We start from the raw sequence: 64292 nt of genomic DNA on the forward strand, positions 1-64292 counted from the left end.
CAGAGTTTAAAATAAAGTGGAGATCCTGTTGCCTTTAACTCCTGAGAGCAGCTCCAGCAGGACTTGGGACAGCCAAAGCAAGCCCTCCCTGGCCAAATTTGCTGTTTCCCTGCTCACCTTCACCACACTGCCTTGGGCAAATTTTCAGGTGGACCTGGACCTGAATCTCATAGAATCACAGAACATCCTGAGTTGGAAGGGACCCACAAAGGTCATTGAGTCCAGCTCCTGGATCTGCACCTGACAGCAGCAAGAATCTCACCATGTGCCTGAGAGTGTTATTCAAATTCTTCTTGAACTTGGGCAGGCTGGAGGCTGTGACCACTAAAGCTTGAGGGCTTTAAGTCCACTGACCCACTTTTGAATTTCCTGCATCCAAAACCACATATCTGATAGTCACAGCATCACAGAATGGTTGAGGTTGAAGGTGCCTTGAAGCCCATCCAGTCCCAATCCCCAGACATGGGCAGGGACACCTTTCACGAGACCAGCTTGCTCCATCCAGCCTGGCCTGGAAGCCTTCCAGGGATAATCCCACCAAAATGACTCAGTCTGGAGGGTGCTGTCTTGGCAGCAGGGTGAAGGTTATAGAGGAGCTAGAATATGACATTTGGAGACCCAAAGGTGATGGTTCTTTGGGCTTTGGGAAAGAGCTGCAAGACTTGGCCAAGCTTCACCTGTGCCAAACTTACACAGCCTCCTCCACAAAGGGGAGAACAGACACATCCATTCTTTTTCCTGGCCTTGGAGTTGGTAAAAGTGGCACTGCCAATGGTTTGCATGATTCTAAGAGGTGTCATTTAAAATCATTGTGTGCATGGCATTCCAGTGCTGTGCTTTGAATTTGAATCCAGTGGGGTGAGATGGGATGGGATGGGATGGACAGGGCTGGGGGACCATCACTGAGATGCTGCGGGGGCTGTTGGCACATCTGCACGTGCTGGATGTGGCTTGGAGAGAGGACGGAAAGCAAGTGCCAAAGGACAGCACTTTAAACTAAAAAGCAGAGTGGAGACAGCCCAGAAACCACACTGCAAAGGTCCTTAGAGACTGGTAATATTTCCTCTCACTGGCCAGAGTGCTTCCTGTTGGTCTGTGCAAACAACCCCACTGCATTCACGGGGTCCTCAGGCATCTGGGGACAGGGGGGTCCAGAAAGGAGACCTGTCCTCTGCAAATGGGGTTAAACCAGCTGCATTTTCACATATCCTCAGTGGGGCTGCAGCTCTCTGCACCACACCCAGGAATTGGAAACTGGGCTGAACCCCAAGATATCTGTCTCTGACAAAAGGAAGACAAGCTCTTAGCCACAGAAGAGCTCTCTTCTTCCTGGCTCATCACCCTGCCAGTATAAAAATCAAGAAGTGCTTAGCTGTTGTGGTTTGCAAGGATAATATTTCAAGCCTGAGGAAATGCTTGTTCCTGAAAAAAAAACCATTTTCAAGAATGAACTTTTGAAATAATAAGCTTTTTCAAATGATATAATTTGCTTCCTATAAACCTGGCCTGGAAAGATTAAGTGTTCCCCAAGGGAGCAGGAGTATTTGAGATGGTCCTGACCTCTCTCCATGTGTAATGCGTGTTGTCAGAAGGGCTTTCACCAGGTGTTGTTTGTTTAAACAGATTTCTGGTGATGGCATGGCTACATATGACCTTTAGGGACTGGGCTGATAAAGAAGAAATAATTAAAACAAACCCCTGAAAGCAGATATAGAGACCCATCAGGAAGCCAGGGATGCAGATGAAAGTGCATTGGCCCCACAGCTCTGGAAAAAAAAAAACAAAAACCAAAAAAACCAGGGAAGACTCCTGAGGGTTTTAAGATGGCTGGAAGAGGATAATATTTCTGGGCAAAGAGATTTTGAGTCAGTCTTGTGGTTACAGCAGCATATTTTCAATAAAAATACAGCTGTATCAATGTACCTTCCAACACTTAATGTATTGGTGTCTTAACAGAAACAAACCCAAATACCTCAAATATGATGAGATCAGAAAGGGTTGCAGTGATTTATTGATGATTTTGAGGTGAGGAGGTTCAACAGGTGGAAAACTGACAGAGGGCAGGCAACATGCACATTTCCTCTTGGGAAATCTGTGTCAGAGAGCTGCCCTTGGATATCTTAAACTCCAAGTGAACATCCTAATTGCCAGAACATCTTTTCGCTCTGCAAGATGTCTCAAGTCCCTGTTCCTTCTGTACTAGGGCCAAGCAGTTCGGCTTCATCTGTTCCTTATCCCATTTCATTTGTTTCACATGGTTTGCTATTCCAGTATGGAGTGAATCATCCTAGAGGTCTCTCTAAGCGCTCGATGCGGAACTTTCCCCTCCCAGGCACCATTCCTCACCTACTCACAAGCTTAGGGTACTAACACCCCTGCCTTATCCTTGCTGTGAATTTTATATGTTTTGAGCCTGTGAAATGATTTTGCATTAAAGCCTAGGGCATCAACTGATGAGAAATGACTCAGAAACCACTTTAGGTCATAATTCTTTTCCTCTCTGTGTCCTGGCTGGGTGGGAGATTAGGGCGAGGTGATCTGCCAGCCATCCAGGTGCTAATGGGAACAGATTGAGACATTCCTCCTCTTTCAGGGGTGCTTGGTTGGGTTTCCCTCCTTTTTGTGCAGGTGATAAGTTTCTCTTTGTCTGTTAACTGAGAAACAAATCAGTGGGAGCGTTATCTCAGAGGAATCTACCCCACTTTTGAATGTGGTTAAAACTGGCGAGCTGGTTCAAAAGTTTGAGGGTGGAAAGGAACCAACAGGCTGTATCCTCATATAAACCTTGTTTCCTGAGGTAAAAATGGCTCCTACTCCTTCTGCACAAACTTCACCTTCTCTTGCTGTGTACCAGGCAGCTAATTGTGGTTAATAACGAACTCGTCTGTTCACAGCTTGCCCTGACTAAGTCAAAGGGAATCCTCCTTCATTCTCCAGCTCTTTTTGCCACCACCCACCACCCAAACCTGCTCTGCCTTCCAGGGTCTTGGAGGTTTGAGATCTACTTTGATCCCAAGCTCAGCTCTGTGAGGAGTAGCTCTCTCCACCTGGGATGTGTCCAGCCATTGTTATCCCCGTGCCTTTGAAGCTGCCTGTTTGCAGTGCACTTCCCTGCACCGCTGTTTTTACTTCTCCAGGTCCTTTTAACAGCCCCTTCACAGCTGCCTTTGCTTCCACCGCAAGCATTTGGCAGTGCAAAACCAAACAGGGAAGTGGAATCACCCATAGAGTTAATTAAATGCTCCCCCTCCACCCCGTGGCTCTGGGACCAGCACTGAGGGATGCTTTCCTTTGCCCAGTGTCCCACTGGCTCTTTCCCACCAGGAGAACTGCAGGAGTCTGCCACGTCTCCAAGGGCTGAGAACAGCACAGTGGGACAAAACCAGTACAGCTATCATGCTGGTTGGAAATCAGCCCAGGGGAAAATCCCTGCTCCAAACAGCTCTGAGCTTTGGAGGAAAATTTTAGCCCAAGACCAAGAACTGATTAGTGAGTGTTTTGGGTTTTTTTTTGGTTTTTTTTTTTTTTTTTTGTTTTTTTTTTCCCCTGAATGCATTTATCCTCTGCTCATCACCAGGATCCCCAGGCCTCTGGCAGTGGTAAAACAAGCCAGATGCTGAGATAGTCAAAAGCTAAGCAGGATCCCATCCTGATCAGCTTTTGCTCCATCCAGCCTGCCCTTGAACCCCTCCTGGGATGGGGCATTCACAGCTTCTCTGGACAACCTCTGCCAGGTTGTGACAACCTTGCCACCCTCACAGTCAAGAATTTCTTCCTAATATCAAATCTAAATCTACTCTTTCAGTAGAAGAACAATCATTGTAGAGGATTACAGTGCATTTGGAGGGTTAGGTGAAATCTCAAAGTGTGTGCTGGTTAACTGGGCATAAGAAAATTAATTTTTCATTCAATTTGGCCTTTGCTCAGGACAAGTGGTTGAGTCTCCTCTCCCTGATCTCACTTATCTTTGAAGCTGTGGGGAGTTCATTAGAGTGGTCTGTCTCTGAGCAACTAAAGATTAAGGTGTGCACACATTAGTCCAAGGAAAACACATCAGGCCAAGGAGACAAAATTACCCAGGCTCAGCGCTACAGCTGAACACAATTGTGTGCACACCACTGCATATGGCCCTGGATCTCTCCAGTCTGATTGTGCACAGGAATAATTCAGGAATGAATATGGGATCTATTTGTAGGTCAGCCTGTCGAACTCCGAGCGTGACTCCCGGCAGAGGTTACTTGGAACGGAGCCCACAAGTCCCACTGAGATTCCCATTGAGATACATATAGACCATTGTGCATCGCACATTAATGCAGAGTAATTATGTTGTACTGGAAACCTTTCAAGTCAGCATTCATCATTCAGAAATCGTCTTAAACCAGTTTGTGCTGCTCTTGAGCTTGAAAGTGAATTGTGCAGAGTTGGCAGCCATAACCACCACTGCAGCAGAGCGTATAAAAGCCCTTTCATTGGGGAGTTGGTGGTTTTACTGTAGCTTCCCTGTCTCATCAAGGAGCACCATAATTCACTGCAAAAATCTGTAACTCCTGCAGCATCCAGAGCCTCTGGCTTGCTGAGCACGAGTGACTCCAGCCTGAGCTGTGGTGGAATCATTGCTCCATGTTCCCAAGAGGCCATCAGGAGAGAGACTGAGTAGAGACACCCCTGGAAGTTGGTCCAGATCGCCCTTCCCAGGTGGCAGGGCTGTGCTGGCTGGATGGGAGTAGGGCAGGAGGAGGAATATCATCCTCAGCAGCCGTTCTCAAGTTGAGCTAATAAAGAGGCAAGCAAGCATTTGCAAATATCATGCTGGGCAAATTCTCCAGGGTCTCTGTCGCAGCTGCAACATGAAAGAGATGATAATGAATATCTCGTCTGTTCCGTGGCCTTTCAGGCTCTTCCCGAGTTTGCAGCAGGAGCGTGGTATGCAAAGAGCAAGCCTCCAGCCTAGTGCACCAAATTAGGTGGTAAAAATAATTGTGAAGCAATTTGCGGCTCAGTTTCATTATGTTGTTTTTTCCTTTACTTTAGGAGCTGCAGACACATAGGAATAGCCTCAAGACTCCTCTGGTGAAGATCTTCCAGCTCAATTATGTTTTCTGCATCATTTCAATGTCCAGCATGTAAATGAAGAATGATCCATCCAGGCTGCTGGTGGTGGGAAGGAGTGAAACTGAGTTAAAAATCCCTTTGAAAAGTGCATACAAAACATTGCTCCCACTAAAGTCAATGTTAAAACTTCCATGGATCTCATTACAGACAGATTTTCAGCAGGCTCCAATTTAAGTGGAGCTGCTCACATCCTTACAACAAGCATCTTAATAAGCTTTTGCAAACTTGAAGCCTTAACTCATGGTCCCAGCTGCTGGATGTGGGAAAGATATATTAGTCCCGCTTTTTGCCATGTGGAAGACTGCTCTCTACATGACAATAATTGCTCTCTGCCTCACTTAATAAGAGTCTGCTTTCAGCAGCCGAATATAACCATGTAATCAGAAGAATTTCTGTTTATTGTTAAAACGTTTTCATGCCTAGAAAATGAAGACTTCTGGAATGTGTCTGATGGCAACACGACATGGGCGTCGGGAGCGAGCTCGAGCGTCTGGAGTGCTGAGCTGCGATTTGCTCCTCACCCTCCCCGTGCCCTGCTCAGCCATGAGCCACTGCCCAGCTAGGGTTTAATTTCAGATTAAAGAGCCTGTAATGATCTGCTTATTGCGGGGTGTCGTGATGGTTCTTTTCACCGATCCCAAAAGTGCAAAAAGGCAAACAACAAGGGACTATCAGTGAATCACAACAAATGCACCTTTATTAGGGGCCAAGACAGTAAATGCGATAGTGGGGATCAGAAAGGAGATAAAAGGATAGAGAGACAGAGAGAGAAGAGGGGGATGGGAATAGCTACCAACACAGGCGAGATCCTCAGTGGTCCGGACTATGGGGATCCGTCTGTCGTGTCGGAGGAGTCTCCGAAGTTCTGGTCGACTCGGGGGTCCAGTTATAGTCCACAGAGGAAAGAGGGGGGAACAAGTGTAACAATGAAAGTCCATTGTAATTGCCACGGGGGGAACAGGTGAGTCCACAGAAACCACCAAAGCAAGACAAATACAATGAAGAGTAAGTCCATTGGAATTACTGAAGGGAAACAGGTCATGTCATTAGTGGTCAGACCACCAAATTCCCCTCCTCCCTATAGTAGGGGTCTCAGTCTCAGTCCTTGGGAGGAGGGTTCTCATTCTTTGTTTGTCACAGTGGTAACGAGGCAGATGAGGGGTCTTCAATGAAAGACCACGGGCATCACCCCAAAAGTTCATTCGGCTTAAGAACGGAGATTAGAAGCAGGCCGCGCATCAGGCTGTCCCGTGCTGGGTCCATGTCAGGTCTTTGCCAAGTCCTTGCCAACTCCTTGCCAAGTTCTTGCCAGGCCTTGTTCGGAACAGCTAGCATGATGGTTCAGTGGTTCCACCTGCACTGTGTCCTGTTCTAAGCCGGAACTGCAGCGGGGGAAGGGATTCTTTCTCGTGGCAATCGGAAGGCAGAATGGAGAACAAGGGGCTTCAGACGGGCTCTTACAGAGCCTAGGGCAGAAAGGGCATTTCATGAGAAGAGAGGGAATAGTGTGCCAGTTTATGCTGCCCATGGGCTTTGGGGGTGTGAGCACACCGGTGTCTCAAGCGATCCACCGCAATCCGCAAGGATGAGCAGCTGGAAAGTGTCCTGAGCACATTCCTGGAGTGAGGGCGAGCTGTCAGATGTGTTACAGCTTTGCCACAGCAGGGATGGCATGGACACATCATTGGTAATGCCCTTCTTCCCAGGATAATCCCATGCCAGCTGTCCATACTGCCCTGCCACAGGATGCCATGCGAGGAAGGAGAGGACAGTCCGTCCTTTGGGGTGCCAGCTTGCACTTTAGGATGCTGTCATTTTAGGCCATGTCCCTGGCAATCAGCATCCCCTCTGGTTCCCCCCATCCCAGGAGCTTGTCCCACGTGTTTTCAGTGGAGGGAGAGGGCTCCAGGGTAGGTGGATGTCATGCTAGGGAGGGACTTTCTCCAGGAAACCTTTCCCCGGTGCCTTCATTTCTGTGCTGGAGAAAATCTGGGTCGACAAAAGACATCCTCCCTCCAAATCAAAATCTCATATTAGTGCTCATGATTTTTTAATTGGGCAGCACCCTCTCAGCTAAATTAACTGGTGCTCATCTGGTTCCTTCCTGCTGCACACTCCCCCATCCAAATCCCAGACTAGCATCCACCTGGATCTAATTAGAGCTGGAAGAAAATGAAGATTTTGAGAAGCTGTGTCTGGAGCGGGCATTTTTCAGAGTTTTTTTTGCCTATGGGTGTACATTGAAGGCAGCCACAATGCAGGAAGAGCAGGCTGCATGTCAGGGAATAGATCCCCAGTGTGTCCCCTCTGTAAGCATCCGAGGGAGGGGTTTCTACAGTGCTCAGCTGCTGTGGCAGCAGGGATACACGTGCCCCAGGCATGCCCTGCCCTGACTGGCCTTGGCTTTACCTATTTATTTCTTAGTAAGTGCATCTGAGCCAGGAAAATTACTGTTTTGGCTGCTTCTCCCTTCACCCGTGAGTGATTTTCTCATCTCCAGGCAGCCACCTGTGTGTTGAGCACAAGGGACTCAGTAAGGACTGAAAAGCACAGATTTTTTTTTTTTTTCCATTGCATCCTGCACGTTTCCAAGGGGAGCCCTTTCCCCTCTGCCAAAGTTCAATGCAGCTCTTATGCACTGGATCCACAAAAAAAAAAAAAAAAAAAAAAAAGCAGTAAATACAGCACAGAAGCATGCTTTGTGTGCTCTCCTGCCTGAGAAAAGTGCTGTAGAGCAACTAGGGTTTCAAAGCTTCCTTCGATAGGACGTTTCATTCCCTGTGGGATTTGGGGCACCACGAAGCCGAGCTAACTCAGAAAATGTGTTTACTTTTGTGAGCTGGAGAGCCACAAGGCAGGAATTCACAGCAACCCCAACTTCTTAGCACAGAACCAATAACATTATGAGCACCTCAGGGCAGCTATGAACAAGGGCTTCTTTTGTAGGCAGGGAAGTGTAATACAAAGTGATTCTCGGCCACAGGAAAAGGGAAAATCGCCCAGGTAAATGTGCAGTGGGAGCTGCAAACTGGATTCTTTCTGAAAAGTTTAATAATTCTGTGTTATTCCATGAAAGCTTTCCGGTATTATAAGCAATAACCCCCTCCTCCATCCCTACGTGTTAAAGTAATTAGATTGCAAAATGCAATGGCTGCATAATGTATCTATGGCTTTTGTTATTTAGCAGGGATTTTTTTTTTGTTTGTTTGTTTGTTTCTCTACCCCCATGACGAGTTTAATTGAAGTCCAAAAGAAATCAGAGGCTAAAATAAATGGTGACAAGCTGGGTGCTCCCTCTGGGTCTGCAGCCTCCCTGACACACATTTCTTCAAAAATTGCTAGGAAATGTAAAGCCAAATTAGAAAGACTCAATATGCCAAGATGATGCAAAAGGTGTTTGGCTGTTCCTCAGGAACTGGTTCTCTGGATCAGCTCTTTAAGTGTGAGGATTTTCCCTTCCAGGCAGCCTAGCACACTGGTGTTGCTAAATGAAATTACACACGGATCACCAGGGCAAGGAAAAGAAAAATAAAATGTGCCATTCCTCAAATAAAGGGCTGCAGTGTATCCCCTTGTCAGGCTGGAAGGAAACTCCAGCTTATGAGGGAAATAGCAGTGTTGGCTCTTTTCTGAAGATTAAGCAGCACTAGTGCTGCCTGGAATTTAATTAAAGATCCATGTATTTGCTTTATATTCTTGCTTGCTGTTTGACCAGAGAGGAGTCGGGATGCAAAGTCAGGTGCTTCCTGGAGAGCTGAGGGACACCAGGAAAAAATCCTGGCTCTGCTTCCATCCCTCAGAGAGGGTAAAAGCCGAGGTGACATCCCGAAGGGACGGTGCTGGCCTGTCAGGAGAGGGAGCTCTGACCACACCACCCAGCTGGGAGCCCTCTCCGCTCGCTCCCGCATTTCTGCACACACCTTCAGCTCCCACTGCTCTGCACTGCCCGCTGCATCAGCCTCCAGCCTCATCTGGGGTGCAGCAGAGACCTCTGCAATCACAGTGTTCCAGTCAGGGAAATGGCATCCCCCCGGTGTCACCAGCGGGACGGGGCTGCTGAGGAGCGTCTCCAGCCGCTCATTTTCCAGCATCGGCCTCATTACAGGGTTGTGACAACGGGAGGATGCCAGCAGCTCACCACCCCCCCCGGCAGCAGACAAAGAACTTAATGTTACAACTTACTTTAAAAGCTTTTTGACCGATCACACAAAGCAAAAGCATATCGACAGCAGCTCTATCCAACCACACGTAACTTTGGTTTAAAAAATGCTCACTTATTTCGAATACAATACCTGCTTGTAAGCCTTAAGATACAGCGCACAGAGCTCCATTATTAAGCTTAGAACTTCCTAATATCTCGCTAGATATACTTTTCTGTAACTTAGGGAGTTATTCAGTGTTAATACGCTGACCATTGTTCTATTTGTCCTTACTTTCTACTTCTTATATATTTTTTTCTGCTGGCAAATCTTATAGCTGCTGCTCAGCTCTAATTGCAGTTCTGCTGCCCCGGAGGCCTGCCTTTTGCAACTTGCCCCAAACCTTCTGATTTTAAGGATTCCCACAGCCAGGGCACTTTTGGTGTTCCCCAGGAGACAGCTGGAGGCTGGGTTTGGTGCCTGGCACGGGCTCCTTTCCCTGCCACAGCTCAGACCATCAGTCCCCGTGGTCCACTCCGTGTTTATGGGGTTCTGGGGAAGCTTTCCATAAGCAGTGGTTCTTCCTGGGGGCTTCGAACACTTGCAGCTGTAATGCCAAGCAAGATGTGTCGTGCAGAATGCTTTCCACTAAGTAAATGAGATCCAGTTATTTAAATTTATGCAAAAAGGCTGCAATAAATGGAAGAGTATTTTTTAAAATGCATGTCACACAACAATTCTACAAAAAATGCAGATACTGAGGAGTAGTTATCAGCTGCTGGGATCCAGCTGATCAATATGTATCAATCCAGAGGACAGCAGAAAATGATGAATAGGGATTTCAATCATCATATTAATTCCTGTAGTATTTGATGGCTTCCCGGTCCCCTAATTAATTTAGCCTCATGACCTCTGGAGGTACCAGGTGCTCTGAATGGGAAAAAAAGCCCAGACCAACACACAATTTCAGTTCTAGACCTCAGCTCTTGGCTTGGCTCATGGAATCACAGAATGGTTTGGGTTGAAGCGAGGGTGCCAAGAGAAGATGGATCCAGGCCTGTCCCACTGGAGCCCATCAGGCCCTCATTTCTTCCGTGAGCTGACATGAGATGGATTCAGCTCATAAAACCCCTGAGCTTTGAAATGAAACCCAGCAGGTTATGTGGTGAGTCAACAGAGGTGGTTGTGAAAAGGCACAAAAATGTGTTGCCTGCCCCAGGTCTAAAACACGCTTTCAGTTGTGAAGTGTTTAGTTTCCTTGATTCCCTTCTAGACCACAACCTGGCTAGTGTTTCCCTGTGCTGGGATTTACCTTTCCAAGTGATTTGGTCATTGTTTCCACTCCAGAAGCTTCTCAGATGGGGAGAGCTTTCCCTCTCTGAAGCGTTTTTGCTCTCTGTGGATAAAGTGCAGCCACAGCCCCTTGTAAATCAGAGCTCTCACCTGGAACAACGAGCAGTCCTAACCACGATTTAATAAAAACCAAAGGAGGTCGCAGTGGGAGCCAAAGCAGCTGGGACTAGGAGGCTTCCTTGCATCTCTAAATGTTGTCCTAATGCTGAGGAGTGTTGCAAAAGACAAATGTTCTTTTCTGGAAAGCAACACCAGCATTTCTCTGCTTCTGGCTGCTGCCAAGAATGTCCCCCTCAGCACAGGATGAGGCCTGTCCCAGCCCTTTTTTGCTGCTGGAAGTGCTAGGCTTGGAGTAACAGCCTGTGACCAGTGCTGGGGCTTACCTGGCCATCCAGTAGCAGTTCACAGGGTTGTAACTTCTCCCTGGAAGATTTTAAAAATCCAGTGTAAAATATCATGAAAATACAAAGAGGCTTGCTTGGCACATAGCATCGATTTCTGTCCCCGCAGCTGGGTTCATGTGATAGTCTGAAATATTACTTGTAATATTATGAGATCCAGAGTGATCTTCAAACTGATGATGTCCCTTTAAAATGACTTTCAAAAAATCCTTTTAAAGTAGATGACAGATTTTTAATACCACCCGCAGAGTTCAGCATGTATCAGTGTCACTGTTCTTGCATAGCTGTAGCAAACCCTCTCCATCTGGACTTTAAAAGATTTGACTTTAAAAAGGAAAAACAGCAAACCCCCGATCATTAACCAGGACCCATTTGCCAGAGATGGATGAAATTAAAGAGCACTCGTGTTAAATTACTTCCATCCAGCATGTATGACACATTGAATTTGTTACACTTGGGAAATCGTGATATTCCTTCTGCTATTACGAGGCAGAAATACAAAAATTCCTAATAAAAGAACACACACACTCACACATGAAAAATCAGCTTCTTATGGCATTTCTCTTTGAAGTTGCTGTGGCTCAGTGCCAGTGAGAAGTCACAGACTCATCTGCAGCTGCCTTGCTGGACCCTTTGTGCTAACAGAGACACTGGACTTGCTGCCAAAATTTGAATCTGTGCCCTCCTTTCTCTCAGACTACGATGACCAGCATAGTGTTTTACAAGCCCAAAAGGGATCCTCCTTTTATTTATTTTTTAAATTCTGTTTATTGATTTTCAGAAAATGCAAACTGTTGCTGTCTTAAGTGCAACAGGTGACTGCTTGGAGAGATCTGCCCTTCAGCACCAGGGGACATTGTCTGCTAGGGGAATTCACCTTCAGGCAGCATCAAATTCACCTTCTACAGCAGCATCTTATCCTCAGAGTCTGCCCTCTTTAGCTGATCGTTTGTTCTGGTTTTGATGACCATCTGTCTCTGATCTTGTGCGGGTTATCCAAGGATACAGAGCTGGAGGACTCATCCAAAGTGCTGGTGGCACCCAGGATGTGTGGGTTATCTGAGGCGTGAGCTGTGAGCATCAGAAATGAACCATCTCAATCCGACGTGCAGAGCTGTTGAGAAACAGGACAAGCCCCTGTGAAGCCTTGCCTCCTCCTCATCCTCCCACATCCCAGCATGGGCAGGCCCTGCTTCCACTGGGAAATGTACAAATAGCCAGGAATCCAGCTGGTGTGAGGGAGGGGAGAGGGTGAGGCTGCAAGAACATGAAGAAGAAAATGAGGAGGAGGAGGAGTTGATTTTTCTTGACATCTTCCACAGGCTGACCTTTGTCATTGTCTTCTATGGAGAGATGATCTTTCTTAACAGCTCCTTGCAAATTCCTTGTGAGATGTACACAAAGAGGATGCCCAAGACTCTGATGGATGGAGGGATGGACATGGATGGATGTAAGGACACGAGCAGAAACACAACTTCTCCTCTCCTCTCCTGCTTCTCCACTTTTCCTACACAAATGTGCCTGTCCCATCACTTATCACTTCCTTCAGTCCTGACAATTGAGGAGAAAGTGTTTAGGACTCAAGGTCTTTATTTAGTTTTCTAATCAAATTATTTAAATGTATGAGTTGACACAATAGGCAAAGAGCCATAAGTCCCACTGCTTGCTATTATGTGTGATTCTTCTTTGAGCAAATATATAATCACAGCCCTAAGTTATAATAATTATGTAATATTTCTTGATAGAAGCAATTGGAATCCATTGTGTAGGGAAGTAATTACAGCCTACTTTGGTTCCTTTGTTTCTGAGTGGGTGGCATTTATGGGCAAAAAAATTATGCATGCTCAAAAATCTTTCTAAAATGTTGGGTTCTCAGAAAATCTTGGACCTCCTCAGATGCACGGGATTTTTTAAGGGATAATAAAATCTTTTTATTTTCTGCAGAGCAAAAATGTGTGTTAAGTTAACCAAGAAACATTTAGTTCTAAGGATGAAAGAACATCAAGGCAAATGTTTTCTTTACAAAAAATAAGAGGAGAGTTTATAAATTTACACATTCAAATAAGCTTGTTGGGTGTGTGCACATGTTCCCTCTCACACACACACACAGAAGGTATGAGCTGCTTTTAAGATGACACCTTTAATATGGATTTTTATCCTGTAGCAGTTTCACGTTGGAGGGTTCTTATTTGTAATTAAATTTCTGAGAAAACCTTCACAGTAGTGACAGAGCAAAAATTGGCTTAAAGGAATAAATTAACAGTAATAGCAGAAAAGAAGAAATGTCAGGCAGACTGCTACAACACTGTCTAATTTGCTTTTTTGATCACATCAGCGGAGGTCTGGAAATAACCAGATGCATTAACATTTTATCTAGGAATGATAAAAGTTGCCATCCTGCCAGATATTCAGTTGGTTTATTAATTACCAGCAGAAACCTGAGATGTTATGTGTGTTGGTTTAACTTCTTAACTGCTCACTGGAGAATGTTTTTAAAGGGATTTCCTGCAGAGAAATAAGAGAAGTTTGGGAAATATTTTTGAAGCTTGAAAACAAAAATGTTAAGTTTCAGTTCCTGCCGTGATCTTGGTAAGTCTTTCATCAAGTGTATGGGGAACTGGTAAAGGATGCAGGAAGTGGGCTGAAGAGGAGAAAAGATCATAGGAACACAAATATTTATCCTGGAGGTGTGGGGTGGCCTTTTCTACATAGCAAGTGAAGGGGCTCTTCTAATAACATGGTGTTCTCAATCAGTCCTGCACCCATTACAGTCATGCTGGGTGCCAAAATTGGTGTTGAAGAAGCTGAAACTGATGTTTTCCATGTCAGACTCGAGTCCTCTGCAGTCCTGCCAGTGCCTTTTCTCACTAAAACTCATTGCCGACTGGAGATTAGATGAGACATCTCCCAGTCAGGGGCGTGTCTGGTGCACTAAGCATTTCTTCACTTAGATCTGCCTATTTTAGCTGCCTGCTTTCCATGGAAAGCTTTGCAAGTGGCTTCCTAAGATGAAAAGAAAACGTGTTATTTTCCTCGCTCTGCACAAAAGCCCAGATATTTTTGTTCCTTTTGACTGCTTCCTGATCAAAAGGCCAATTTTAGCTAGTGACCCTTTTCAGAATGTTCTCTTGGCCACTAGAGATTCTCTAATTTGCTCAAAAATTGCCATGGTGAGAGCAGAAATAGGCAGTGTGACCCCAGCCCTGTGCAGTGCATATGCATGGGCTATATATATGTAATTCCCTGTTTCTTCCGGGTACAGCTCTACATGCAGTCCCCCATTGGAAGCCTTTTTTCTGTGGCTGAGTAGCACTTAGGATGATTTTTTTATTTTTAATGTGCATTTTCAAGATACACTTTTTCATGTGTCAATTTTTATTCTGGATGCCTGCTGCCTAAAAAAAGTGATGGCATGATAGCAAAGCCCACCCTCTTCCACATATTTTGACTAATTGCCTCAAAACATCCTGTGTTAGATTCAGACTGTGTTCTACACCCACGTCACCACCATTTTTTCATACATTTTTCCCCCACTGGCTTTCTGAGCAAGGATGCCAAAGCTGCCCAAATCCTCTGAGATAAATCAGAGGTCAGGGTTGGCTGCTCCTTAGTGGAGTGGGTGAGGAGAAAGGCACAACTGCTCCCTGTGCTCCAGGGCAGCTCCTGTGTAGCTGTGAAAAATTTCATTTGCCAGGAGGATAAAGGAACTTCGTACTGAATTTGATGGGAAACATAATTGATGGGCTTGGACAGGGTTTGAGGAGGTGGATTGCTGCTGCCTTGCTCATCCCTGGCTGTGGAGCCTGGTTTTCCTCCAGACCTGAAGGGAGACTTCCAGGAAGACACACTTCAGGGATGTGCCAACTCCAGAGCTGCTGCTTACCTTATTGCTGCTTGGCATTGAGATTCAAATTCTTTTTTGAAAGATTGCAATTTACACATCAGTGCTATTGTAGCAGGGGAGATTTCTTAATGACTTCCTGTCAAGTACAAAATGCAAGCTAATTTCTCATCCAAAAGAAGTGCTGTGACAAAGACATTTTTAATGACAATGTTTGGTACAACCGAGCCACTGTGCTTCTCCAGGTCAGTATGTGCAGCTCATGCTCCTGATGTCCTTCACCCCCTAAAAGTAGCACAGCTCGATTGTACACCTTCACCCCCCAAAAGTAGCACAGCCAAATTTAAAAATAATTTGTTTTCACATGAATCTTAGATTAATTTATTAATTTAGATTCATCTTAGATTAATTTATCCTATTGGTTTCAGAACATGAAAATGTGATCCCACCCCAGGTAAAAGCTTTTTGGAATATGCCTGATAACTCCATAGCATGACTTCCTTCAGCACCCAGTAGTAATAAATAGCACCTCTTATTAATAAAATATAACAAGAGAAAAAGACATCCCAGAAGCCAAACATCTCTTATAATTCACAAAAGAGTTAACAGGTAATCCTACACCTTGCAGGGAGACCTTTGCTACGCATTTTTAATGGCCTGGACTCTTGGTAGGTGAAAGGAAAGTTCCAAGCAATAATTCAGGTTTAAAATACTGTCTCCGTGCCAAGTAATCAAACTAGTTTTAAGTGAAGCAATTAGCAAGCATTAGAAAGGCAGCTATTTCCTGCTTGAAGGTGGTAAACTCTGTGTCTCTTATTATGATTTCTCTGGGGATGTGAGTAATGGGCTACAGAGCCTTTTTGGGGGGGCAGTGGGATTTTTTTTTTTGCATATGTGGAAATACTGGCAATGTCCTAAATCCTTGCCAGTTTACTAGATACGAATGACGATGAGGGTGGAACAAAGTCCTTACTCTTTTCTGGTGGTTTGAGCAGTAAGTGTGCCAACATCTGTAAGGTGGTTTTCTCATTAGGTCCTTAAAAACAGGTTTTTCTTCCCAGTTCTGCCTCACCAGATCCCCATCTGTGGGACCAGGCTGGTGCTGGAATGAGCAGATGAAGCAAAAACTGGTCATTCTGCTGCTTTTGCTAGATTTTGTTGAGGGGGTGGATAAAACCCAGGTGGGGACCACATCTCCCTGAAGGAGAGTTTTCTCCTTGAAACCTCTTGGTTTTGTGCCAAGGGGAGCTCTCAGAGCTGCGTTTCCAAGGGAGGTGGTTCCTGATGGGTGCAGCTGCATCAACAGCCTGTTTTAACCTCAATGGGTGCTTTTGGAGCCAGTCTGTCACTTGTCCTAATTTCCTACACTTTACTTTGTGAGCACAATTTACCTAAACTTAACCCTGGAGTGCCAGAGCAGATCTCTCCCCCACCTCCCTCAGTGCCTCTCTCCTCCACCACAGCTTTATAAACTGGCAGCCACACCTAAGGCTCCTTGGATTATTGAGAAATCCGTCTGTTGGCTCTGCTGGGCTTTGAAAAAGGGGCTCAAAGTGAATGGACATGCAGCTAAATAAAGGTGAGAAGAAAGGCTGACACCCTGCCAAAATTCAGGACATGTCCCTGAAGTCTCAGCATCACACAGGGCAAACCTCTGCACTAAAGGAGAACCTCTGCATAAGGTCCAGAAATAGAAATTTCATGAGTTTTTCATTGCAATTTATTCTTTTTTGTTTTGAACACTGGGGGAAAAAAACACCACCATTTTCTAAATGAAACGGGTGAATCTTATGGCATATTAAAACTGATTTGCTTTCTATAATTTTTATTCCTTCCCCAGCAAATTCAAAAATAGGTTGGAAAGCATGAAAACCAATTTCTGCAACAGCATTTCACATTTTGACCAGCATATGCCCTTATCTGGTACTTAGGCTGATGAAACTAGTTTTATTTTAACAAACCTGGATCATAAACGTGATCAGGTGGAATTTTATGAAAGCACCAGCTGAAACCTGTGCTGGTAGAGTTATGGCTGTGCATAAGTGAAAAGGAAAGCACACAAAAAAAAGCCACGGAATCTTACCCCAGGTTAAAGAAACAATGGGAAGTTTGGCAGAAAATGGGGAATTACATACTTTTATTAAAAGATTTGAATTTGTGTAACCACAAGAAGCAGAGGGAGAAGGTCCCCCTCCCAATCCCTTGGATTTTCAATCCATTTGTTCTTAACTTTTTCTCTGAACATATAGTACAGCTTGGGTTTTTTTTGACAGGATGTCTAGATATTGAAGACAACCACAACAATGCTTAAACTATCAGATTTTGTGCCTGTGCTGGGGAAAAAGAGCAGAGGAGAGGCAGAAGCAGCATCCCCAAGACGATGGACCTCAACCCAGATAGGTATTGGCAAAAGAACTCCTGTTTTGGAAAAAAGGGAATGCCTGCTTTCCAGCTGACAACTCGGCTGATGAGTCTACCAGCTCATTGAAAAGCCTCTTCCCTGCTCTTTATTTCTTATTATCCTGGCATCTGTGCAAAATGTGGTGGTTTTCACAGCTTTGATTTTCACACCCAGGTTTTTCCAGTGGAGGCATGAATGCCTTCACAGCAATCTAAGCACCTTCCTGGTAGGCTTGAATTCACAGAGAAGCAAGCCACAAGATGGAAACTATTCAGCCACAGCTGAGAGATGTGATACTTTCCATCAGAAGATGCAGCGTTTGTTTTTTAAGAGCTTTTCCAGCCCAGCCTGCTTCAGATGGGGATTTTGCTGTGTGTCTCTGGTCGGGTCAGACCCCTCAGAGATGGGCACTAATTACATGCTGCTGGTGGCTTTGGTCCCCCGCTTGTGACCCCCTTCTGCCAGACACCAGGGTGAAGCTCTCACGATTGCAGACGCAGTCAAAGGCCACCTGTACTGTGACCAAGTAAAGTGCTGTGGAAAAAAGCACTCTGAAAAATCCTGCCTTGTGCTTTCTCAAATTAGCAGATGCTTTTAATGCTGTTGACCTTCCTATCTCTGCAACTCTGCTCCCCGTCTCCAAAAATGGGGATAATGGTATCATTTTGTGGCACAGGGCTCTGTTGAAGATACACCCATTAGTGCTGGCGAGGTTTTCAGACTCAAAGAGAGAGCACTTCATAGGAATGCTGAGCCCAGGGTTAGAAAGGTGTGCAAAGGGAACGAGGACGAGAGGCTGTGTGATGAACAGGGAGAGAAATACCCAGCAACCACCCTGTGTGGGGGTCTGGATCATTACAGATGGAGCAAAGCAGGGTCTGATGGAGGGCAGACAAATAGGTCTGTGGTCACATCTTTCAAGACTGTGCTATAATAATGTATGCAGAGGAGGCTAAACCAAAGTGGATGGCACTGTGTGTGTGTGTGTGTCTGTGTGTGTGTGTGCGCATATATAGGCACAGGATCTAATTTTAAATTAACAGCTAGGGTGAAGCAGTCATTTTGAATGGTGAGATTCACAGGCGTGAGTGTGTGAAGTTGAGGTGGCTGTGAAATGCATATTTATCAAAATAAAATAAAATAAAATAAAATAAAATAAAATAAAATAAAATAAAACCAGAGACATTTCCAGTCCTGCTATGAAAAGATCCTCTGCTGACATCAAAATCAACAGAACAGTAAAAAAATAAACTGTGGTAGCAAAGAAATCTCAGGGCATCACATGTTGGCACAGGGCAGACTCCCAGGAAATTCAGGATGACAATAACCAGGGATGCTAAGGCTGACCTCAAAGGCTCAGGACTTCACTAAAAACCAGGATCCTTCCAGGTGTCCACCCACCCAGATATGGGCCAGGAGACCCTCCTGCACTGCTGTGTGCCCGTGTCTGGGGTCTCCACTGCTTCCTGCCTCATCTGCCCCTGCCTGATCCATCTCCTCCTGGCTACCTTTAGCTGAGACCTGCTCCATGTTAAGGTGATATTTTTTTGTTCCTGCAGCCCCATTTCTTGAGGGCTGGGGTTGGAAAGGCAGAGAAATGGCTGTGCTGCACATCTGGTGGGGTGGTAACCTCTGGTCAGGTGGATGGGGCAGCTGGGACTGCCTGAGAGTTATAAACTTCTGATCCAGGGGGGATGGTCCCTGCAGGAGTTGGGATGTGTAACGTGGCCACTCCTGAAATATCTAATTGCTTCTGCATCAGCATTTGGAAGCAGAACAGCAAGATTTGCATCTTACAGCTTACACTTGCTAGCAACATTCTCCAAACTCTCCTCACTACCTCTCCCCCACCCCAAATGTAAATGTCTTTTTTTAGGTATTTTATTTCCAATCTGAGTGTCTAAACTTTGTTTATTGAGCTGCTCAAGTCTGAAGATTGAATCCTCTATATCCTCTAGTCTCCATTTTCTTTCAGGCAGGCCTGATCACTGCTTGAAATACTCCCATTCCATCCAGCTGATGGAGATTTTTCACAGTGGAGCACAGAGCATCTCCACCTGAGCACAGCAGTGCTGCATTATTAGCTTGGGAAGCTATGACCTTGAAGGCTTTATATTTAATTTATTTCAGCATTCCAGCCATAGAGATGTTTGCTCTGATTAGACCCAGTAAATTACCCTCCACAGATGAATTATCAGGGGATTTTCTTCTATTTTTTTCCCTGCCCATTCTCAAACAACTCAGAATGAGGCTGGATACTCAGGTCTGTGTGGCTGGAAATCTTAAATTACTTCTTTTCCACAGCACAGGTCTCCAAGCAGTTTACAGTGAGTTCTCCTGAACAATTTCCCATCATGTATGTGCCATTCATGCTGTCACCCACTGGCTAATCTGATTATCAAAACTTTTCAGCAATTAAATAGATCACAAATTATCTGCAGTTTTGTCCAGTGATTAGCAAATAGGTAGCAGATCCATGGGGATATCCAGATCTACACCCCTAAAAAGGCTTCATCCCTGGAAGTGTTCGAAGCCAGCTTGGATGGGGTTCTAAGTAACCTGAACTAGTGGAAGGTGACCCTTCCCATGGCAGGGGGTTGGAATGAGAAGATCTTTAAGGCCCCTTCAAACCCAAACCATTCAATGGTTCTGTGACTCCATGATAAGTCATTGTCTTGGCATTCTGGGAAGGAAGTGATATTTCTTAGCAATTTAGGATAGGAGACAGAAACAATGAAAAAAACCAACAGAAGGTCTTAATGAAAGTCAACAAAATGTCATTTTCTGGAGTTAAGTACCTTGATTCATATAATCTGCTGTGGCAGTGACCATGCCTTTTCTAGATGAATAATGTGCTTGCAGAAATACTTGTTATTCTGCTAAGAAATATTTGTTATTCTGGTAATAGAAAAGTGGGGATTTCTTCTTGGTGCGTGAACTTCAGACACACGGAGCAGAGGGGAGGAGAGCTGAACCAAATCTTTAACATTTTCTGGTTGCATATGAGGAAAAGGCATGTTTTTTTCCGCAACATTTTTTTCCACCAGAGATATAGCAAATATTTGCAAGCAGCTGAGTAATAGGAGCTTAATTCTTTATCACTTTTGCCCTAGCAAGAAGCCTCTGTGCGACTCTGAGCCAAATGCAAATGTAAAGCAAAGCACATTAGTTCCAGCCACCCTGCAGGGACATTTTGTTTTGCATTTGCAGGAGCTCTAAAATCTGCACATGGGCAGCCCCTGTGGCTTATTTTGTTAACAGGAACTTTTTCTGAGCTTCCCTAATTCAGTCACCTGCAGCTACATGAATATTTCCCTAGGGAAGAGAGGGTTATGTCAGCATTTAGAAAAGGGCTTTTCCCAGAATGACTCGAGGAGTGAAAATAAGGATAGATGCACACTTCTGGAGGTGTTTTTCTCCGTGGGGGACATCGTTTCTCCGAGCAGGAACTGTGGGGGTGAGGTTTCAGTGAGCCAGTGTGCTCATGGTTCCCAGCAGAGCACTCAGAAAGCCTGTCAGGACAAGAGTTCACCCTGTAAGGCCCAGGGCTGTGCTACCTCCCCTCTCACCTGCTGAGTTTCCTGCAGGCTCCTCAGCTTCACCTCACTTGTGGAGCAGTGATGAATTTTGCCTGCTCTCCAGCACCTCTGTCCCGGCATGCTTCCAGCCCTGGGCTTGGGGACTCCATTAGGAATTTATTGCATTTGCAGAACAAGCTATCATTCCAAAAAGCATTATTTGCTAATACCTCTGCAGCTCCATGAGAAAGTTTTCCCCCACAAACTCATTCTCTAGCTTAGACAAGGATGGAAACGACGGAAAGTGGTGGCTCCAGGTACCCTGACATTTATTTCCTAGCAGTGATTTGGATAAAGTTTCCCAGCTCTGGAGGGAAGAAAGGCTGGGTTTTTTTTGGGGTTTTTTTGTTTGTTTGTTTGTTCTTATACCAAAGGCTGGAAATTTTCATTTAATCCTTGAACTGTGTAAATTAAATCTTTAATGCAGAATGACTGGAAAAGGCACGTGGGTTACTTCAGCCAGGAAATAGCCCCATCAAATGGGTTTTCAGATCAAAACTGCTCAAAGTGTATTTTGCAATTTTCATGTCCTTTAAAGAAGAAGTGTTGCAATAAATGAGGACACAGTGATTCAAAGTCTAGCATAAAATGCTGACATAAAATTCTCTTGCACGTTAGCTCTTTTTCTTTGGGGTCTGTATAGCTACAGGCAAGCCAGAGCTTTGGCTGGTCAGGAGAACATATTTAAGCCTGGGCTCCAGTGACCTCACTAACCAAACAGATGAAGCTAAAAATAAATGCAAGATGTTGTAGACATACAGGAGCCCCTGTTCCCTGAACTGTTTGCAAAAGGAAGAGACTGATTCTCCTGCTTTCAGTTTGTTGTTGGAGATAAGAGCTCACATCAGACAGTTTGGGTGGGGGGGTCCTTTGGTCTCATTTTCCCAGACAGCAAATACTGCATAGAGATCCTCCAGAAATCCCTCCTGCTCTCTGCATTCCTATTCCCTAAATACTTCAGGCCCTTACATTTTTATGGCTAGATAATGAGGCCAGACCAAATCTGTCATCTGATCTCTCTGCTAATGTAGCAGACACAGCTTTCCAATCCCAGCTTAAGCCGATTTTACTTAACTGTGACCTCTGTAACTGATGGGAGCTGAAACAAAACTCCTTCAGTTCGGGTCCTGGGGTTTGGACAATGTGTGATTAAAGCTTTCTACAAGTCCATTTGAAAATCCATAAATGACTACCTAGTCAACACACTGAGTTTAGAGTAACCATAAATTATCTTAAGCAAATAATTCGCCTCGATCACAGAAGAGGAATTTCATATTCACAAACAATTGGAGAATCAAAGGGGACTGGCACAGAAAGATTACAGGCAGCAGACCATTTTCAGTTTTCCCATGTAACATGGACACCAAATGGTTTCAGCGAAGGTTGGATGTGCTGGGCTATGGCACATGAAAATGGACCTCCATGGGTCTTGAGGGATCTGATTTTTCAGAGGCTACAAAAGCAGAATTGAATGATGGGAGCTGGTCATGAAAGTGAGAAGCCTTTGTGTTGACATGGCTCTGATTGTCAGAGTAGACTCCATGTGTCTTCACCCCAAGATGAGACTGGAAAGCACATTTCTGTAGGTTAGGCAAGAATTTACAATGATTGGGGCAGGCAGACTCTGGCCAGTGACAACACCAGAGGTGCAGCTGGGACAACCAAACAGACTGAATGTCCCCTAAGAAAGTCTCACATCAAACAGCCACACCGTGACAGCTGATGCTGGCTGGGTCTCCACAGATGTGGCCATCTCTGCACCCTGCCCTGTGGAGGGAATAGGATGTTCCCATTGTTCCCTCTCCTCTTAATTAGCCATGGTCTGTTAATAACAAAGCTGTCAGGTGCAAAGGGAATGTGGCTCCCATGGGCCGGACAGGGAGATTTGCCATGCCCGCCACAGTGCCGCTCCCCGCATTGAGGTGATTTCCTCCTTTTTGTATTTGGAAGGGAGTACAGGGGAACAGGGTTCTTTAGGCAATATTTTAGAATATTTTTCCTGCTGGCAGAAGGAAAAAAAGGCTTCCAGAACAAGACGTGACCTTCTGTGTGTTGTGGTGCTGATTCCCAGAGAGGCCCATTGAATTCTTCCCTAATGAGAAAGGACTTTGTTTCTGTACCACAGAGGAGTTCACTGAGAATAGCCCCATTTTCCTGCCCATCAGCTGGAAAACTTCCTCTCTTGAGGCTGGGCAGATGGCTCATCCTGTCCCCCTCTGCATGGGGAGGCCACCACATACCCTGCAGTGGAACCTTCTGCCCAGGAGCAATATGGTCTTCAGCACTTCTTCCCCAGGTGATCTCAAGGTGCTCCAGAGGTGATCTTCAATTTGGGGAGATCCAGGAGCTCTGACTAAACTCCAAAGGCCCTGGCTAAATCTGAGCTGCCTCTGATCTCCAAAGAGTCTCACAATCCCTGCTAGTCCCAATGGAGGGAGAATTTGGGAGGTGCAGACAGGTCCTTTCCTCCAGGAAAGGCAGAGATGTCCGCTCCAATCTTGTTTCTGCCCTGTGCTCCAATCTCTCCTTTATGCAGTCAATTTCCTTTGCTCTTCGTTGTAACAAACCTCATCTCATCCCTCCATCCCTCCTTCCTTGCCCTGAGGCAGGCTGCTGAGGAAGGGATAAACACAGTTTCCCTTCCTTGCTTCAGGCTGTAAAGAAACTTTCTTTATTTTCCCTCTCTGGTCTCCCAGGATCGTCTCTTACAGACTTTACACGTTAACCCCAGTGTCAGCTCAGCTCTGTGCAAATTTGTAATAAAGGTATGTAAAGAAAACCCCAGAACACGTCCTCCTTTTTTTTTTTTTTTTCCCTAATTGTGAGAATAAAGAAGGAATGTGGTAGGAATGTGTCAGCTGTAACAGCTGAAGCACAGGAAGGGGAAGCAGTTGGACATGGGGTGAGAGTAGAAAAGAGTTTCTACCAGGGGTACCCTTGGGATGCAGGAGGTGAAAAGGGAGAGAAAAGGACTGAAAGTACTTGACGAAAGGGAGATGAAAGAGGGGGCTCAGTCTTCCATTCCTCCCTGCTGGTGGGACTCAGCAAGGATGTGTTTGTTTGAGATTTGCACTTTGCTACCTTGGCCTTGAGGCCCATTTCTGCTTTTGGCCACATCACTGGGCCTGGCTGCATCTCATCTGCAAGGTGCTCTCTGGATAAATTATACACAAACTGCTGCATTCAGATCCCTGAAGAGCTTGAGCTTGAGCACCAGTGACTTTGTGTACAGCCAAGATCCACCACACACCCTTTTCCTGGTGAATAGCAAGGGCTGAAGCGTGTTTGCTGTGTCGCAGCTCCTCTGAAAGGGCTGACACGTTTCACCAAGCAGGTACAAATAATTGCTTTACACTGCACAAAGGCAGTCGAGGGCCAGGGACTGGCTGTTAAAATGTTTGCGGTGACACCGCGCCAGGCTCTGTGACAGGAATTCACCCTCGTGTAATTAATTCTGAGGCTCTGTCACTGAATCTAGTTCTCCTCAGATACAGCTGGTGTTAAATAGGCTCAAAAACTTGCCCTGTCAGTCCACTTTGTACTTGAGAGGAGATGTACCTCGGGATAGGGGGAAGGGAGGGAGGCAAATATGTTGATGGCTGAGAGACACTGAGATATGCTGGTAATGGGGCCAGCCAAGAGGCAGAGGGAGAATAAATAAACATAATTTGGAAGTGACAGTCTGTCTGGCATTGTACTGCGGTCTGCTAAGATTTCTGTTTTTAAAGGATGCAGTAATTTAGTGAAAGCAATATGGTGAAAGGGCTCTGGTATTATTGATTAGCTTTGACCCATAAATTTCTGCTGAGCCCCTTGAAAGTGCATGAGATAAGGATGCAGGATAGGTGGAGGACAGATCTGGACTGATGTGCAGGTCTTGATGGTGCAAGCACCACAAAATGTGACCTTAAGGACAACTAGAGTGGGAATGAAGGGGCTTTCACTAATCTGTGACAGGTCCTGATGGGGTGTGAAACTAGTGAAATCATAGTAACCATAGAAAGCACTGAATAGTTTGAGTTGGAAGGGACCTTACAGATCACCCTGTTCCATCCCCTGCCACTTCCATGGGCAGGGACACCTTCAATGACACCAGGCTGCTCCAAGCCCCATCCAACTCTTCCAAGGATGTGGCAGCCACAGCTTTTTTCTGGGCAACCAGTGAAAGTGATCTTACTCAAGCCCTTCAGGTCCTCCTATACTTTAGGGAAACTGTGTTGGGCTGCAGTGACAGGGAAGCCTGTTTGAAGGTGTCTCAGGATACGTGTGGATCCCTGTAGAGATGGCTTGTCAAGCTGGCAGATGGAGGGGAAGCAGAAAAAGCCCAGTCCAGTGGCTGGCAGAGCTGATGGGTCACTCATGAGCCATCATGGATGCTGAGCTACTCCACTATCCCAGTGCATCCTTTCTGTCACACATTTGCTCTTGGTTTTTGGTGAGTGGGTTGCAACCCCTTGGGGCATGGGAATTTTGTGAGACAAACCCTTATTCCTTGTGATGCTCTCTCTACTTGAGGTTTCTTTGCAAGCTTAAGTTGGGCAGCGTTATCAGAAATGCTTTTCTCCACTGGCAAATTTGAGCATCTGAGCCCTGACTGAAGGAAATTTGACAGGTCAGGTTTCCACAGAGCCTGGAACTGGCAAATGCATTGCAAGTTGCCAGCAAGTCTTTACTGATTTTTCTTGGTGACCCTCCAGACAATCACATTCTCAGATTCTGGTGATTTGACATTTTATTGCATCAGGGACCAGCTGTGGTCAGATTTGGCAAAGCCAAAGGCATCTTGCCAGCTGTCAGTTCTATGCTCAAGGCTGGAGTTTCTTCAGAGAAGCTGTGTGAGGAACAGACTATCCCTTATCCCTGTCTCACGGCTCAGAGGTAGAAGGGAAACAGCTTATTTCAAGTGCCTGGTCTTGCAGTGATATCCAGAGAGCTCCAAGGACAACCAGGGAAATTTTGGGCTTTTCTTTGGACCATCACTGCTTCCTCATGGGTTTTTACACTTGCTAAGCTCTCTCCCACAGCATCAGGTCCTTTTGCAGATGATGCCAGAACTCTCTTGACTCATCCTCCCACGGAAGTCTGCACCCACCTGGCTCCAACTCAGTGACACGTTTCCCATCCAAACATTGACTGTTTTTACGGGATTAGGCCTCGCATGCTGGTCTTCAGTGGCTTGGATCCAAACCTTAGAAATGTCCATGAAGAAATTCCTGTTTGTTTCAGCTTTGGACCTGGTGCCAAGTTCTCAGCACTGTGCTGAGCATGAGCCAGGATCCTGCTGAAGGCAATATCTGATGCAGTACTATGTCACCCCTTTGGATTCCCTGTCTTCAGCTTTTAAACCCCAGAAAACGTGTTTTATTCAGCTCCCTAACGGTTATTCAAGAACACAAGATTGGAAGATGATTCCTTGAATCATCAAGGCTAATCCCCTGTTCCTCTGACAACCATGCCACTCAAATCTTTGCATAAATCTCAGTTTTGACTCTAATTAATCTGTTTGACCCTTTAAACCATGACTAGCTTCTCATGCATGTTGCATCCTTTTTCTGCCCAACATGCAAGTGTGTTGTAGAGTCTTTTCTAGCAGAACTTGGCTGCTGTCATTATCAGCTCACACCTTCTACTCCCACCCCATCTGTGCCTGGCACTATTTTCATGCATAATACATCGATCATCTGCAGCCTGGTAGGGGGAAAATCATCACTTCAAGTCACTTGTCTGAATTCAAGCCACATCTGAGCTGTATCCTTTGTTGAATACCATATCCATGCTTTGATAAAAGGGAGGGAAACCAGCGAGAAGACTTCAGGCTCCTCCTGTCTGCAAGGACTCCAAATCAAATATTGTGTTTATAAGCCTTTGAGAGCTTTATGGGCCACAGTCAAAGCTGGTGGAAATCCATGCAGGCCTGATGGACTCCTGCAGCAATACCAGCTGATACCAGGCAAAGGATAAGGGCTCTGTTGTGTTTACTTGGTTTTCTGCAGTGCAAAGCCTATCTTCTTTTGCAGGTTGGATGGGCCCTTATAGTGAATATTTGACTGATTTTCAACCATGCTGCTCTTCATTTACACCAGCATGGCTGGGAAGAGCACTGGTGTTTCATTCTGGAAGACAGATCTTCAAAGAGCAACATACATGTAACAAACTTGATTTTGATGTCTCTCAGGAAGGCTTTGAAAACAAAGGCTCAAATTCCAGAGTAAGTAGAAAGACCTTGGTTCCTAGTGGTGAAAGCTTCCTACCAGAATTATTCCCAGAGGCAGTACAGACTTTACGTTTTGCCTCATCTAAATGCATTAGGAGGAGTATTAAATTTCACATGTGCTGCATATTGATGTAATTCTCCTGACATGTCTGTTTGCACCATTATGAAATAAGGGATTTCCTTTCCCTTTCTTTCCACATTTGCCTTGCTCCCTGGGGATCTCGAGGATATGATCCATTGGCATACAAGGATTATGCCTTTTACACAGAGGACTTAAAAAAAGCTTTGTCATTGGGCTAACAGAGGTCTCAGGACAGCATCCTGCATTAGCAGTGCTTGACTTAACTGACAACGTATGGCTGGGAGAGATCCATTAATCTTCCATGTCACCATCCCTCCAGGCCCTGCTCAAACTTTTTGAGGATGAAAACTTTGGTGCAGGAGAGCCCTGAAGGTCTTTTCATGTAAAAACAACACCTTTGTACCCTACAAGCATTCCCCAACCCAATCTGGCATTTCCTTCAGTAACATTTTTGTTAATGTGGTGTTCAGGGGGAAGGGTGTGTTCAAACAAACAGCCTCTGAATATCCCTCCAGTTTTCTGCAGGTACAAGGTTAGGTTGGAGGGTACTCTGCCACCCTGCACACCCCTCTGCAGCCCTGGAAGGATGACCAGCAGTGGCCCGGCCCTTGGGTCCCATGCCTCTGCTGCCTCAATGCTTGGCTCTGCTTGTGACTCTATTCTGCGTCACAGCTCCACGCTGTGACAGGGACAATGTAAATGCCAGCTTTGAGCAGAGCTGAGGGCCTTTTTCTTCTCCATAAATGCTGAATGCACTTAATATTGTGGGCAGTAAGGAGAGGGCAGAGTTCAAGGGAAGAAGAGGCAGAGTTGGGATTTTTTTAAGCCTTTTTGTTTTTTCCTAACAGACAAATTTAGATTGCTGAAAGAGAGCCATAAAATGAACTTAACAAGCCAAGGGAAATAGAGGAGACAACCAATTCCTTGAAAAGTCAACATTGACCTTATTACACAGACTTGAGGGCATATTGTCTTCTTTCTCTGGGAACACCTGTGCCTATGCTCTCAGATCTTTATACAGGGCTGATTGCTCCATTTCTCAGCTCATCAGCTGGATGGGACACAGGAATGTGTACTGCAAGAGATGAATATGTATATGGTTAGAAAAGGCACTGGAGAACAGCCTGCTTTTACCTTCAGGTAAAGGTTTTGGCAAAGAACCTGTGATTCTTCAGACCGAAAGTTATGCAGTTATACATATAACTTTGTATACATATGTATATATATTCATAGGTGATTTTATATATATATGTAAAAGTAACAAGCACCTACACCCAGGGAAGCACCCACGTGGTCTAAATCAGCATAATGTGCACACAAAATGCTTTTATGCACAGCTATAAACCACATTCGTTGATTTTGTCTACGATTCCAGCACTTTATCCAGGTGGACTGGAAACCCTCCCGTCTGTCTGTCCCAGGCAGGAGAGCAGGGACTGAAGGAGAAGTCTGTGAGTGGGGTTTTCCTGCTCGGTTTGTGCTGTGCCTCTTTCTTGCTTGGGTTGATGGTGACATCTGGAGGCTCTGTCGTGTGTGTGCACAGTGACTTTTCAGAGTCCTAGAAACACGGAATGATTTGGATTGGGAAGGACCTAAAAGACCATCTTGTTCCAAACCCCTGCCATGGGCAGGGACACCCACCAGATCAGGCTGCTCCAAGCCGCACCCATCCAGCTTGACCTGGAAAAGGGCTGGGATGGGCCACTCGAGCTCCTCTGGTCAACTGTGCCAGGACCTCAACACCCTATCAGGGAAGAATTTATTTCTAATATTGAACCTAACCCTGCCCTATGTCAGTTTGAAGCCCATTTCCCCTTGCCCTGTCCTTCAATGTCCTTGTAAAAATCCTTCTTCGACCACAATGCACTTTTTGCCTCAGCTGATGGACACCTGTGCATAAAGAGGGTTTACCTATCATGCAGGCTGATCCCAAAAATCAGCCACTATCCATAATCCCAGAGAGGAGAGTGCTCTGCCTGTTCTTCTTTATAACACTTCTCCTCACCCTGCTGTCACCATGTAAGACAGATGGCCTTGGTGGGGGAATGACAACATTTCTCATTTCTGTAACTCACTGCTCTGCTTTTTGGCATGTGTGAAGTAAGTGTGGACTCTGAGGGTTTGAGCATGAGTTTGCCATTCTCTGGTTTTGTCCTTGAACCATACTCACTGAGAAGGCCATGTGCCAAAGCAGGGGTCTCTGCGGAAAGTTCCTGTCATGTTTTAACTTCCCAGAAGAGTAGCTGGAAGGCACCCTGGCTGCCACACCAAAGCCCTTCCCACTCTGGTATGGTTGAGTGGTGTTCACTACTACAAATGCCAGTATGCAAATTTCATGCACCAAAAATTGTGCTTCTCCCTTGACACCCCTAGAGGATGTTTTCCACCTTCACTGGATGGTTTGCCAAGGCAAGCTGAGCCCCTGCAGAGACCTGTGACATGATGACTGGGAAGTGTTGCTACCAAACCCCAGCCCAAAAAATGACTCATGTTTGAGCAAAAAGTGTGGGCAGCTTGTATTCAGGCTTTTGCTCAGAGACCTGCTGCAAGCAAGGAATAGACTTTTACAACCACTGCTGGAAATTCCTCTTTTTTGCTTCACCTTGGCAATTTTTGGCTATTTGGCATCACCCAACTGTGCCACCACTGCTGTCATTACATTCAGCCTTTAAGCACTTTGTAGGCCTTGTTCTTGGGCCATGTTCTCCAGGAGCTGCCCATGCATTTCTGGGACTGTAGTCAGCTCTGCTGCATCCATCCTTCATCCCATCACCAACTTGAAGGCTGTAAGGAAGAAAGAAATCAGGAAAGAAAGGAAGAAAGGAAAAAAATGCATTAAAAAATTATGTGTTGGACTTTTATACTGGCAATTGGGAAACTGGCTGAAGTTCTGCAGAGATTGGCATTGACCTCTAATTGATTTATATCTAATTTGGGGCAATACACAGGCCCCAACCCCAGCACTGATTTGTGACAGACTTGCACAACAGAGATGCTGAATAGCTCCTGCATGCTTTGTGAAGAGGCAGACTGCTGGGATGGGGAGAATTGGTTTCCAGCAACTGGAAAGTGCCCATACTGGGCTTCTTGCATCTTTCTAATTCTCAGGCAGTTCATATTTTATTTTGAGATTAATGCCTGGACTTCTGAAGCTGAGACTAGACAGATGAAACCTGCTTAGGTCTCATCCTTAGTTTCCAGTAAATCTCCAAAACCATTTTAAATTTAAGACCTTGTCCTTGCTCTTAAAGCATTCAATGAGTCATTTAAATGAAGGAAACAATGATTGCTGGGGGATTTTCAGCACAAATTCTGACTTATGCTCTTTTCTGGGCTTGATACATTATTTTCTCCATGCCAAAAGATGAACAGTCATCTTTTACTTTGAGAAGCTGGATTCACCTCAAACCACATTTGTTCTTTGAGAACATCAGCATCTTTCTGGCTAATCCTCTCAAGGAAACCATCAGCCTAAATTGTAAATTGTACCTCCCTTCCTTTTTCAATGATTCATGCTTGTTATAATTATTGTTCTGCTTATCAGGGTATCTCTCTTTCTGGGGATGTATTATTTCATGCTTCAGCATCTCAGCACAAAGCACATATGTAGTTTCCAACCACAAATGTAAGAATAATTGAAAGAGAAATTTGGAAAGTGTTTATTCAAGAGACACATCTCCTAAATCATGTCAAACTGGTAATCAAATGGATTCAATAATTGCCCTAATTTTAACTCAGCATAATGAGTCTTTGCAAACCCATGGTTGAGAATTACCCTAATTGAGTCCAGAACCACTCATGATAGTAAATGCTGAATTTTCTAAGCAGATTTGAGTTCCCTTTCTGGGATGGACGTGAGACTGGCTGCAGGGATGCAAGAGCATGGACAAGGCTCTCTGGAGGCAGCATTTTTACTTCCCCCAAAGTTTTTAGCCCCAGAAGGGCTAAATGTTGACTTTACTTGTGGTGCAGTAAAGTCAGTGTTGCCCAGTCTGGTCCTCAGACATCCATGTGAGGGATCCCAAAGGATCCCCTTTCCTCACAGTGTGAGATCTGGTGTCAAATCTATGTTCAACACCACTTTGAATCCTTCTAGAATGGTACAAGGGACTTGGCTGGCACCAAAACCTGGGGTTTTTGTTTCTTTGGGTGTGATCATGAGGGATGGATTACAAACAAGCTTTTGTAGAGTGATTAGTTATGTTTGTTAAACCAGTTCTGAGCTGGATCCAGCCTTTTGGTCATGAGTCAGGCAAGAAAGCACAAGTCCAAGTGTGACAGAGTGGAAAGCAGCATGTGTGTGGCCCATGCTTAGCAATTGCTGTAAAAAAATATCCCACTGGCTGTGTGATTTTACATTAGCCAAGGTGTTCCACTGTTTTGAGTAGTGCCTCTGCTTCCAGGAAAAAAAAAAAAAATCTCTCCAAATGAACTGACTATTAATTGAGGTAGACCTCAAATGATCCCTAACAACCCCTACACTAATTAAAGACAGATCAAAGTGTAGTTCCTCCTGTTCTCTCTGGAGGCAATTGAATTTCTGAGGGGAAAAATAATTCCTCATGGCTTTTCCTTGGTTTCAAGTGCAGAAGTGCACACTGTTTCCTAGCTGGCAGCAAAGATGTGGGTGATGTATGAGGAGCAGCACAGACTGAATGCAGGAACATGCTGCTGCCATTTAATCCCAGATAATATATTTCACAATCCTATTCCTGGAGTTTTTCAGCAACTGGTTTAATGTATTGGAAAGTATTTGGCTTGCCTTGGAAATGTTTCCCGTTTGAAGACAAGCTGCAGTGGGAGAGCTGGCAGTTGCACAGGAGGCTGCTCTGTGAAAATTGGATTCCCCTGTGTGGCACAGTGGGAATGGGTCACAGGGAGAGCTTTGAGCTGAAAAGGCTGCAGGCTGTACAGATCTGCCAGTGGAGAACCCTTCTGCTTGGTCCCCAGAGGATTTCTGTCACTCCGTCACTTGGCAGAACAAGGATTTTGGAATGGATTTATTCCTGGTTTCTGTCCCTTGGGCAAGGAGAACGTGCAGAAGAACAGCAAAGCCTGGCTTATAAACTAAAAATTTTGGGATTATTTTAAATCTCCAGATGTGGCGTAGAATCTCTGCTCTAATTCTGTTCTCAATTCAAACTGATTCTGTTCAATTCTGTTCTCAATTCAAACTGATTTTCAACCATGCTGCTCTTCATTTACACCAGCATGGCTGGGAAGAGCACTGGTGTTTCATTCTGGAAGACGATCTTTTAAAGAGTAACATACAAGTAACAAACTTGATTTGATGTCTCTCAGGAAGGCTTTGAAAACAAAGGCTCAAATTCCAGAGTAAGTAGAAAGTCTATTCCAGAGTAAGTAGAAAGTCTATTTTTTTTAACCTCAACAAGTACAGAACCACTGTCTGGGTCTAGTTTATAAGTAAGCAATACCAGGACACCTGGTCCTGGCTGAGAGAGCCAGAGGTCTGATGCATGAATTTTTTCTGGGGCCTTGTTACCTGCACAGGAATCAACAATTCCCCCTTTCAGAGGTGATGTGAGGACAATTTCTGCTGCCGTTGTGCAATTCTCTGAGGATGATAATGCTGGAAAAGGCTGCTTGCTCCAGCCCTGGAGAAATTTGTCACTGTGCCTAAGCCCTTCTGGAGACAGATTTATCATTCAGCTTAAGAACAAGGAACAATATCACATCCAAAAAAGTTCTTCTCCCACCCTGGCTTGCAGCTTTCCCAGGCTTTCCCCTTGCCTTTCCCAGCAGAGAGGACCACACACCCTTTGGTGCTGGTTCTTCCTTCCACATATCTGCAGCTCCTATCTCCACCCCTGGTGCTGCATGAGGCACTGCCTGCCCTCCAGGCTGCTGCAGAGGAGGCCAGCCCCTCCAAGCCCCAGATCCTGCACCCAAACTTGCTTTTTTTGCACATTTTTTTTCCAGACCAATCCTTTTCCCTTGTGGGACACGGGGTGGGAATGTGTGCCTTGACCCTGAAACAGATTTAGTGCGTGGGAAGCTTCTGCATGGGGCACATGATGGGAGAGCTCCCAACGATGGGCACCGTGTGTGCTGCCAGTGAGGATCCTTCTCGTGCTGGTTTGCTGGCACAAAGCCATCACAGAGCATTCACAAAGCATCACATCATGCTCAGCTGGCCTCCACAGAGCTGTTTCCATGCGGGCTTAAGGCAGGGACCGTGGCTGCACCAGTCTGAGGTGCTCATCCCCATCTCTTTCTGGAGAACAGGGCATTTTTTAGCCTTTTGCAAACTGGTGTGAACTGGATAAAAATAAAGGGCCGTGTCCTCTGGTTCCCACTGACAAAACGGAGCTGCACAGCAGGAGGTGGAGAAAAGCCACCCAAAGCTGGCAGGGATGTGAAGGGAAAGGGTCTGCAGCAAACAGCCACTGGAGGGCACAAGGAGCAAAGCTAAGACCCTTCTCCAAAAGGCCTCTGCAGGGTAAGGATTTATGAATGGGCAGCCTTCTTTCTCAGAGCAGCTGAGCTTCTCCTGAGAGGTGTTTTTTTGTTTGTTTGGTTTTGGGTTTTTTTTTTTTTTTTTTTTTTTTATGTGGATGCGTTTTCTGTGCTCCCAGTCTGGCATCTACAGCTGAAGGGACACCTCAGTTCTTGTTGCCTGAACTGAAGGTGGCCAGCCCCACGATGGCCATTCCTGGCTAATGTTTCCCAGATCCTCTGGCCTTGGGTGGCTTTTTCAGTCCCTCTGGGCCACATCCTTACCCTGGAGCATGGCAGGAGGAATGAGTTAAAATGCCTGCACCCTATGGCACTAACTACACAGGACAGATGGACTCCTGGAAGTGGGAAGTGCTTGGGTTTCAAGGCTCAAAGGAAAAAGAATTTGCCCTATTTTGCTCCAAGAGCCACTGCCTGGCTCTGTGCTTGCTGTTTACAGTCAGAGGCCATGGGATGTCTCTCTTGCCCTTCCTGAAATGTCTAAAAAAAGCATCTTTGGTTACTCTGTGTTACAATGGGACATCTGCAGCCTGTTCCAGGGCTGAGTTGTGTTATTTGTCACAACAGGGAGTAGTGGGAAGAAGCTGAAGAAACTCTCCATTCCAGACACCAGGAAGTGGCATGGAAGGAATAATGAGAGGCTGTGAAAAATGACTATTGCACGCGAAGGCAGGACCATCATAACCCCTAAACCAGCCCTGACAGTCCCTACATTGGACTAGGAGTGGGGTTAATGATCCCTCTAGGAAGGGCTGGGGGGAAAAAAAGATAATAGACTGATGCCTGGAAAATAACAATGTGGGTTAATGCTCAGTGAGAGGGGAAAACAGAGAGGTGAAGAGATCCCTGCCTGGGAGCATCCAGCTACCTTCTCTGCCTGGCTTGGTGTTGTCTTGTGACAGCAATAGGATCCTGGCTTGTACTAGGGCCTCTGTGTCCTACGATACCTCTGCTACCCTTCCTTGATTTCAGTCAGGTTTTGCTCCTGCTGCCTCAGAAACATTTACTGACAGTGAGACATACGAGGTGAGAAGTCAGCCTTGAGAGTAACACTGGAAAATAATTTCTTGAGAGAAAGAAAGTACATGTTTGGCCAGGTCTACATGCCAGGTCTTGAACCAGCAGAATTGCTTTGGCAAGAAGCATGGCTCTGTTTGACTGAGATAGTTATGAATCCAGCTTCAAGGCTGACTGCATCTTTATGACCTGAAATTGCTTTATAGCTGTAATTTATTCTCCCTTTCATACAGGAATAACTCTGGCATGGGCTGGTCATGCTGTAAATAACACCCAGAGGGCGAGCAAAGCACAATTATTCAGTCTGACAAAACAGGAGCTTGAGGGGCTCACAGTAACCAGTCAAGTGACAGGTTCAGCACTGTCAGAGTGAGGGACTTGGAGCACTAAAGCTCTGGACTGCCTTGGGGGGTCCTGTGGGTGCTGATGTGAGTTCAGCACTTGGGCAAGTTCATGGGTGTTGATGTACAGACCCCATCTCCTGCATGGGCAGCCTTGTGCCACCAACTGCTGGCAGAGGGCTTGGCCCCTGTGCTGGGGCATGGCAGAGCTGCCTGATCCTTGCACTGCTGGGGGACACATTAGGCATGGTCAGAGAAGGTGTTGGGCTGGACTGACTTTTGGTGTGACCTTAAACACACATGGGATGTTTCACCTCTATGACTGTGTCTACCCCAGCTGCTTTGCCAGCTCTTCAGGGTTGGGTTTTCATGCATTTTTTGGCATACAGAAGGCTCATGACACATAATAAACCCTTTGAAGGCCAGAGTCTTCACCCAGAAGTGGCATGCAGGCCAGACAGCATGTCTGAAAAGCCATGCCCAGATCTGACACCTCTTTTTTTTCACCTGGTTGAAGGTTTAGACACCACTCACCCTTGGAAAGCAACAACACCACAGAATCATTGCTAAATGCCTTCATAGTTCCTATAGAATCAAAACATAGCAGCAAGGACTCCTCCCTTTAAACTGGTCTCTGTTCTTATGAAAAACTTGCAGAATAAAATTATTATAAAAATTGAATTAAAAACATGGGCTGATGCATTTTTATAAACACCATCAGGAAGGTTTTTCAGAGCCACAGGGGTAAAAGCTGAAATTACCTTTATTGATCTTAGTATAAAAGAGGAAGAGGTAGATTCAATCATTTCTAATATGCTAACCTTTTCATATCCCTGTCCATTAGATGCTTCTAGTGTCTCTGGACTGAGCTCAGGTCTTGTCATTTAAACATATCTTTCAGACCACAGCACCTTATCCAATATGATGGCTCAAGTCAGGCATCTTTTAAGTTTTATACCCTTATTTCTTCTTCCAAAAGTGCTCTGCAGTGCCAGAAAAGCTTGTGCATGTCAGTTCCTGGAAAAGACATGATTTCTTGCAAGCTGCAAAATCCAAACAGAACCAGCAAGCTCTTCCATACCACTCCTCTGCATTTTTGTGAAAGCACCTTAAAAACACCTTGCAAAGCAAGTTCTTAGGCTGTTAGCACAACCCATCTGCAAACTGAGGAGCAAATTTCCTACCATTAATATCCAGGCTTTGTGTAACTGTAAGTTGAGTTCTAGAAGGTCATATCTCAGCAAAAGGTAGGAGAAATTTTATTTCTATGGGAATTTCTTTAGAATAATTAGCTAGCAATTCTCCAATGAAGAATTCAATTCTCAACATGTTATGGCAATAGTTTTGCTATTAGAAAACACTTTTTTTCATTTTTTGTGTGGTCAGAATCTGCTGTTAATGACTCCATTTTCATTGCATCCCCTCCAGCACGTGGTGGCAGTGGTTCTTCTTCTGGAATAAATTGAACAGGCCAGCATCTTCCTTGCTGGCTTCCTACATTGTCCTTACTCACCTTTCCAATTTGCTGGAGATCCTTGACAATTATTTTTTCAGTATCTTCTAGTACTGTTGTCAATAAATTAAACAGCAGAGCAATCCAGGCAAGGCCAAAAAGAATCCAAATGGCCACAAGCACTCGATAGTAGGAAAAGTATTTCCTGTCAGACTGTTTGCCTGAAGATAAGGGAGGAGAAAGAAGGAGAAAATTAAAAAGTTAAAATTGCCTTGCCAGTGTAAAGTGGAACAGCTTAATGAATACATCAGTATGTTTTATATTGAGTATTTTAAAGTGACTTTTTTGCTGTAATGGAGACTCTCAGCTCCATAGTATTAAGTTAAGGCTGGGCAATTCTCTTATTGTTGTAATGAACTGATACATGCAATAGACATGATACAAATATGCTGGCCTGTCAAATGACACACTGGAATTGAAGTGAATCATCCTGTGATTTTATGATTCTGTGATTGAGGTGAATTACCATCAGAGCAGGTTATTTTTCCCCCTTACTGCATATCAATCCCAGTTCAACTGCTGCACGTACAGGTAAATGAAATAACGTGGGAAGTAGTGTTAAATTGTATTGTATTATCTTGGAATTGCATCCAAACTCCCAAAGCACAAAAAGCAGAGCACAGTGGGCCACTATAACCACACAAGCATTATTATCTGGGTAATTGTAATTCACTGTATTTCGATAGAGTGTGATTATAACCTAATAAATATTTCCTTTAAATTACAGGTACCTGCTATCTCACAAAGAGAGCAGCTGCAATTCCTACCTCACCTTTGAATGGCTTCAGGAGCTTCCTCCATTTAAAAAACTACATGACTGATGAGGATTTACTGACACATGCCAAGAGCAGAAGTTTCTATGTTGGAAACCAGTGGACCAAAGCTTATTTCATGCAGTCTGATCCTCTTAGCATCAGCCAGGACTTCACACCTGCTGTTCTGCATGGGTCAGTTTGTTTGATCCTTCAGATGTCAGCTACCCACCCCCAATGCACAGAGAACATTTGCTTGGCCCCACACAATATTATCATCATGGTACAGGTGATGTGGCCCTGGCATCTGCAGGAACACTTGGTGACATTGCTTATGGAGTGCTCCAAGTCATTGCCAGTGACTTGACACAGTTGATAACACAGCAATGTGCATGGACAGGGAGACCACCACACCTTGTGGTGAACCTGCCCAGAAGGAACCCAGCTGCTGGCAGCTCTTTTCAAATCCTGCAGTGCTCTGTACTGCATAGATTAATGTGCAAGATTTTTGTTCTTTGTTATCCAAGAGCTCTGGAAATGGGGCAGCAATGGGCAGGTTTGTCCTCATGCATAGGTATCCAACAGCTGTTTCTTTTTCTGCTGCTGGCAGTGAGTTGGCAAAGGGATTCTCAGCCTTGGTACAAAGCACCTCCTTGTTGTGCTCTTATCTGGAGTTCATGATGTGGGGTTAGCAAAGCTACAAGTAATATCTTTGGATTGTTAACCCAAGGCTGGACTTGAGCAGGGAATATTCAGTTAACAACCCCAGGGAGTTTCACCCTAGAGGTATCACCTGTATGTACATGTATTCCCAACAGTTAAACCCTGGCTGAGCCATCTTCCCAGCATGTCTCCCTGCCCCAAACAGGCTCAGCTACAAACCAGTTTTGAACTACTAAAATGCAAATCAACTCAAACCTGTTCTGTTCCACTTGGCCAGTACAAAACCATTTATCATCTGTAAGCAATTCTCAGAGCAGTCATTGATTCTGCTCGTTTCATTGTGAAGATGTGAAGCATTAAACTTAGCAACACTTTATCACTGTTGTTAAGACCAATTAAGATAAATACTGGCACAGAAAAATATTTCAGCTCCAGTTAAGTCATCCTAATGAAGGTGAAATCATAGAGCCATGAGGCCTATCTAATTGTTATTTTTAAATAACAATTAGAAAGTTAGAACACAATTAATTGCATTTGTAAAGCAACATGGCTGCAGAGGAGGAAAGTGCTATGGAAGTCATGGTTTTCAGGCTGTGACTTGCTGTCATTATTGTAAAACACACCTGTGATTTGGACAAGGAAACACAATGCAACATTTTGATGCTCGGTTTTTCTCCTGCATGACACCAGCCCCTCCCCACCATTCTGTACAGCAGACTATTTCAAGGAATAGATTTAGAGAAATTATGGTCAGCAGTGACACATCAGTGCCTGGAAGTTTGTGGGCTCCCTCTGCCAAAGTCATCAGCCTTATGTAAGAAATGCTTCCAACTCACAGAGAGGCTCCAAGGCCTGTCTAGCACTTCTGCAAGGTTTGAGAGCCTAGGGTTTGTTGTGTGGTGGATGTCTGTCCCTCAGAAAGGTGTGTGAGGCTTCCAGACCCTCTATGGGGACAGCACTGGTGCAAGTATTAGCTACAGTTTTCTTTGCATATTCCTGCTGAGGAGAAGTTCAGGCTGGCAAGATGATGGAAGGACAGGCTGTTGAAGAGAAATCATGGATTCTCCATGAAGTTCAGTTTCCCGCTTCTTCTGTGGACGCTGGTTTTGCTCCTGGTAACTATTTTGCAGTTCCTTTGGAAACTTATTCCATGAAGAGTGTATTTTGTCCAGCAGATCCACGGAAATGTTTTGAGAAGCATTCCAGCATGCTTGAGTGCAGCTTAAAGAGTGTTTCCTCAGGGGAAATCCTAAGCTCTGGCTTGTGAGGATAGAAAACCTCCAGAGATTCTCAGGAGACTAAAGAAGGCCACTTTTGCAGTGATGTATATATTTAAGCCCCACTTCTAATAGTGTGAGAAGATTTCCCCAGTTTCCCATGACTGGGATTTCCACCTCTTAGTCTGTTGTGTGAAGTCGTATATTCTGAAACATGATCATTTATTTCTTGACTTTACACTGTGAAACGTAAGTCTGAGATGGCTAAAGCACTGATACAAACCTTGTTTTGTACAGCTGTCATAAACTGTTCCCTCTTGATAATAAAAAATCCACTTTCCCTTCCCTCACCAAAATACTTTGCATCCCAAAGCAACTCATTTCCTTATATTTTGGTGACTTTATGATTTTATCAGCACATACAACCCCAGAGAAGTGAGTATTTCCCCCCAGAACTGTACAAGGCAAACACTAGGCAAAGACTTTTGACAGATTTTTCTCTACAGTACATTCAGTCAACCCATGGGAATTACAGTCATTATCCTGGTGTTTTGATGTGTTTTCTCTCTGGAATCAACCTTACCTACAACGTAATCTCCGAAGCCAATGGTGCTGAGGGTGATAAATGCAAAGTAAATTCCTTCACTGTAGGACCAGCCCTCTGTAATCTGGAAGAAGACTGATGGCAAGCACAGAAAAACCAGGATCCCCGTTGCCAGGAAGAACAAAAGGGTCAGAAATTTGATCTTCTTCTGCAAAATAAACCAGATCAATTATAATCATGCTTTGAAACACAAATAAGCTATATATAATGGTGGTTATTCAGAGTGGGGGGCTATCTGGGATCAGGAGGATCTGAAGGATTTCTACTGAGTGCTTTTCCTCTGGAGATATCTTAGTCTTGCTTAGAAGCAGGGGGAAACCAGGTGTTATGGGTGTTGCATGTCCACAGTGGCCCTGGAAGATGTAGTCTTTTACCTGATTGTATCAATGACTGTGACTATTGGAGGAATTCCAATCTAATGACATTTACCAGAGTCAAACCATTTCCACTTATCACCATACAACTTCATTTTTAATTTTTAGGTATTTAGGGTTGGCACCTAAATTCAGATTTGCCTGGGAAAATAGTCTTTTTTATAAAAAATAATTGCACCATTTCTGACAGTACTATCTTCAAGAGTCTTGATTATTGACTTTATTTCTCATTCCATCAATGCCACAACTTGGCTCCTAACCAGTGGATATCTCACTACAAAAAAAAAAAAAAAAAAAAAAAAAAAAACCACAAAGAAACCCCCCCCCCCCCCAAAATATACTAATGAGCTCTTGATAAAGAAGAGCCTGGACAGTGACTTTTAAATCATTCTACTTCCCAGCAGCCATGAAGGAGCTTTGACTAGAGAAGACTTGTTATAGGTAGAGATTTATCAGCCAGACACACATAGTTTCTATGTACAGAATTTTCCAAATCCAGGTTGCCTGGAAATTAATGGCAACTGCTGGATAACTTTTCATGTCTTCATGTATTGTGTACATGCTTGAGTCTGTATCTGACTGAGCCTTATCTTCTGTTTAAGTTTGCCATATATGACAGGAAATTCAGCAAGCTGAACAGGGTTATCTGTAGCAATCATACCTTGTTCTGAAGGAGAATTACAGTAGGAGACACAGAATAGCTATTCTCACTTCCTCAGCAGTGCTGAGAGAAGGGGAGCAGCTGAAAATAAATTGGGGCATAAACCAGACAAAAGACATCCTGTCTGGAGCTTGTTACAGGTGTCTCCTCATCTTTCAGCAACCAGGCTGAAATGGACAACTTCAGCCTGATGCTTCCTTTCACAGTTAAGGGTGGGGGGAGACTAAAGGACTGGGTAATCAGTTAGGAGGGGTAACACACTATGCATTGAGTTAATATCCATTGAAACATCTGCATCTCACCTAATTTTTACAGCTTTGCACATCTCACCTGATTTTGCTGCCTCAAGGTGATGCTTAATCACGCTTACTGGTTTTAAAGGGATTCATGCACTTCCCTAGGGTGTTGGCTCCTGAGATAAGTGTCTCAAGAAGTGGGGTGGGATGCCCATTCTCTCCACTGATTGCTGAAGGGTGCTGGATTTCTGCCATCTAGGTGGGAAGACAAAATGCATCCCTTTGTCTGAATATCTCCTCTATGGCTGACATGTCGGCTTAGCTCTGCAAGTGAAGCATGTCTCTTTTCCTGCCCTAGAACAACATCTAACCCAGCACAAGAGCAAATACAATGGAGGATAAGACAGCATAGAACTTGAGAAGAACACTAGAAATGAGCACATAATTGGGCCTGAGTAGGTAAAACCAATTACCTTTCTCATTCCTTTCTCGTACAGGAATTTCCCCAGCTTTTTACAGAGCAGTGAGAGCATCTTACCAACACGGTGCAGGAAAACAATGTTCAGAGGGATTCCAAAAAGAGCAAAAAACACACAAAAGATCTGTCCCCCAGCAGTTTTAGGATGTAATGTGCCATAGCCTGTAAAAAAAAGATGGGTCAGAGGAGATATTCCAAAGAACTGCAGCAATTCCCAGTCATATTCACCCTTACTCCAATCCAGCCTGCCTCTGACCCTAAAAGGTGTGGCTAGAGTTTCTCAGCCCAAATGCACAATTTTTTCCTCTGAAAAAGGCAGTAAGCAGATGAAGTGGCTCACCCTGCCTGTCTGGGGGAATGCAGAAGCACTGTGTGTTCCCAACACAGCCTTAGTGGGAACAAAAACACAATCAAGAGGTAATTATGGGAAACATGCTCTGTCCTGTGACAAATACATGGAAAGTCAGAAAATAGAAGTCTGAGGATCTGGAAGATATCAGAGCTGGAGTCCCAGGCTGTCAAGATCACAGGCAGCCATCTCCAGCTTCTTGTTGATCTGCCTGTGTGTTAGTGACCTCCCTGGCTACATCCCAGTGAGTTGCTATGTCCAGATACTGACTCCAGTCCCAAGGCAGTGCAGTGTGCATTAGAATAGTTGGTGCTAATTAGCCCAGACCTTGCTGGTGGCTGATTTATTCATGCCAGAGAGATGTTTGCCTTAAGGTCCTACTAAGTAGTGGAACAACCCCAAACATGTCCTTTAGTCTCAAGACTCTTGGACCCCATGAGGTCCATCCCTGAGAGCAAGAATACTGAACTTTGTGCATGTCCTTATGCTATCAATGACCCTGGGAAACTGCATTTCCCATGCACAGTTCATGTCAAAGCATCCATTACTTGGAAAATGCAATGTTTTCTCTGGGGGAAAAGACAAAAAAACTGAGTGATTTTTGGGCTACTAGATTCCCAAATGCATGAGCTGTCTTGTGCTCCCTGTTGCAGAAATATTCCAATTTCAATGATGAGGGTCAGAACCCTCCTGTTCTACAGTAGGAGACCTCTCTGTGGGCTCAGGCAACACTTACACAGCTCCCATGATGCTGGGACACTGCTGGGGCCCTTGGGACATGTGACACTCACAGATCAGATGTGCTTAGGGTCTGGTGGGAGTGAGGCCTCAGCACCAGTCTGTAAAAACACAGATTTGACTTCCACTGCATGACTGTGAAGCAGGTGACAACAGTATGGATTTTATCTGCACTTTTTGGGATGTACATTTGAAAGAAAGGATGAAGCAGGTAGGGGCAGGCAGGCCCTGTAAAGGTCAGAAGAATTTGAAGCAGCAGTGTAAAATTCTGAGCATTTGCCTTTACCCCTTCCCATTTTTTTCCTCCTGGCACATTACTAATTGTATATGTGAATTAACAGCTCAAAACAGGTTATGGAGACAGTGCCCAGGCCCCACCAGGATTCACTTCTTTCCTTACATTTTTTTATGTTTTACAGCACTCTCAGATTTAAAGCCTGAGAGTAATGGAGTAAACACCAGGAAAGTGAAGTTTATCTCCCACCCACAAATATCAGCAGAGTGAACATTATAACAGATGATTTGAAAAGAAGAAACAAGTGGGAAATAATAGGAAAGGCCACTGATACTTGACAAGCCAAAATAAATCAAGAGATGTGCAGTGGGAAGATCTTAGGACTAAGTCCATGCCTGCTTGCCACCCATGACAACAAAGGCCTGGAGTTTTTATCCTGGAAAGTATTATCCATTCATGTCCTAACAACCAGACATAATAAGCATCACTGACACACAAGCACACACAAATGGAAAGCCTTAGACCTACCTATTGTGGAGACAACGGTGCCTGCAAAGAAGAAGGAGTTGCTAAAATCCCAGTTGCTCTCTTCAAACTGTGACTCATTTCCAACAGGGTATACTCCATTTTGAATGGCTTCAATCAGGTTCTGGGAGAGAAAGCAAAGTTTGGTATCATCATGACTGCTTTTCTCAAGTGCTTGCTGCAAAAATATTACAAGTTTAGCCAACTGCAGCTCCTCTCCTGTAAGTACCATTCACCTCACTTCAGAGATTGTCTGACACTATTCACACCTTCACCTCCAAGGCTGGGAAGCCATTATCCAGTGGTTTTATCCAGTCGTTTTGGGTGTTCAACTTCTGCCCTGTTTGTGCTGACTGCTCTAGTGGGTGTTTGGAGAGAAATTGTTTCTTTCAGTGTGACCAAGGACCTTGTTTCTTTCAGCCCAAGTAGATTGGAAAATCACAATCCTGTGTGTGACTAGGATGTGGCAGAGCACTGGTTTTAGAGATGGGGGTGGCTGCTTGCTGGATTTGGATTTGCAGTTGAGGTGGCAGTGGTGGATCAAATATCTGATCACCCACCTGTATGAGCAGTGGCTCTGATCCCTCCCAGTGGTGCATCAGTGAGTTGTGCCAGGGTACACATGAGATATACCAAGAATTTAATTCCAAGTCTGTATTTTGATTCGTGTCACAGAATTAAATTCAGAGAAAGTCCACTGATTTGCAAAGCCTGACATACACATTCTTCTCCAAACTGTAAGCATGAATACACATAGATAAATTTACACATTTACACACATGTTTGCAAAGTTGCCTTTGAGAGAAGGTCAGAGGAACATATATCAGAGATGGTTTGGGTTGAGTTGAGACTGCCCTGCTACACAAGGATTGACTAAATATTTCTTCCACACCTCTCCAGTGCTATCATTTATCACTTTATGCATTTTCAGACTCTTCCTTTGTTTTAATTCTAAGTGCTATTATTTTTTTAGCTCTTTTTTTTTTTTAACTTTAAAAGGAAATTTAAAAAGCAAACAATATCCAGTTGTCCCTGTCTTTAGTAAAGAAAGAGAACATTGGACTGGACATCTGGAAGGCAGGCTGATTTGTACAGAAACAACTGAGATAAAATCCAGGACAGAGCCCTGCCAGAAGCAGGACACGTGCTGCAATAAATTGCACCAGCAAAATCTTCCTCCCTGCTTTTTCCTTCACTATGTTTTTTGCTGGTGTCTCAGAAAATTGAGGTTAACAAACATAATTTCCATAGCCCTTGCACAAAGATTTCTTTGTCTTAAAACCCATCTTTTTTTTTTTTTTTTCCTTCCCTTCTTGAAAAGCTCTCTTTGTTTTTTTTTTACCTTCTTCCCTACCCATAAAAAAACAAGGTGAAGAGGATGCATGCATGGGTGAAACAGGGGCTGAATTGCTGGTTCTGCTATTAGAAACATCACTCCTTCCCCACATTTCTTTATTCTGTGAAGTGGACCATTAAGAGCTCTGCTAGTTTTCCATGTGCAAATGCTTCCAGCAAGGCTTTAACTCTTCATTTTCTCCTACATTATAGCAGATAGAGCTCTAAAATACCCAAGTTGAAGAGACAGCCATATTCATCTTCATCTTCCTGTGCCATGCCCAGAAATATTTATCCCTGGCCAGGCTACCTGTTCCACTTCTGTGGCATCCTCAAAAACTAAACTCTGATCATGCCAACCTCCTTGTAGTTATTTGGAGTTGTTTGGGGTTTTTTTTCCCCATCCAGACATTTCCTTATTGTTCCTTTGTGCTATCTGTGACGCTGTTCCAAGTGGCAGCCACACCTATTCATTTCAGACAGCCTCATTTTTCTTGCCACGCCACCCATTGTGTAAGAGCATAGCCCCACTAAAAGCAGAATCAACAGGAGGCAAAAAAACCCAAAAAAACCCAGGATATTGTGGGATATGGATTTTTAATATCAAGCACACACAAGGTTTTGTCCAGCTACGCAAACTGTATTTCCCATCAGAGTGAGCTGCCTGCTCACACCAGAGAGGGGTTTGCTGGAAGCATCCAAGTGACCACAATCAGAAGGAAAGCAGTGAGAGTTACCTGTGCAGCAAGGATGAGTAGGAAACAACATCTGACAGGGAGACAGGAGGGAGAAAGGACTTCCACTCACCTTCATGAACTGCTCCATCTCCGCCACAGTGAACTGTGTGAAGTTCTGCAGAAAAGCCTCCTTCATCTGGGCAGCTGCCATTTTCTCCTGCTTCTCAGCAGTCCTCTCCAGGGCCTGGAACACGGCAGCACCCACCAGCAGGTACACAAAGTAGCCGGCCACCAGCAAAGCTGTCTGCAGGTTGCCACTGCACATGGCCTTCAGGGCGACGCTGCAGGGGATGGGGAGCGAGAGGTGGGACTGTAAATCCCTCACACTCCTGGGAAGCCTCCCCCGGGCAGGAAGAGCCCTCCCAGCTCTGGTTTCCGCTGGGATCCCACACTAGCAGGGACAGTGTGCTGCCAGATGCATTCATTGGGAAGTTGGAAGCGGGGGGGGGGGGGAACCACAATAAATCCAACCCCCCCAAGAAAAAACTTTCCATTCTCTGGGCTGCATGCTGTTTAGGGATTTCCTCTTGTCTGTGAAACTCTCTCTTGTTGAGTTCTCAGGAAAAGTGGGTCAGGATTTGAGCAGCTGGCAGGTGGCCATCTCCTGCTCAGAAGGCTCTAGGGACAGGTGAGGATAGTCTGGAAAGGGTCCACAGGGGAGTTGGATTGGAAAACCATTGTTTGCTCTCCTGTGTCTCCTGCTGAGTCCAAGAACAGGACTCCAGGGCAAGCCTCTGATCCCAGGAACTCCTTCGTGCCCTGTATTCAGGGGCAGCTTTAGGGAAATGCAGCTGGACTGATCTTTTGGGCTTCACTTGTCTGCTTGCAGCACAGGGCAAGGTCATGCAGCCCTGCAGAGCCTCAACAGCCCAGAGCAAAACCTTGGGCACACAGGCAAATGGCTGTGGGTTGCATATGTGCCAAATCTGAACAGGTTCTTCTGCCAGCAATTCCTCTGCAGTGTATCCAAGGGAATACATTACACTCGTACTGGGTGCACAGTTAGATGGATAAAAAAGTACCTATGCCATCAGATCCGTGGAGTCATAAAATCATAGAATTGTTTAGGTTGGAAAAGACCTCTAAGACCATCAGACATGGTGTTTATGGACAGAGGTTAGTGGTGGGCAGTTCTGGGTTAATGGCTGGACTCAACCTTAAGGGTCTTTTCCGATCAAAGTGACTTTAACTCTCCGTTGCCTACAGCAATGTAACCTCTGCTGATATCAGAATGGTTCTCATGCATTGAGAAGTCATTTATATAACTGTCAGAGCTTGTTCCCATTAGCTTCAAGAAGAACTTGGGTGCCACTGAGAAGAATTTGTGAGAGAGGGAAGCCCTTGAATGAAGATGTTGATTTTGGAGTGGACAGCAGACAGGTCTGAGCTTGGCTGCACCATGGACATTGTTAACACTCATTAATTTTCTTGACTTTATATTTCCCAGCATTTTCATTTGCTCTGTACACAATTTCTTTTTTATTTCAGCAGATGCCCTGCTTTAATAATGAGAGCACATTGAAGCAAATCACCCTTTGAAAAAGCATTTTAAATGTACCACCTATTCTGCTCTTCACTTTGTGGTTTTATTGAGTTTGAAAATACCAAGAAAAGGCAGAGACTCTGGGATTAGCTATGCAGAACTGGTGTAAACAAGAAGCGGCACGTGGCTTCACAACTGCAGGTTGTCCTTTCACATACAAATCTGTTTGACCTTAGAGGAAAACAGGAAGACTATGAATGAAGGTAAGCAGCTTCCAAAACCCTTACATGTTTGAAGATCTTCCTTAGCGTTACTGGAAAAGGGTTTGTTGAAAGAGGATGTGCCGTGTTTCCTTTAACTTCTTTTGAATCTACACGTCAAAGGTGTGCTTCTTACTCAGATTTAATTATTGCTCCAAAATAAGGACAACCATGACTCCATCCTTTTGTGTCTCTCAGACTCCCAGCCCCATGAGATAAAGCCCTTTACATGTACAAATGCAACATGTGTTTATCATTCTCAACAAACATGAAGATAATACAAGTGGATTATTTCCTCAGTTCATCTGAGGGGAAAGTGGATAGAAAAAACATGAAACTCATGGAAGATCATGAGAATTTCAATATTGATGGCAGCTGCAGTGGTTTGTTTGTATGGGTAAGATGCCAAGAAACCTCATCTTTCTTATGCTGTCTCCTCCAGTCTGTATGTATATACTAAGCTGGGTTTCCCTCTAAGCCCCTCTCCAAAGGGGCTATTTGTGCCTGCATCCCCAGAAACCTTTGATTGCAAGGCAGTTTGGTGACCTTGTTTTTTCCCTAGCTCTGGAACAGGGAATACACATCAACTTTTCTCAGTCTGTTTCTTCATACAAAGAATCTTTAATAACCTGCCCGTGTATGTTTAATAACCACTACTGATTTTTTGCATGTGAGAGGAGTGTCCCATCATACAGCATCTTGTTCCTACTTGGGTTGACACTTTCACAGGGAACAAGGGAGGGAAAACACAGTTCACTGCTAGGATGTTTGCAGATAAGTTGCTTTCAGGAAGAAAGGAATGGGGAATGCTTTATTTGACACCGTTCCTTGTAAAGGTGAGAGTATTTTCCATTAGATTTGACTCTTCTCTCCTTATTTTGCCTAGATTAAAAACTGCAAAATATGCTCTTGGTGGAGGCTGCTAGAGCTGTACTGCTTGTTATAGCTACTGAGTGTCAGGGGCTTGAGACAAAGCACTATTATTTACTCAGTTTCCCCACAGGGGTCTGGGTACTGGGTTAGCTTGACACCATTCACCCCAGTCATGAAAACCAAGCACTTCCCAAGTGCTGGGAGCTGCTGTAGGTACAATACCCTCATCCAAAGGCTGATGCTGGCAACTCACACCTGCTTCATAACCACACTGATAACCTGTCTAGATAGCTGGGAAGGTAAATGGAACACGGAGCCTGGTGAGCCAGCCACCATTACCTTTGTACATTGGGAGATCAGGAATACATCCCACCTAGGTGCAAGTCATCATAGAAGTCAATGAATGGTTTGGGTTGAAAGGGACCTTAAAAATCATCTACTTCCAATGCCCCTGCTGTGGGCAAGGAAGCCACCCACTGTGTCAGGAAGGGCCGTGCTCAGGGCCTCCTCCATCCTGGCCTTGAACACTGTCAGGCAAGTTAATAGAACCCTTCTTGTTAATCACAACAAATTTCTGCTGGCCACATCTCTTCTCTTGAGTCCCCAACCCCTTATGGTGCCATATGGTCTGACAGACCTATTCCATGGCATTTGTTTCTCAAGAAGAAGCTGAAGAAACAGAAGTGAGGCCTCATCACTGTAGCTTTCAGTTATGGGAAATCAATAGATCCAGCTACCAAGAGCTTCTCCACAGCCCATAAATTGACAGGACTTCTGCTGATCCAGTTCCCTTGGGACTGCCCCACTGCCACCCAACCTGTGGCTTGTAGCTACAGCAACTAGATCCACTGGGCTGCCCGAGGCTGTGGTGGGTTAGGGTGTAATTCCCTGGCAAGGGTTGGTGGCAGAATGTGGCTAGCATGGCACTGCAAACCTCCTGCTCAGGTGCTGTGAGGGCTGGCAGCTCCCTGAGGACCCGGGAGCAGGTAGCTGAGTGTGCTAACACCATGGTCTGTGTCCCACTGCCCCCATCCAGGGAGCAGAGCATGAGATTCTCAGCAGGTTCAGCCAGCCCTGAGTGTTCATAGAGCATGTTCATGGTGATGAGACAGGATGAGTTCAAGTCAGAAAATCATCCTGCAGCTCAGCCAAGCAGGGCTGTGGGGCCTGGGCCAGGTACGGTGTCCTGGTGGGCTTGGCTTTTTTGGGACCCATGGCTGGGCTGGGCAAGCTGGAATGGGCACTCTGCAATGCCACTGGAACACAGACTGACAGCCCTGGTTTGGGCTGGAGGTGGATCCCAGGCCACTGAGGATAGAAAGGAAGTTTGGGTGGGCTGGTGATAGCCTTGGCAGACATGGAGGCGGTGTGTCTGGTAAGGCAGTTAAAATACTTTTTGTTCCTGAGCTAGGAGAGATCCATGACACAGTTAAGGGACCAGGGAAGGAGGAGCCATGCTGACTTTTTCCACCTGCATTATTTACCCAGTCCACCGCAGGGAAACCCAGGCAGTGAGATCCAGTGGTAACAGAGGGCAGGGAACATTTCCTGCCTGTAACATGATGTGCTGGGACAGGGTTTTCTTACACCGAGTCCTGCTTTTCCTCCTCCACATTCCAGTCATACCCACAGTTTAGCCATTTTCTTTTTCTACATATGGCATCTTGCTTCAGCATTATGCATTCTGTGTCCTTAAGCAGATCATAGCCTAAAATAAATTCCAGTTTAATGGAAAATATTATCAGTTTCCATGGGAATTACTTACCATGTGATTGTGGTTGTACTTCCTGTTGTATTCCCCCTGTATTTTTTACACTTTCTTACAGTTCTCCTATAAATATCTATTCCTCATAATGGGTCAGAACATTCAGTCTTCAAACATGGGTCACTTTGGTTTTTATGCTGTGATCTTATGCCAGATTATCAAATACTTAGGCTAAAGCCGGATTCCACGAAGATCCTCCTACTTCCTAGTTTGTTATTTCAGGTCTGCAAAGCCAAATTCCTGTGGATAGCTATCAGCTGTCAAGGAAATGGGCTGATATTCATGAGTGAAGAAAATCCTGAAGCTGGTCACTTGCCTTTGGTGGCTGGCTAAGACCTCTGGTGTTCAGGAGGTAAGGGCTGCTGTGTCAGGCAGCCCAGCACAGAGAACTACCCAAGTGCTGAGTCCTGGCTCACAGCATTGGACATGGTGATCAGTTGGGCCCAGGAAGAAGGGAGAGGTGTGGTAAAGGTATTTTAATAAAATTAGTTTTATTTTTCATTATCCCACTCTGATTTGATTGGTAGCAAATTAAATATGCTTCCCCCAGATGAACCTGAGCAAACTCTCTGTTCTCGTCTCAGCCCACAAGTCTTTGGTCCTTATTTTCTCTCTCTGTCCAGCCAAGGTCAACCAACCACAAGCAGTGAGTACTGGTGCCTGCATTCCCTGCCAGAGTGAGGCACAAACACTCAACATTTGCTCAAGATGTCATTTATTGGCATCTTTGCACAGGGTGAAACTTCCAGAGGGATGGGACTCTGTCACAAAGAGAGAGCATTCAGTATCCATGTGGTAACAGGAGTCTCTAGTTCCAGGCTCTTTGCCACGGCCTCTTCATCTTTGGATCTGACTCCCAGAGTGAGCTTTTGCTGTTGAAGAATGGTGCAGCAAAAATTTCAAACGCTGACAAAGCAGTGTCTTTTCCATGTCCTGTGTGCTCAGGAATGTGGCATCTCCTCCCCATGGAGTCAAGCATGGGTGGACACTCCTCCTAAACAACAGTGAGGGTACAGAGGGCCTTTAGTGGTACCACAGACTTGGACCCACCACAGTCAGATCTTCCACTCCACTGTGCATTGTGTCAGCACAAGAGCTGCTCAAGTTGTAGCTATAACCCTCATAGAAGGTTCTCACAGAAGCTACACATGTAGTGTTGGGCTTAACTTAAATTCAGTGTGCACTTTGTGTGTATACAGCCTTTGATTGCTTCAGGCGACACTGAGCGCCTGAGTGGGGGTGGGGAAAAAGGTGGGGCTGGCTTGGCTGGGTAGTGATGCACTCTGACACCTGTGACATCACAGAGGACATGTCACAGAGGGGGCAGCAATCAAAGGCCCCAGCAGGTATCGCTGGCCCTGCATTGCTTGGGCAAGCGGTGAGTGCACACGTGGCGGGGAGGCTGGGCTGGGCACAAAGGCCGGGGCAGAAACGCTGCACTCGGGGCTGGGTTCTCCCCCTGCATGCAGGGACAGCCCCTCATGGGAGAGCCTTGGGCAGGCCACAGGGCTGCTGCTGCTTCTGTAGCTCCAGGGGCAGTGGGATAGCCCTTGCTGCCTGCCAGCTGTTGGGGGCCCTGTCTTTCCTGCACCCAGAACCCTGAGGATCCTGTCCTCCCTCCAGCAACCAGTAGTTCCTTCCCTCCCTGCCCCATGGGAGGTTTAGATTGGCTCTCTAGGAAAAATTCCTGCAACAAAAAGGACGTCAAGCTTGGGAACAGGCTGCCTTGGAAAATGGCAGAGTCACCACCCTCAGAAAGGTTTCAAAGTCATGTGGATGTAGCATTTGGGGAACTGGCTGATTGGTGCCGTTGTCAGTGTTAAGTTTGCAGTTGCACTGTGTGATCTTCGGGGACTTTTCCAATCTCGACGACTCCGAGGTTTAAGTGTAGCTCAACCAGTGAGGAGTCAAAGCTTAGACTCAATGATCCTCAAGGGTGCCTTCCAACAGGGATATCTTTGAGACTGTCAATGAAGGGCAGATGAAAATAAACCCAAATGAAAGAATAATGGGAGTTCTTTGGAGAAGCTTCACCCAAGGGCAGCCTTAAGCAGTACACCAGGGACACTCTGAGCGCCTGAGCCAGGAGTTGGCTCAGGGGACCAAGGGTGGGGTTGGCTGGGCTGTGATGCACTCTGACACCTGTGACATCACAGAGGACATGTCACAGAGGGGGCAGCAATAAAAGGCCCCAGCAGGTAACGCTGGCCCTGCATTGCTTGGGCAAGCGGTGAGTGCACACGTGGTGGGGAGGCTGGGCTGGGCACAAGGGCCGAGGCAGAAACGCTGCACTCGGGGCTGGGTTCTCCCCCTGCATGCAGGGACAGCCCCTCATGGGAGAGCCTTGGGCAGGCCACAGGGCTGCTGCTGCTTCTGTAGCTCCAGGGGCAGTGGGATAGCCCTTGCTGCCTGCCAGCTGTCGGGGGCCCTGTCTTTCCTGCACCCAGAACCCTGAGGATCCTGTCCTCCCTCCAGCAACCAGTAGTTCCCTCCCTCCCTGCCCCACTCAAGGCCTTCTCTCCCTCCTCCTGCAGATCATGGATCCAGTCGTATTCCTGTTCGTGCTCTTGAAAAGTCTCATCCAGTACCCACAGCCCGTGGGTGATGGCTTGGATGAGGAAACACATCTGCGCATGGAAATGCGTGCAAAGCACCTGGAATGGGAGAGGCTTCGGCTGGAGCAGGAGGTGGAGCAGCTCTCCCAGAAGAAGGTGCAGCTCTTGCAGCTCTTAGCTGTTGCTGTGCTCCTGGTCCTTGTCTTGTTCCTGTGGTTGATTGGGTGGAGAAGCAGCCGGAGGAGAGAGGAGAATGAAGAAGAAAACCATGGTGCAAATGAAGAGGAAGTTGGCAATGTTGGTGCAAATGAAGAGGAAGTTGGCAATGTTGGTGCAAATGAAGAGGAAGTTGGCAATGTTGGTGCAAATGAAGAGGAAGTTGGCAATGTTGGTGCAAATGAAGAGGAAGTTGGCAATGTTGCTGCAAATGAAGAAGACAATGTTGGAAATGAAGTTGTCCATGAGGCTTGGGCAGGCCACAGGGCTGCTGTCCAAGTAGACCACGATTTTGATGATCGTATTGGACAAGTTATAATGGATCGCATACAGTGGCCTGAAGAGGACCTGCAGATAGGCTGCGAGAGGACAATAGACCTCATGGACAATTATACCATTTTCTTTGGGCATGTCTTGTCCAACAGTTTCTACCCAGTCCTGCAACGAGCCATCGGGGTGGGCAGTGCCTTTGAAGGTTGGAGTCCCCGTGAGCAGGATGTCGTGTACCGCGTGCTCATCCCCATGACTCCTCCCCGAGGCCACAGCTTCCACCTGGAGCTGGACAGTGCACGGCACAGGCACGTGAGGAACTTCCGTGTCCGCGTGCAGCTGGAGTGCACCTGCACAGGGCAGCAGCAGGGCGAGAACATGCTGTGCTTCCTGCACCACCCCGAGGAGGAGCTGAGGAGGAACCAGAATCCCAGCCTCCTAGACACCCTGTGCACCGGCTCCTACCTGGACGTGCAGAAAACTGCCCGCTGGTTCCGGCAACTGGTGAAAGCAATCTGGCCAGCATTGCCCCAGTCACACAACTGGCATTTAATACTGCTGCCCTCCACACGCTCCTGCCAATTCAAGGTGACAAATGGCAGAGAAAGCCTCAGGATTGAGATGCTGTTCGGGGTGCGGAGAGGTGACTCAGCCGTCTTTGTGAGCAGCCAGCCTAGAGAGGCCTACGCACCAAGCACAACCTGGCCTGAGTCTTACGCTGTGGCAGAGGTTGAGTTCTTCAAGCACATTGCCAGGCGGGCCCCCCCTGACAGCTTGCACCTCAAATGCCTGCAGTTCTTCGCCCGTCTTCTGCTGGGCTTCAGCTTTTCCACCTACACCATGAAAACCATTGTCATGCACCTGCTGAGTGTCACACCTGTGTCATTGTGGCGCAGGAGACATCTCCTGCAGCGACTGATGGATATCAGCGACTTCCTGTACTTATGTGTGCGAGGAAAACGCCTCAACCACTTCATTGTGGGTAACCAGAGGTTTCCTCAGGACATCCCTTTACCCCCAGATGTTCAAACACGTAAGACATACAATCTCTTCCATCGCCTGGTGCAGCAGCCGGCCGCCTACACCCAGGCGATCCATGAGTACCAGGTGCTGCAAAAGTGGTTCAAGAGAACCCTTCTCGGTGAACATCAACCGAATGAAGGTGAGGAGCCATGGCTATGAGCACAGAGCTGTGCTTCTGCTGCTCGAAGCCGGCAGCAGAGAACCACCTCCTAGCACAAATTTGGCGCTTTAAGGAGAAGAGGATTCGTGCAACGGCTCTGGCGAAGGTCCCACAGCCTCTCCTGCTGCCTCAGCAGGTGGACAGCCACGGGAGCGTTTATTCTACCTCCTTGTATCATTTCACTTTCCAAAAAAGGCACCCAATTGACATTGAGTCCTGCTTTCCTATGAACTCTCCCACTCCTGTGAAGCACGTGAGAGAACACGTGCTGTACATGCAGGGCCAAAGTCACCAAATCCCACCTGAAACATGCAGTTCTTCCTGGCCTTTGAGAAGGACCAAAAGTTAGAGCGTGAAAGAAGTGGGAACCTGGCACAGAAAAAGAAAAACAACAAACCGGGCAAAAAAGAGCAAGAGGAAAAATCAGCACTGCTGGCCCGGGATGAGTCAATGGATGGAGTCTCTCCTTGTGCCCGGAAAGGACACCTTCACCTCAGCATTGGACCACCTGTGTTGGAGCTGACCTGAAATTTCGTCTAGAGAAGAATCTAGATTTTTGTTTCTTATAGAGATGTACTATTTACCTACTATAAAGTTTATAAATTATCATATATACAAATAATAATATACTAATAGATGTTACATACCATATTCTATATTACATATAGAATATAATTTTTATATACACAGAAAGCTGTATCTAGGGTTGCTATCTGTTGCAGCCCATATTCATGCTCTAGAGTTAGAGCATATACAAGTGGCAAGCTGGAAACTGCTTTCCTTGTGTTTCAATAAAATGCAATTTTGCAGAATCTGGAGCGTGGCAGACTTTATTGATCTCAGCCAGACCAAGAGCAGTAGTAAATGTCACAGGCTGTGAATCTGGGCTTGTGAACAGACTCTTTGAACTCCAGCACACTTAGAGTGCTGAAATGGGTCTAAACAGAAATGAAGCCCGGCTGCCCCCAGCCCCTCTGATCATAGAAACCCAGAATGCCTTGGCTTGGAAGGGTCCTTAGAAATTGTCTTGTTCCAGCCCTGCTGCCAAGGGCACGGACACCTTCCACGAGGCCAGGTTGCTCCAAGGCCCATCCAAGCTGGCCTGGAGCAGTGCCAGGGATGGGGCAGCCACAGCGTCTGTGGGCAGCGTGCGCCAGGGCCTCAGCAGCCTCAGAGGCCAGAAATCCTTGCACATCTCCAGCCTAAAGCCGCCCTCCATCAGTGGGAAGCCACTGGCCCTGGCGCTATCCCTCCAGGCCCTTGCCAGCAGCCCCTGTGCCGGTCTCTGCTGGCTCCCGTGCAGGGACTCAAAGGCCGCAGGAAGGTGCCCCTGGAGAAGCCCTTGCAGAGCGCAGGGGCCAGGAATGCCACCAGGAGGGCAGCAAGCAGGGCCTGGCCTGTCCATCCGTGCGGGAGGGCACAGGGCGGGCGCTGAGGCCCTGCCAGCTGGAGCTGGGAGCTCTGGAGCGCGGCCGGCAGAGAGCCGTGGGCTCCCGCAGCTCTGCAGCCCTCACGGCTGAGGCAGCTGCCCGGGCACAGCCGGCCGGGGACACGCGGCCGGCCCGGGGCCACCCGCAGGGGGACCCTGCTCTGGGGCCAGCCCAGGCCGCGGCAGGGAGCACCCCATGGGGCTGTGCCCGGGCAGGGAACGGCTCTGCCCGGGGACAGGGCTCCGGGAGCAGGGCAGCGGGGCCGGCAGTGCCGGGCACAGAGAGCGAGGGACACATGGCTGCGGTCACAGCCTGGCTGCCCTGGGGCATACCCTACAGGCTGACAGGACACAGACAGGCAGGAGCTCCCTTCCTCTTTGCGTCCCGGGGCCAGGCTGCACCTGGATGTTGCCTGAGGCCTACCCTGACTCAGGTGCAGCACCTCGTACTTGGTCTTTTTAAACCACATGGGATTGCCATGGTTCCACTCCTCAAGCACGTCCACGTCTCTCTGGTTGGCATTCCATCCTTCAGGTGTGGCAACTACCCCACTCTGCTTGGTGACTTCAGCAAATCTGCTGAGGATACCCTCGATCCCTTTATCTACAGCATCAATGAAGATATTAAGAAACATTGCTCCCAGAACAGAACCTTGAGGGACACCACTGGTCACCCACGTCCATCCTGACTCTGAGTTGCTGACCTCTGGAAGCACCGTGCATGCAATTTCTTATCCATCCAACAGTCCAGGCACCGAACCCATCTCTCCCGAATTTAGAGAGGGTGTTGTGGGGATCATGTCAAAGGCGTTCCAGTAGTCCAGATAAATGACACCTGTAGCCCTTCCCTTGTCCCTTCATGTACTCGCTCCATCATTGAAGGCCACTGGGTAGGTCAGGCAGGACTCACCCTCGGCTGTCCCGAATCACCTGCCTGTCCTCCATGTGCCTTAGCAAAGCTTCAAGGAGGATGTGTTCCGTGATCTTCCAAGGCGCTGATGTGGGGCTGCTGTGTTGGTCATTTCCAGAGTGTTCCTCTCTACCCTTTCTAAAAATGAGTGTAGTGGGTTCACCTTGGCTGAATGCCAGGTGGTCACTATGCCACTCCATCACTCCCCTTCCTAGTGTGACAGGGGAGAGAACATAAAATGGAAAACAACTAGTCAGTGAAACAAGTAGTCAGTTCAGATAAAGCTGTTGATTAAAGTGAAAAAAATGGAGAGTTTGTGCATGCAAAAGTAAAGGAGAAAAAAACATTTATTCTCTACTTCTCATAGACGAGCAATGTTCAGCCACTTCCTGGGAAGCAAGCAATTTCTCTATTCTCTTGTCTTCTCGTTCCCTCTGAGATATTGGGCCTATTGTACCACACACCTTAACGGAGCAGAGCGATACTTCCGAAGGAGAGCTCTGTTCAGCTTAGAAACCCAGCCGTGAGTGGCCTCTAGCTGGAGCCAGAGGCTTCTGTATTCCACTCTGGTCCTGGCGAAGCATAACAAGTGAATGGCTGCAGACGTGCTTGCCCTCTCCAGAACATCAATCTTCCCTTGCTTCTAGTTGGTTCCTAGTCTTGTTAAAGCACCCTGAGCAGGGGAAGAGGGAAACAAACTTTTCCAATCGTTTGCATAGCCCAAATCACACCCGCTGATGAATAAAGGATGGGAATTGCCCACAAAGCACTTGCGGACTTTCTCTACTCCCCTCTAGCAGCGGTTGCTTTCGTATGGGGATGTTTTCTTTTGTGGGGGTGATGCCAAATGCAAGAAAACAAGCAGAGCCAGCAATCAGACTGCAGCTTAGGTCACTGCAAGGAAAAGGGGTTAATCTCTCACTCACAGCAAGAAAGGGTTAGATAAAAAACATGCTTGTGTGGAGTGTGGAATGCTGCAACAGGTTCCACAGCAGTGGAGGCAAAGGCCTGAGCACAGGAAAGGGAAGAGAGCTAGGAAAGGGTCTGGAGATCAAGTCTGATGAGCAGCAGCTGAGGGAGCTGCAGGGGCTGAGATTGGAGAAGAGGAGGCTCAGGAGGAACTTCCTTGTTCTCTACAACTCCCTGACAGAAGCGTGGAGCCACGCCCCAGGTGGGGGTCAGGCTCTGCTCCCAGGAAACAAGGGAAATGGCCTCAACTTCTGCCAGGGGAGGCTTAGATTGGGTATTAGGGAAAAATTTCTCCTCTGAAAGGGTTGTTAAGGGTTGTCATGGCTGCCCGTGGAATGAAGGATGCTGTCATGTCTGGAGGCGCTTAAGGAATGTGGGGATGTGGCACCTGGGGACATGGTTTCAAGGTCGACTTGTCAATGTCGGGTTTGTGGGTGGACTCTCTACAATCTTAGAGATCTTTTTCAACCTAAACAAGTCCATACTACCGTGATGGGGAGCAAGTTTTAACCCAAAGAGTATTTTGTAATGTCATTTCATAAGGTCATTAATAGCAACTTCACTCTCGTGCTCAAACACATGCAGCTGCTTTTCTTTGTGCCCTCCTCATCTTCACTTCTACCTTCAGCCTTGGGTCAGGAAAATTGGCTTTGGTGGGATCAGTGGTAGTGGGAAAGCCTCATGCCAGGGGGTCGTAGGTTGGTTTATTTCTGCCAAGGTTGGAGCTGCCTCCAGAAAAGGCTGTGATCCCTCCAGTCCTTATTGACAGTCTTTGACCGCTCTGAGGCAAGTTGCAGGCTGCAAGAGATGTTGGCCAAGCTGAAGGCAGATCACAGGAAGCACTGATCTGAAACCCGGCTGAACCAAGCAATAGATAAAGTCTCTTAGCCACATCAATCCCAGGCTGTGTTTGCCAAGAAGATGAAAATGATGTCAACACAAAACACGTTGGAAATGGTGGGAAAGTTACTAATTTCCAAATGGCATGCTTCTAGAATAAGGCATGTTTCATGTAAATACGAATGGAAGAAGCTGATGTGCCCCTGTTATTGACCCTGTGCTGTTTCAATGTAATTTATCATACAACAGAGTTATTACAGTATTATTATAGTGTGATTTATATCTATTTAAAACTACTGCAGTATTTTTCAGTCCTTTATTACATTCGGGCAAGGCTTTGCCCAACTGCCTATGGGAGCAGACAACGACAGAAAGAGCCCACGCATGAAAGAGACTTGATTTGCTGCAGTCCCTTTGGCTTCCCCTCCTGCCATCCTGCTGCAGCCCCTGCAACTTGATGGCAGGAAGAATGTGGGGCAGGACACAGCCCAGATGCTGGCGGCTGTGAGCTGACTCAAGCCATACAGATGAGCCTTCCATCTTGGCTAGCACCAGTGCTGGCAGCTGAGCCACTGGCAACATGCCACTTTACCCTACTGCAGAACCCTCCTGGGGTCAAGCTGGTGATGGAGAGGGAGGGGGTCGGCTCTCCCAGCTCCTGAGCACAAGGTGAGAGAAGAGAAATGCTGCTACCCATCAATCCCGGGAACTGACACATCCAAACAGGGGAAAGAGAGGGGCAAAGGCACAATTTTGAGTTCCACGTAGGCAACACCGAGAGTGGACCACTCAAATCTGGGTGTGCAAAATGGCAAATGCCACAGGTTTTCCTGTGGGGGAAAAAGCTCCAAACAAAACAGAACACAAACCCCAACCCCAAAGAGTAACGTTTGAATTTTCAGTTACTGGTGGCTGAGAGAAGCATCTGTGCAGCGCTGATTGTGGCTTCTCTGCAAAAGAAGAAGTCCTTGCTTGTCCTTGCTTGTCTCAGGGGTCTCGAAAGCCAGGTGAGGATTTCTTCCTGCTCTTGCCTGTGCTCCGAGCAAAGAGCCTTGGGGTGCCCAGGGCTGTTAGCAGGAGAGCTGGTGAAATTCACTGCAAGGCACACAGCCTTCCCCTCCAAGGCTCCAGAGGTACAAGGGCAGAAAGCTGTAGCCTAAGCTGGATTGCAATAGCACCTTGTTGGGCTTGTCTGTCCTCTGGCACCCTTCAGGCTGGGCAGTGTAAATCTGAGCTGCTTTCCCAGGGAATTCAGGGTTTGCCCAAACTGGGGCCTTGCTGAAGGCAAAGGCCACGCAAGGGCTCTCACTTGTGCTGCCTGCGCCATGGAGGGCCCCAGAGCAAGAGAGCATTCCTTGATTGCTGCTGAGATCCCCTTTTCACAGTCTGGCCTTGCTGGTTAGCAAAACCTACACGGACATTCCAGCACTGACTTTGACTCAAACTTTTCAATATTCTACAAGGAAAATTCTGATTTTTCCTTCTGCTTGGAAGGGGATGGATTCCCTTGGCCGATGTATTTGGCACAAAGGTTCTCCTCACATGGAAACCATTCCAGGTGACCTGAAACTCTTCTGTCCATCGAGAACCCATTTTGTCCCACTGGATCATGGGAAGTACAGTGCAAAAGCACCACCTTTCCTCTGCCAGGAGCAGGTTTCACACCCCTAATCTTCTTTCCCTCAATACTGCTAAAATGAGGCAGTTCCCACATGGCCTAATTGATTTGCCTCCCAAGTTTTGCTGTTGGATGTTTCAGGACATGTAGTCTTCCAAAGTGTCCTGTCCCTAGGAGGGGAGTTGGACTCTGCGAGGTGGCTGTGGAAGGTCAGTTAACGAAATACTGTTAAATGATCTTAAGCTCCTTTAAAATGGAAATATGTTATGTTCAGTGACATTTTCTGGTTTAGAGCTAAGTGACTGAAGTGCAACAGCTAAATGGGACTCTCCCTAACAGAAATGAGAAATATTTTAGCAAAAGAAAGATTTTTGGTTTTGAGAACTATGTCTTCCAGAGAGGACTCCTTTTGTGATATATCCCTTGCTCAATTCCAGCTTGCTTTGATTTTTTTCTCCCGTCTCCCCCCTTCTGTGTCATGATGGCAACACAGCTGCTGGCTTGGGATGGGAATTGCTTTATAGCATCAGTGCTCCTGGTGAAATGCTTCCCTGAGGGTGGAAGGACCTTTGCACTACTGCAGTGGTCCAGAGCATCAGCACCTGAGTTTAGCATTCTGCTCTGTCTGTGGCCTTTGTAAAAAATCTCACTCCTGATCACTTGAGGCTCATCCTCAGCTAGCCTGAGCCGGTGGCTTATGAGGGTGGCTGCCCAGCTCTGCCAGCTGACAATTTGCTCCTCTGAGCCTACATGTTTCTCCGTGTCTCACAGGCACGAGTATTTCCAGACACACTCCAAAAGCAGCTCTGAGATGGACACAGAGCCAACTACAGTATTCACCACAAAGCACAGTGCAGAGCTGTAAGGGCACTTAACTTTCAGTCAGACAGACATTAGGTTTGTGAAATCTGGGCTGAATCTTTTGTGAAAACACTAGTGGTTTTCTAACAAAATGTGATGTTCATTGCCCAAGACTCCACACTCTAAATCAGGATCTCTGCAGACTCAGTCCCAACTTTCCCATTGCCTCCACACACAGCGGTTTTGGCTGAACAAATGCAGAATTTTTCCCCAGAGTGGTAAGACAGCAGCACCCTTCCTCCTTTCAGCTAAATTCCCACTGCCAGACAGGTTTTCAGCCCCCTCCTTTAGCCCAAAGCATCCACATGTATTTGTCTTTTGTGACTTTGAAGAAAATGTAAAAGGACTTATTTTTTTAACAGCCAACAGACACTTCAAAGCAAAAATGTAGTTGAGAAATAAATCATTCTGCACTTTCAAAGTGAGATTTATTATGATTCCTAAAATAAGTTTAAAATGAACCAAAAGCTAAATTAATTAATCACTCTTGAAATAAAGTCAGAAGTCAATGGAAGGTATGTGTACTGGCAAAATTAAATGCAAGGACATCTAATTTTCTTCATTTAAGACAATATTAAAGTAATGCGTTGTGTCCCTTAGCATCTCAATGGTTTGGGGAGAGTGTTTCCCTTTAGCAGAAAAGGTTTTGTGTGATAATGCTTTCCCAGATTATTGTAAAGGTTTTGTTTCCCACTTTTTTTTTTTTTTTTGATGTGTGTGGAGGGCTTTTCTAAACAGCCAAATTAACTTCCTCTGAGAAAATGCCCACTTTCTGTTTTTACCAGGGCAAAGAATGCCATTGTCTAAGGAAAATGGCTCTGATGGGAATTTGAATTCAGGAGCAGGGCATTAACATTTGCTGAGGTGGGTAACAAGTGGGACAGAGTTTCACCTAAGAGGTTATATTTACAGATTCTTGGTGGACTTTTTCCCATAGTTCTTCCAAGAGCACAATTTGCCGAAAATTGGCAGGACAGTGTGGCCAGCTTTAGGTGCAGCTTCAAGAGTGCATTTTTTAATAACCATCACTGCCAGTTGCTGCTTTGGGAGCTGATTCCCAGAAGCTCATGGGAAGATAAGGAGATACCCTGCTTGCTACTGTGATCACAGGCTGTGAGCAGAGAGAAACCATTTCACAGGTAGGACTGTGACCAGAGGAGCTCCCTTAATAACCCTGCCATATTTCCTCAGCCCATTTTCTTGCTTGTGTGCCTGGTGAGCAAGGATGCTGCTTTCCCAGCTGCAGCCACGCATTCTGCATTGGCCTCTGACCCCATCAGCTCCTTCTAAGTTATTCTCACTGTGTTATAACTCTGTTTCCACTGATGAGTACATTCTGTGTTTTCCTCAAACCATATAGAACCAGAAATCTCACTAAGCAGAACAGCTTTGCCTTTTTCTGAATTATTTGTACACAAGATATGCTTTGCCCCAAGGGCTGGAAAGACTCAGCTTCCCCTAATTAACACTTGTTTAATGCACTAAAGTGTCTTGGAATACTTTTATTTTCTGTCTGCCTTGGCTTTCATTTCAAAAGCACAGAATCTCTGACTACAAATAAATGACAGCTTTGCGCTGCAGGGATAAAGCGCCTGGACAAAAATGCTGCAGCAATATGAAAGGGAAATTCAAACGTCAACATCAAGTCCTTAGACACCTTTGAAAGAGTTTCCTGTTTTGCCAATCCTTTAGGGCCAGGCAGTGAATTCATGCAGAGCTTGATCACAGCTTACTGACATGACCAGGCCAGCTCACGGTGGGGACAGCACGTATACCAGTGGCACCTCACTGCTGCAGACAGCCAGCTGAATTTCCAGCAGAAATCCACCCCAAAGCAGGCTTCTTGCTTCGAATCTCTTGCCAAAATTGGGTAAGAGCTTCAATCACCTCAGGTTCCAGAAGATGGGGCTGTCCTTCCTCTCAGTATCGTCCTGCCTAGTGGGATACTCATCTCACTCATTTTCACTCACAGTGCTCAGCAAAAAACGTAGAATCATTATTGTTTAGGTTGGAAAATACGTCTGAGATCACTGAGTCCAACTGTTACCCCAGCAAAGCCCACCACTAAACCATGCCTCAAAATGCCACACGCACACACCTTCTGAACACCTCCAGGGATGGTGACTCAACCATGCCCAGGACAGCATGTTTCAATTCCTGACTATCCTTTCAGTGAAGAAATTTCACCTAATACCCAATCTAAACCTCCTGCTATACAACATGAGGTCATTTCCTCTGTTACTTGTTACCTGGGAGAAGATACCCACCTGGCTCCACCCTCCTGTCAGGGAGTTGTGGAGACTGAGAAGGTCCCCCTTGAGCTCCTTTTTTTCAGGCTGAATCCCCCCAGCTCCCTCAGCTGCTCATCGGACTTGCTCTCCAGACCCTTCCCCAGCTCCATTGCCCTTTCCTGGACACTCTCCAGCCCCTTAATGTCTTTCTTGCAGTGAGAGATTCAAAATTGAGCACAAGACTTGAGGGGTACTTTGGTACAGAGATTGTTTGCACATGACTGTCCTTCCCTAGCCCACAAAATCACTGTGTGGTGTTTGCATGTGTTGCTGCTCTGGAGCTGGGCTGAGCAAAGATGGTGGTGTCAGCCCAAAGAGAGATTAAATGATTGTGGAGGAATTTCTTTATCACCATCCTGTGTAAATAGAGATTAGAGACAGAAAATTTTCCTTACAGCTGTGCTTCTGCCAACAGGAGGGAATACAGGGCCAGGCAGCATTACAGAGCCAGCCTCAAGTGTGCTGTTGCAAATCCAAGAGGACATGGACTCATCGTAGTTTCCAGGTAAAGTGAGAGTGGCAGTGCCACTCTGCATGTAGTGCATCCCTCCATTGGCAGTGCCTTGGGGAACAGCAAAGCACCAAGTTCACACTGCCAGGTTTGTGTTAGTCCCAGCTGAGCCTCAGTGACCTGCTCCTTGAAGGCAGGTCACTGGTGTTTGTCCTCCAGGGGAAGGTCTCTGTAGGCAGTGGAGTTGCAGGATCCCTGAGGAGGTCCCTGTAACACTTCTATCCCTGGCAGTGTCCAGGCCAGGCTGGATGGGGCTCTGAGCCTCCTGGTCTAATGGAAAGTGTCCCTGCTTATGGCGGAGGGGGGTTTCAACAAAATGGTCTTGAAGGCCCCTTTCAACCCAAACAATTCTATGATTCTATGACATACAGATGAGAGCAAGTAGAAGCTCGAGTTGGAAGTTCAATATTTGAAGTATTAGTTGTGATTGCTTTCTCAGATAAATTGCTTTCCTTTGGGGTGGGTGGCTAAATTCTGATTGGAAGAGGTGAGCTGTGCGTGATATAGGAGAGTATGTAATGTAGCATTCCATGTTTCAGTGGCTGCCTCTTACCTTGTAAGCTGGCCTTGGAAAGCATATAGAGCAAAGGAAAAATAAAGCAGTATTCATCACAGGCAATGAAAAATACTCCTACCCCAAAAGGGAGAGAAGTAACATTTTTTACAGTTTGAAGTGTGGGCATTCACCAGAGCAGGTCCTGCTGTGTGCTTGGATGGCACCCAGCCCATGTCTCATTGCTATTTACTCTGTAAATATTGATTTCCCAATGGGAACAACTGTTGTACAGTACAGCCAGAGTTAAACAACAGCTCTGAAAAAAAGAAGCCAGCCACCCGCATGCCTCTCTTCTGCAGCATTCCTGAGACAAGGCTGTATTTTTATCA

The 64292-nt window shown here is 46.1% G+C and overlaps 2 protein-coding genes across 4 annotated transcripts; one reads left to right on the top strand and one right to left on the bottom strand.

The window, feature by feature from the left end:
* Positions 1 to 27743: 27743 nt before the first annotated feature.
* LOC137475128 (potassium channel subfamily K member 16-like) lies at positions 27744 to 45774 on the bottom strand. 3 transcript variants are annotated; one of them, XM_068192111.1, is made up of 6 exons: positions 45444 to 45774; positions 43305 to 43425; positions 41450 to 41616; positions 39685 to 39853; positions 36470 to 36630; positions 27744 to 28196 (listed from the first exon to the last, which is right to left on the bottom strand). In XM_068192111.1, exons 1-6 carry the CDS (start codon positions 45636 to 45638, stop codon positions 28161 to 28163), a joined length of 849 nt encoding a protein of 282 aa, XP_068048212.1. In that variant the 5' UTR covers positions 45639 to 45774; the 3' UTR covers positions 27744 to 28160. The 3 variants fall into 3 exon arrangements, with proteins under 3 accessions (XP_068048212.1, XP_068048213.1, XP_068048211.1); XM_068192112.1 differs by lacking the exon at positions 27744 to 28196 and adding an exon at positions 28393 to 29905; XM_068192110.1 differs by lacking the exon at positions 27744 to 28196 and having other exon boundaries at positions 35702 to 36630.
* Positions 45775 to 52291: 6517 nt separating this feature from the next.
* Positions 52292 to 53977, top strand: LOC137476503 (inositol 1,4,5-trisphosphate receptor-interacting protein-like 1). The gene has a single exon (XM_068194862.1). It carries the CDS (start codon positions 52292 to 52294, stop codon positions 53975 to 53977), a length of 1686 nt encoding a protein of 561 aa, XP_068050963.1.
* Positions 53978 to 64292: the final 10315 nt, after the last annotated feature.

This window comes from Anomalospiza imberbis, chromosome 6 (assembly GCF_031753505.1).
Source record: "Anomalospiza imberbis isolate Cuckoo-Finch-1a 21T00152 chromosome 6, ASM3175350v1, whole genome shotgun sequence".
NCBI lineage: Eukaryota > Metazoa > Chordata > Aves > Passeriformes > Viduidae > Anomalospiza > Anomalospiza imberbis.

Coding starts and splice junctions, on each gene's coding strand:
- LOC137475128 (XM_068192110.1), bottom strand. CDS start 45,638: ATGTGCAGTGGCAACCTGCAGACAGCTTTGCTGGTGGCCGGCTACTTT. Junction 43,426..45,443: donor AGATGGAGCAGTTCATGAAG/GTGAGTGGAAGT, acceptor TTTCTCTCCCAG/AACCTGATTGAAGCCATTCA. Junction 41,617..43,304: donor CACCGTTGTCTCCACAATAG/GTAGGTCTAAGG, acceptor TTTTTTTTACAG/GCTATGGCACATTACATCCT.
- LOC137476503 (XM_068194862.1), top strand. CDS start 52,292: ATGGATCCAGTCGTATTCCTGTTCGTGCTCTTGAAAAGTCTCATCCAG.